The sequence below is a fragment of the Teleopsis dalmanni genome, chromosome 2 (genome assembly GCF_002237135.1).
Source record: "Teleopsis dalmanni isolate 2A chromosome 2, ASM223713v2, whole genome shotgun sequence".
NCBI classification, from domain to species: domain Eukaryota; kingdom Metazoa; phylum Arthropoda; class Insecta; order Diptera; family Diopsidae; genus Teleopsis; species Teleopsis dalmanni.
In genome coordinates this window covers 69,298,788-69,370,876 of record NC_051847.1, presented here as the reverse complement: position 1 = coordinate 69,370,876, position 72,089 = coordinate 69,298,788, and the positions used below count along the sequence as shown (strand labels likewise).

The following is a 72,089-nucleotide window of genomic DNA, read 5'->3' as shown; positions in this document are numbered from 1 at the left end:
TGGTACCTTCAACAATTTAGTAGTCAAATAGTAAATAATTAATTTGAAACAGAATTATTTATACAACGAAATAAAACTTTCATAAAACGAAAATCACTTTTTATTATTGTTTAATATATATTCAACAGTAGAACATTATTGTCAGCACTGAACATATTGTATATTTGATATCTCAATTATTTCCATTAAACTCGGTCAAATTGTCATACTAGCATTGTTTGTAATTAAATATGAAATAACTTGATAAAAAAAATAGTGCTACAGTAAAGCGGTAATCAGCTACTAAAAAGAACTACTTAGTTGTTTATAAAAATTTTATATGTATCAACTTTTTAATACATTTTATATGTCTTCCAATATTTTTATAATTTTAATATAATATAAAATTACTAGTATGTTTATAACATGGTTGTTCCAACATTTGTCATTGCATAAATCGACTTCAACCTCGTCATTAGGTTAGCTTTGCCTAGGGTGGTAGTCTTCTCCCCGAAAGCCTACTTGAGCATATATATTAGAAGTTGTGATCTCACTAAAATCTATTATAAGTATTTGTTATATATATAATCATTTAAGATGTTCTAACAGAACTGGAACAATTGCTATATCATAAATCATGAATATCGTGGAGTTTTGGTTGGATTTGAATTTTAAACAAGTATTAGTATATGAGGACACAACAGATTCTATGAGTGCTAATTTGGTTTGTTATGGACAGTAAATGTCATCATTTAACAATTCTAAACCAATGGTTAAAGAAATTTCTGCAAAACTCAACTGTATTTTTAAATCGATTTATTACTTGTATCGATTATTATCCCGACCGTGAATGCTCCAATGATGTACTCTCCAAATGATCTAAACAATAGATTCTACCAAGAGAACCAGTCCTGATAAAACTGTATTATTGAATGAAAAGATGATAGGCACGAGTTTTTAGATTACTGATTATCTCTTGCTAAAATCGTAAACATAATTGATACTTATTACCGTTTGCTCCGTTTTAAGAACTTTCTGGGAGATAGCATCCAAAATTTACCAAGAATAATGTGTTCTTGTATTAAGAAAATATGTGGGTGCATACATGAGTATCCGACATTGTCAAATGTTGTGGATTTTGTTAGAATTTATTTTCTCATCCAGCATGTCTACCAAATTCTAAAATGTTTTGAGGAATAGGAACGAATCAATCAACAAAATAAGAAAAGATTTTCTAATAACAAACTAATTTTTTCTTATATCATTCAATCGGATGTAGTTATACTTTGTTACAGCATTAAAAGGTTATAATATATACAACAAATTATTTCAGCGTCCATTCTATGGATACAATAATCCATTCAATAAAATTTTGTAAGAACGAAAATATTTCTAAATGTAACTACTCAATACTTATGCCATGATTTTTTTTCTAAAATAAAATTCTGAATAAAAACAATTATAATTGCATTATCGTTTTAATGTAGAATGGTGAGTGAAATGTAGAGAATCTAATGACCAGTAATAAGAAGTAATAATTATTCATTATGCTTCCGTACGTTGGATAGTTGAAATCAACGCGATCTACAGGCTTATCTCTTATTTCTTATTTAACAAAAAAAGAAAAAAAAATTTGTGTTATGTAAAAGAAAACTCTTAATCTTCTGTAGGTTTCTGGATTTGACAAGTCTACATGGCCTCCCATAAAACTTAATATTATAGAGAGCGAACGGCAGCTTTTGATATTTGTGAAATCAAAGAGATTAAAAAATTTCTTACATTAAATTATAATAATTTTCTGCAGGCTGATACCTTAGTGACAGAATAATTATTCTAATCTATTAATATATATCCTATCTTAAAATATTATTTACAGTGGCTCAGAGGAATGAATAAAATATGAATTGTAAACGGTGGGCTGTTACGGGATAGGTGTAACGTGAGAGAGTATCTGCTTAAAGTAACCCCGGTACTTACGGTCTTCTAATTCTTCTTTATCAAATGTCTTTATTGCCGTTTGCTCTTACGTAGGGTAAGTTTAGTGAAATCTCTTCAATTTTTATTTTCTCTATGCCTTCAAATCCAAGCCTTAGTTTGCCAATAGATTCTCTACATTTATGCTTATCTTCCAAGAATCGTTTTGGAATTCAATATTGACATATGACTAAACCATATAAGTTAAATTTTATGGAACTTAATTTTATATTGCATGCAGTGATTTGTTTTTTATATATTCGTTGCATTTTCTGTCCTTTTTAAATTTCTCCAAAATTCTTTATAACTATTTTATTTTCATGACTGTGGCCTTGCCTAGCATTTTGTCGCGTGCTATGTCCAAGTTTGACAGATTATAATTTCAAAAATATGTGGTTTATGGGTTTGTTGTATTAAGCCATTAAAAGTAATTAATTATGTTGAAGCTGTTTTGAGCTAGTTCACTTAAGCATTTATACTGTTTTTTAACTCGAGGTATTTTCAAAAGCCCTCTTTACGCCTTGACTAGATTATTGTTTATCACTTCATCAGACTAAGCAATAATTGACCTCAGATCTGCATACTTCCCCGAGGAGCCTGTAACCATTTTGAGATTCGATAACGCGGTGTTGGTAAGTCTGTCAGATTTCGCAAATAATTTCAGGCTCTATCTTTATGTATTTTTAGATGGGATAATCTTGATGTAATGGCTTAATGAGTTCTGGAATGTTTTAGACACTAGTCCTCTGGTTAGCTGAAATATTTTAGACATTTCTTTATTTGTCGGAACTGCTAGTATATCGACTTGTAATATCGTCACGTCGACGTTATTATATTGTAACGCAACAAATAATTAGCTACACTTTATGGTATCTAACGTTGATATTAGGTTTATGAGAGCTAGCTATACGATTCGTCTTTTAGATATATATATTTGAAATTTGAGATATATATATTGAAATATATTTAGATATATATTTGAAATTCAATTAAAATATTAAAGTTTTTTAGAAAATAAATGTAAAATAAGAAATAAATAAAATAAAATAATATAAAATACATAAAATAAAAATGCAAATTTTAACCTAAATTAATATATAATTTCAACGGTAGTGAGCCTTTAAATTCAATTCTGACTTAATTATTTTTATAGCTCATTTTGAAAATTGTTTATGATTGCAATTTTTATTAATGCCAACTGTAGCGTGACAAGAACTTCTTTTCATTGACAATGTTGCAAAGGCACATGTTGCAACAATTAGAGAAGCACTGAAGCACACTGTCAATACCAACAGCAACAACAACAACAATAGAATAACTACACCAAAAAAAAAAAAAATAACGAATAATTTAAGAAAAAATTTCAAAATAATTGGAACATAAAAAGTTCAGAGAAATCATGGGGAAAAATCCGAATTAGTGGTACTTTGCCAACAATTGAAGTGGTTCAAGTGCAACATTGTACGCGCCGCACGTAACGCTGAGGTCATGAACTTGATCGTCACTGTTACTGCATAGAGTAGCGTATCAATTATTCCCTTGGATGAAAATGAAGGAATGGAAGTGGTGTGGCAGTTTTGGTTGCACTTTGATCAGAGACAGGGAAATGGGGTGCGTTGAGATATATTTAAAAGGGCCATTATGGCATATAGCAGATTGTTGTGATGTTGTACGAATACAAAAAAAAAACAAAACTTAAATACAAAAGAAAAGGGAATGCAGCTAACTAAGTAATGCAGTATGTTATTCTTATATTTCTTGTTAAATTTTAATTAAGTCTACAATGAAAAAAAATGAAAATTAAATTAACGAAATGAGAAAAAATGTCAATGAAAACAAATGTAAGTTGATATGCCAGTAACATATTGCACTTATGAAATTGAAAGAAATATGATGTCGCCACGCGAATTTTAACCTCTTGATGCAGCAGTTCGAGTACCAGTAGTAGCTCTGTCAACACAATATGCTCCATTGCAGCACACATTATCTGCTTCAAGTGGCGCTTATCGTTGCTAATGTGCATACGTTCTCCTACTCAAGCCATGTTTTCCATCTTTTTATTCTATTTACAGTTATTATTATTATGTATAGATAGACTACATTGCATTGAAGCCTAATTTTGGCGCCACAAATCCGGTGCTAATATATAAATACAATTAACTAATGTTATCAATGCACTTCATCCATAGTGCTTACTTTGTTTATTAAAAATATATAAATATTTGCTTGAGATTAATCTGTAATTAAAATTTTTTTTTTTTTTTGAAAACAGAAATTACTTATCAAATAGTCATGCTATATTTTCAATTTCAAATTTGAAATAAAATTGAGATCTGCTAAGTTACTACATAGAATCAAGCGATGCTATGCGATTTCTTCCATAAATTAGACTGGAATTCTCTTTAACTTAACATTTTATGTAACGTCACTTTGCGTAAGTCAGTTGAAAAAATATCATAGAACAAAGGGGGAATATTAAGTTATGTCTTAAATTGATTAAATGTGGCGAAAAAAATCAACAATCTGCTTTTTAAATAAGGACTGATACAAATCTGTCTTTCGCGGACAGTTTTTCATTTATTTTTTGGATTTATTGATAGTTCAGACATCGTTGGCGATGATCGAACATAGCGTCATCAAAAGAAAAGTTCGAAAAAATTTTTCAAAGTGAACATTGGGTATATGTTAAACTCATCGAAGTGGATACAAAAATATCGAAAGTCGATGTTTTGCGGTATTAAACGGACAACGGACAATCGACAATCGCAGCTCCACAACGATTGCAGGATAGAATTTCTTTTTACGATTTGAAGGAAATTGTCCACAGTAAATTATTCTCAGAACATAAGACGACTAACAGAATTTTATCTACCAGCTCTATAACGATTGAAGGACAGAATTTGATGAGTCTTACTGGAATATCGAGGTAATTGACAATTATGTGAATTGTTGATTAAAAAAAAGAAATAATACTTATTCATTATCAACCTTAATTTGTCACAGTCGAAGACTTCTAGTTTCATTTAAAATTGAAAATGATCATGATAGAAAAAATATCGATAACATCGCTCTCATTCAAAAGGCTTCGACCAATATACTAAAGATAATTCTGATCGATAAGTGTAAAGGGCTTTGACTAACATACTAGAAGCAGTTTTAGCCGATGAGAATAATGAAAGTTATAACATTATTTGTCAGCTGTACAAGGATTGTAGTACAGACTTTGATAAAATCGATTGAAATATCGAGAAGGAGGCAGTTAGTTTTATTGCACGGTAATACACTACCATAAAATCCATCATGGTGCGCGAATTCTTGACTAAAAGAGATATCATTCTTATTTATCATCCAACGTTATTATCTTATTTGATAAAGTGCGAATTTTAATTACGTGTATTCAAATTAAAACTAACCATAAAAAAAATGTTATCATAACACTTCCATCATCTAAAAGTCTACGGTCGGCAAACTAAGAACAGCTTTAGACAATGACTGTAATGAATGCGATAATTGTTCTGTAAAAAATTTTGACTGCCATACTAACATAAAGGCAATTTCGGCCGATGAGGGTAATATAGTAAATGTAAAGCCAACAAGTTTGACTTGACATACTAAAGATAATTCCAACCGATGAGTTTAATAAATATTTCAGAGGATTCGTTGAATATTTCCAGCATTTTGAGGATTCAGACGGAAAGCTTTTTGAATATACAACAGTAAAAAATTGAAACACTAAACGCATTGCAGGCTTGTTAGAACAAATCCCATCAAATCTGTACAGATTCTGTATATCAAAAATTTTGATGGGCTTATATACTTTAAATTATTATCGGTACATTTACTGATAATCGTTATCATAGAATGATAAAGTAGTAATGGGAGTTTTCAAGAGAAAAGTTTTACGTTAGATCTTTGGTCCTTTACAAGTTGGTAGTGACTCCCGTACCCGAATGAATCGCAAGCTGTATGCGCTACATTGCTATAATTCAGCAAATTAACATTCCGATAGTTGGACTATAGGGATTTTGTTCTTTGTTATAGGCGAGTACTAACGCCTTGCAAAATATTTTTTACTGCAATAGATTCTAAGTAAATAAAATATATAGAACATAAAAGAAAGCCATAATGGGTTTTTGTTGAGAAGTTCTTTACTACTACCAGTGTCTGACATTTTTGCTCCGATATCCAACTACTGCGCAAACATATTATACTGCAACAGATCCCCACTGACAAAATATATGGAAATATACGGAAGTTGACGAAACGTCGCTCACTTTGATGGTAACCTGCCAGTAATATTAGATTTGTTCTATTGAAGAATCTTTAGCAAAACCCTTATTCCAATCAAAGTTGGTCTGGGAATGCTTTCAACTTCTCAACACCCTAGCATCGAGGAACTATGTTACTCTTATGTGGGTACCGGGCCACGAAGGGCATGAGGGCAATGAAACAGCAGACTCCCTACCAAAGAAGGGTGTATGTACTCCTTTCATTAGTCCAGAGCCCTTCTACGGGGTAACAAATAGCTTCACAAATAGCTTATTATGTGAACGGGAGAAACAACATCTACTTGAACACTGGAGAGCCCAAACAGGCATGCGACAGTCAAAAAGATTCATTGATCCTGATCACATCAAAGTTGATGCTATCCTTGGTCTTAGCAGAAACGATATTAACATCTACACTGAACTTCTTACAGGACACTGTAGACTTAATTACCACATGAAGATTATAGGTGTGGTAGAAAGTGACTCCTGTCGACCCTATCATGAGGAGAAGGAAACATCAGAACATGTTCTATGCAACTGCCCAGCGGTGGCAAGACGTAGACTCGATTATTTTGAAAGCGGGATATTAGTCCCAAGTCAAATAGGTAAAATTAAGCCCACAGCAATTACAAGATTTATAAATAGTCTAAAATTGTCCTAGTTGGGCCTTTAGGCGCACAATAGATCTTTTAGGTCGGGGTGTTTTAATAGCCTATTACTTAAATAATAATAAAATAAATAAATTGAGGAAGGGTGCTTCTAAGTACTCTCTCTAAAAAACGAGCCAACTATTTAGCCTGATAAATGCGTTAAATGTTTTTATATGTTTGTAAAAAATATATATCATTTAATATGAATGTAAAATGGCATTAATCTGCCATTTAAATAATCTTTAAATAATTACTTAATTTATTTTAAAATTACTGATAATTTTTATAAGTTCATAATAATTAAATCTAAATTAATTTATTTGATAATAAAAATTAAAGATGAATTGTTTCATTTATATATTTTTTTTATTTTATTAGTATTTTATTTTTAATTTATTTGTATTTTATTTTTATTTTATTTGTATTTTATTTTTTTGTTGTTTGAATATTTCTAATTGTGTTGTAAAATGTTGGCTTGTGGCCTGTCTGCCGCGGTGGCTCCATCCGTGACAGTAATTTGACATTCTTTGACATTCCGTTGTATCATTTTCGACGCAATGGATAACTCTGCAAGTGATTTCAATTTTATCAGTGAACTTTTTATGACGTTTTAATTGAGCTAATGTCATTCCAGCCGACCCCTCTGTTTTTACAGTCCAGTGTATCTGCATTTTAAATGCTCTCGTGTTAGATATAAATTTCGTATTGTATATCAAATTATGGCAGACGGCAGTTTACAATATTATGTTAATATACGAGTATGCATTATGCTAGTAATGCTTTTATGATTCAAATTCTTTACTCATTATCAGAAATATGAATTATTATCAGCTAATGACGTATGCAGTTTTCAGATTAGTTTCTAGTGGAATTTTAACGATTATTTGCAAAGCAATTAAAAGCATTATTTATAATATTTAAATAATTAAATAAAATTTTTTATAACGTTTCTCGTTAAATGAATACAATAAGCAATATATGTGGTTACGCCAACAATATTACTATATTACTCAGAAACCCCAACGCTTTAAAATCCTCGTTCAGAGAACTTGAGAACGCCACTGCAAAAATCGGGATAAAAGTCAATGATCAAAAAACATAATATATGCTTAGATCAAAATCTAGTTTCTGTAATAACCAGTCCAATATTGACAATACTAGCTTTGATGCGATCACAAAATTCAAATACCTTGGAATGGTATTGAATTCTAAAGAACACACATCAGCTGCGATACAAGATAGAATTTTGGCAGCAAATAAGACATACTATGGATTTAAAAAACTTTTAAAATGTAAGATCTTATCAAGACAACAAAAACTTCGTATGTCTAAATGCCTAATTAGAACAGTCCTGACGTACGGCTGTGAAGTGTGGATACTCAAAGCAAACCGCAAGATGCCAATTACTATCCCACGAACGGAAAGTATTGAGAAAGATTTTTGAGTCAATACGTCTAGATGAAGTCACATATTATATTCGTCTCAACCATGAATTAGTGAACTCAATCGACGAGCAGAATTTAAAATGATATATAAAATCACAACGCCTAAGATGGCTAGGAAACGTTCAACGAATGAACCGTGAATGAGCAGCAAAACAAGCACTTGTAGGAAACCTAACTGAATCCTGAAGACGAGGCAGACCTTGAAAGAGGTGGCTAGATTATGTTAAAGAAGATTTAATGAAAACTTGGCATCGGATCGAGTCATCAGTCCCTAACAACATGTCTAAATCTATTTTAAGGAACTTGTGAAATATTTTAATATATATGAAGGGTTTTAGAATATATTTTTTGCTGTTCAAGTTGAAAATCACTTAACTTGGTTTAAAAAATTGGATTACATGACACCCTATATCACACAAGTGGAATATATATCGCCGCACTTAGCTGGAATGGACTAATAAGTCTGTTTTTTGGCATCTTCTTTCGCTATAATGGCTATGAGCCAATTATCATATTATCACAAATTTCGCACCATACTATCACTTTTTGGTAGTAATTTACGTAAACTAGTGGGTAACTAAGTGGGTAAAAATTTGAATTAAATTAAGCTCTTGAATGAGCAAAGTGAAGGAGTTTACTTCGTAATTTATATGAAGTTGGTTGAAAAAAGCATATTCACATGTATTGTGATATAATATAAACCGTTCTTAAAGGCGACCCTCATCTCACTGAAAGTGTGTATAAAGTAATATTTCATAACAATTTCATATTATTTACTTAGTTTTCCTGATGTAGCCAAATTAGACACTTAGACAAGCCTTATCTTCTTTATATTATGTATGAAGTAATATTTCATAATCAAAAGCGTTCCCATTTAATAAAAGCTCTCTATGTATATGATTGATAACAAAGAAGTGAGCCTGGATATGTCATATATACTATATATAGCCTGGATAAGGTGTGCACCTTTATGATTATAGCAGTGATTTATCTCAGAAATAATTTGCATAATAATTAATAATTATTTTCTGGACTACCTTGGCCTATTTTCGAATTACCTTCATAATTTCTTTAGTAATACCTTTCAAGAATTTTCTCTGATTTTCCATATAATAGTTCTTAGAGTTTTACAAATTCTTCTTTTACAAATAAAGTGATTGTATAACTTTATCCTTGAAATTTTATAAATAAAGTCGATGTTAATTTAGTTCAGAACTGCAATCTTATTTATGTATATTAATGCAGTTTAATCTTGTAACCACATCAACAAAATATTTCTTTGTTGTTTTTCGCTATTAATTTTATCAACTTCAATATGTGAACTGTGTCGTAAGATAATATATTTTGTATATTTTTACACAAACTTTATCAAGGTTTTTGTTTATATTTAGTTTTTGATACAGAACACATATATATTATTGCCTAAGTAAATAAATAAAGTTGCCTAACGTTATTGTGGTGGATTTGGGTTAGATGAAAAGTATTTGTGGTTTTTGTCACTAGATGGTGCTGTTATAAATCCGACACGAATCCGATTATATCAAAATAACATTTATTTGACGGGTTCAGGCTACATTGTTCTTAAAGGCAGTTGTATAATAAGTCGCTTGTGTAAAAATTTGTATTAATTTGAAAATGAAAGAAATATCTGAAGAAATACGCTATGTGATGCTTTATTCCTATAAAAGAGATGAAACTGCTACAAAAATATAGCGAACAATTTATGTGGTTTCCGGTAAGGATGCCATGAGTGAATACCAGAAACAGCAGTGGTTAGCTTGATTCCGCTCTAGAAATTTTGATTTCAACAAAATTGAACATTAAAAAAAGTCAATGACATTTTGCAACAGTTAGAGCAAGACCTATCAGAAGACAGAGAAGATACTATATATCAATCATATGTTAGTTTCTATCTTACTTCATCCTCTACTGCTCACAAATTGACTGTTTGAATGAAACAATTCAGGAAAAGTGTTCAGAACTCGCCAACGAAGAAGGAGGTGTGCTCCAACATGACAACTACAAGCATGTGATGACTTGGAACAAATTGATGGAACTTGGTTGGGAAGTTTTTATGCATCCGTAGACTTGAACAAGTTTTTCGCCGACAAACTACAGAAGTTTTGCATCGATGAATTATGAAAATGGCAAAAGGTCATTAATAGCAATGGCTTGTATAAATTTTACTAAAATTAATTTTCAATAAAGAAACTATATTTTAAATGATGTCAAGCACAAAGAATTATTTAAAAATATATATTATTAAAAATATATATACATAAATAAGATCATAAATAATGGTATTAAAAATCTTTTGCTCTTGTTCCTGAAACATTCAGAGAGAAATTCATATATTGCAATTTTTACAGATTTCATACATAGTTTTTAACAGTTTATTAAAGCATTATTGCAGCACTATTTTATATAAAATAAAACATAACTTTGAATCTGCAATTCTTTAAATAGTGTAATTTGTTTAATATAATATAACTTCTATTTGGTTACAGTGTTCATAGGCTATCTTTACGTTCAAAATCAATGTGAAAATTGACTTTTTTCTATTTCCCTAGGCTATGTTTATATGTATACCAGTAGTAGCATGTTCTAGGAGATAGAAAAAATAGTGGGACAGAGACTTTTTTTAAATCTAAACCAAAGATATTATTTGATTTTACAATGTCATCACATCTTAGTCACTGACTGAACCAGTTAGTCTGTTTCTGTGAAACAGGCTTGAACTCTGAGTATTTTATTATAAAAACAGTGCTCAGAAAGCAATTGCGTTATTTTGATCTTACAGTAAAAATTGACTTTTGTTCTATTGTTCTACTTTCTATGACTATACTTATGTTATATCAGTGGTAGTTTGTCCCAAGAAAAGGGAAAAGTAGTGGATCAAAGTCATTTTTCAAATGTACGCCAAATATATTTTTTTACTTCTCCACTGTATAGTACCCATATATTGGCCAATGAGTGAGTAAATGCTAGTATTTTACTGTAAAAGCTATGCACGAGGAGCCATTGTATATGTATTAACTTGTGGTCACAGTGGAGATTGACTTCTGTTTTATTATTCAACTTTTCTTGGCTATACTTATGTGTGCACCTTATATGTGTGGTAGGTTCTTTCAAGAGAAATAATATGGTAGAGCCCTTTTTAAATGTTTGACAAAGATTTTGTTCTATTCTCATAATATTCTCAGATCTAGACCACTAAGTGAGCTGATCTTTCCGCAAGACATGTTACCAGTTTCTTTCCCATTATTTTATTATAAAACCAGAGAGTCAAACTACTTCTCTTAATTCTTCTATTACCCTTGGCTATGTTTATGCGTATACCAATGACTACTAAGTGAGCCGATCTTTCAGCTAGACGTATTGCCGTTTACGTTTGCTGTTTTTTTATTATGAACCCGGGGTGATAAAGTATTTCTATTAATTCTTCTACTTCCCTTTGCTATGTTTATGGTTATACCAGTGGCTACTAAGTGGGCCGATCTTTCAGCTAGATATGTTGCCGGTTGCGTTCCTGTTTTTTTTATTATAAACCCGGGTAACTAAACTACTTCTGATAATTCTTCTTCTACCCTTAGCTATGTTTATGCGTATACCAGTGGCTACTTAGTGAGCCGATCTTTTAGCTAGACGTGTTGCCGGTTACGTTCAAGTTTTTTTATTATAAACCCGGGGTGCTGAAGTACATCTATTAATTCTTCTACATCCCTTTGCTATGTTTATGCTTATACCAGTGGCTACTACGTGAGTCGATCTTTCAGCTAGATATGTTGCCGGTTGCATTCCTGTTTTTTTATTATAAACCCGGGGAACTAAACTACTTCTGTTAATTCTTCTATTTCCCTTAGCTATGTTTATGGTTATATCAGTGGCTACTTAGTGAGCCGATCTTTCAGCTAGACGTGTTGCCGGTTACGTTCAAGTTTTGTTATTATAAATCCGGGGAGCTAAAGTACTTCTATTAATTCTTCTATATCCCTTTGCTATGTTTATGCTTATACCAGTAGCTACTAAGTGAGCTGATCATTCAGCTAGACGTGTTGCCGGTTGGTTCAAGTTTTTTTACTATAAACCCGGGGAACTGAACTTCTTCTGTTAATTCTTCTCCTACCCCTTGTTATGTTTATGTATACACCAATATATACAAAAAGTCTCAACAGTCTTAGTCAGATCTTATGTATACTGATTCATTGTGATATTTTAAAAACCTGTGAATATAATTTAAGCTATCAAATTTAAAATCATAATTTTAATATGTTATCTTGACATGACCTATGTTTTTAAGAGTTTCTGGTGTCGCCGTATAATATTACAATGAACTGTAAATGAATATTTCTGTTGCTATTCGATATTTATCTGAGTTAAGTACGTGATTTATTTATCAGAAATTTGCATACGCAAGCAACTTATCCACCGGTTTCTATTACTATAACAACACTGAAGAAAAAACAATCAATTATTTCATTTATAGATATTATAAAAAGTGCATGAAATTAGCTGAAAGCAACTACTTCAGTACTTCAATACTTCAATATGTTTGGAAATGTATATAGATACATTTTGTCCACACATTCTGTAGCTACTGACATACTCACGTCCACGCAGTGAAAAAATGCACTACTCAGGAACGCGACTTCGAGCTGGTGTGCAATGAATCAGTCTTCGACGAGTAAAGTACGAGGCTTGTGTGAGTTATGAATGACTGGCCGAAGTCGACACCGCACAGCTGAGCGTGCGGTAAGGCGGTAAGTTCAGCTCAGTACTGCACGTACGTCTCAGTAGTGCGTTGGAGTTTATTTCGAATTTAGTTGCCGGCGAGTTCGAATCGTACGGATTGTGTCGCGGTATACGATATACGTTTTGTGGTTGTCGTTATTGTTGTTGCTGTTTTTTATTATTAAATAAAAATAATATCTACAACAGAGATATAGTGAATACAAAAAATAAATAAATTGAAAGTATTTAAAATGTGTTGATAATATTAAATAAATAAAGGTTTTTCTTAAGAAAACTACAGCAAAATCAGTACGAATAAAATTAATTATAATTTATTTTTCTCTAAGAAAAATATTCTTCCCTTCCATTGTTATAAGTTTGATTGCATTTAAAATTATTGTGTGTATATAATCTAAATAAAACCGATTAGTAGACTGAAATGCTTATATGCATTCAATATAGAAAAACGCATTTAAAACGAATTTCATCGACGGCGTCCGTGCGGCGCATACGCAATTTTTGCGTCGAATAGTGCGTGTTGCACTTCGAAAAGTGACCGGAAAAATAGCTTAGCACATTTATGGCTTATATGGCTTAATTCATAGGAAAACTAAAACGTTGCCTTAGATTAAATTGCATCTAATAAATATCTAACTTCAGTTTTCTACACAGCAATTTTATATTAAAAACAAATTAAAATAAAAAAAAATAATATTAAAAAAAAAAAAATATTAAAAAAAAAATAATATTAAAAAACAAATAATATTAAAAAAAAAAATAAAAAAAAACATATTACGAATATATATGTATACTAAAAAAAAATATAATTAATTTAATTTGATTTAATTTAATTCCGTCTTTAATTTCATAATAAACGAAAATTGCTTGTGGTTTTCATTCTCAAGAAAGCGAAATTATAATTTACGAGTATCTTTAAGTGTTAAATAAAAAACAAAAAGAAGGAAAAGAAGAAAGAAAAATATTATTGTGTGAAAAATTATTATTTTTTCTTCTTTCGTATAAGAGTGCCAAAGTGCGTAAAAGTGTAAAATGTACCGGCAAATTGCATTATTCCTATTTGTGCTCTGCAGTCTACAACGGATGTCACACACATTCAATTATGCACCCCTGCCCAATTTGGTTATTAATTCCCCACAGAATTTGAGATTCTTTCAACCGCAGTGGCGTAGTTCATATTTTGGCTATACCATCGTACTCCGTGGATCGAAGTAAGTATAGCAAATATTACTAATTATAATTATAGAGAAATTTTTATAAATCTTTTATCAATATAAAGAAAAATCATCTCTTGAAACTGTAGAAAGATACTTCTTTAGGATATTGAAGTACGAAATTAATCAATATTTAGTAAAAAGTAATAGATTTCACACAAGATATTTAAATATTACTAAAGAAACTAGAGCAGTAGTTCCCAACTAATGGTCCTCGAGATGGTTAAATATGATCCGTGAATCAAATTTAACAGATATGATTACATAGCTTGTAGTTTATTCACTCAGACTTGTTAGAAAATAAACACAAAAATTTTGCAAATAAGTATGATACATCCGTTCTTCATTCTTCATCCATTCTAGAATTCCACTGTTGGTAAAGAAAATCCAAGCTCAAAGAGCACATTGAGCATTTTTCATATACCATATAATTTTATATATATTTTTTGTTGTTTTTATTTTTAGTGCATATTACTTAAACGAACATGTAGAAGTTTCTAATAAAGCATTATAAAATATCCATACAGTTTATTATTCTTAAACTTTATAACAAAAATATCATAGTGCTAATTGGTCAAAAAAATGTTGGCAACCACTGATCTAGAATATATAATAAATATACATTGGTACTACTATCAATAGTGCTTACTAAAAATCCATATTCTCAAAATAAATAACATTTTGATCACAATATTTTTTAGTATTATTAGAGAATTTAGAATATATAATAAATATATCTTGATACTACTATCGATAATGCTTACTATTGCTAATCCATACACGTATACTTGAAATAAGTTGGCGATACGAATATGAAATGTTTAAGTTTTAGTTGAAAATTATTATAATTTATTTTTGAAAATAACCTCCTTTAATTTTAATATGTTTAGTCCATTAGTGTTCCAATTTCTTTAAACTACATTTGCAATGGTTTTTCAATTTATTCTTGTAATTTAAGGTAGCTGCCTTTATAGTGTATTTCTTAATTTCAATACCTTTATACTAACAGTCTACCAATTTTTTGAAACTATGTTTATAATTGTTTTCCGATTTATTCTTCAAATTTATGAAAGCCACCTTTATAGTGTATTCCTCAAATTCAATATAATTATACTCCAGTCTTCCAATTTTTTGAATTACGTTTACAATGGCTTTCCTAAATGGCTCTTCCACTGTTTAAAATTTTTTTTCCACCAAGAAAACTTTTTGACGTTTTAGAAGAACCAGAAATTAGAGTGTATACTCGATCTGGTAAATAGGGTAGTATTTTCAACAAATTTAGTGTAGTCTTCATTAATTTCAAAAAACTTAATCCTACAGTCTTAAATTTAATACACTTATTCCAAAAGTCTTCCAATTTATAGTAGCCATCTCTGCAGCGTCTTTCTTAATTTTACTACACTTATTTATTTCCATAGTCCTCCATTTTATGGAACGTATTTTTGTAACGGTTTTCCGAAAAGTCTAAAAACACTCTTCTACAACAACTATCATATTTTAATTTGTAAAAATCCTTGTCCACGAAAGAAACAGTTTAATGTGTAATAACAGCAGGAAGTGAGATGGAATACAATTTGGTAATAGTTTGGTACTAAACAATTTCTTCAACAATTATAGTATAATGTTTTTGAATTTCAATAGACTTATTCCAACATACAGTCTTCCAATTTATAGGAGCTGCCTGCGTAACGTTTCCCTTAACTTTAATACATTTATTCCAATAATTCTCCAATCTATAAAAGCTATCTTTGTGACGTCTTTCTTTATTTCAATACAATTATTCCCACAGTCTTCTACTTTATAAAAGCTATCCTTGTAGCCGTTTTCCGAAAGCTCTGTAAAATACTCTTCCCAACAGCTATCACTACTTCGTTTGATAATATTTGTTTCTATTAGATTTTGAATTTGTTTCTCGACATGATTTTTATTATGTTTTCTATATATTTTATATCCGGCTACAGCCCACTTTTTTTGTAAAATTCTATATATCTATATATTCTATATATGTATATATATTCTATATATATTCTATATATTCTATATTTCGACTCTCCTTGAGTATCGTCATCAGGATCACGATTTAAAATTAATAAACATAAAATAATATTAATAAAATCTAAATCCAAACGTTATGTTCTGAATTTAAGTCTCTAGCAAGCACATAGCCAGTGAAAAGGGATGGATTAAGGGACTAATTCTCGTTAGTTTATTATATCTTAATGCATACGAATATATGTCGTAAAGTAAATGAAAAAGCAATCATAAATTTAGTTCCTGACTTATGAAATAGCCCTCGTAGCACACAGCTTTTACAAAGTGTAGTTAGTTGTTTATACAAGTATATAGTAAATTATTTTCTGAAATCTAATATTCATATTATTTAAATTCATTATCTAATTTACAATATTATTTTAGTATCGCTATATTGACAGATAGTTAGGCTGCAGTCTAGACTTTGATTTCAGTCAACACAATCTACTAGTATTATTACTACAACAGCTTACCTATTTTTATTATTTATTTAGTAGAAAGCACTATACAGTGCGACCTCTAGGTGTTCTATTGCGATAAGCACAGCTGCTTTAATAAATTAAAGTACACTGAATAGATATCCTAGCCAATGATAGATAAAGACGTTTCTAAACCGCATGGACTAAATACAATCACAAACAACCAGATAATCCGTTGGTAAAGAGAATGTCCCACCAAACTAGCTCAAATGCACTGATTGAGGTTCTGGAGAGTCATCACTTAAACTAACAAACCAAGCATTACTGTAATATAGATATACTTTACAAAAATTAGAAATTATATTCGTTGATTGAATTTTTTAAGCTTAAGTAGTTTCAATATGAAGACTTGTCATTATTATTTTTACAAAAAAAAAAAATTAATAGATAATAAAGCAGTTAAATAATTTTATACAAGTTATCAAAAAAAAAGAAGGAAGCTTAAGAAAATTTTTATAAATATTTTAAGATAAATATTCTCATATAAATATTTACGAATACATACTGAAAACAACCTATAAAAAAGTATCTCAAACTTTTATGCAAACAAACAATACGCACAGCTGTCCCTCTTCCACTGACTTTAGTTAAACTTTCCGATGTTGAATTCAAATTTATCTTATAAAGAAATTTATTGTTCGTTTGTGTCGTGCATAAATTTTTTACTCAATTAAATACAATTTTGGCATTTTTATTAGAAATTAGCATAACCCAAATAAGCAATTATGTGGCGGTTGATTGTGTTCCTAACAAGAAAAAAAATTGAGAAAAAAAAATAAGATCTCTGGAAGACATAGTATTCACACAGAAGTACTCTTATTTGGGAAAATTAAATCAAGCAAAACTTAATTAGATTTAATTTAGTGTATTTCAGTTGAGTACAGAGTAATTTATCTTATATTTATTAGAAAAAGCCGAATGAAATATTTGTTACGCCTAATCTACACTTAGAGTTCTTCGCAATTATTTTGGCGACTTTCAAGCCCCAAGAATTATGTTCTCTAACCTATTCTAATTGCAAGCGATCTTCATAAGCGAAGACGCGCTGAGCTCATATCAAGAGTTTCATTGCAGTACTCATACGAGTATAGAGTATTTGTTTGAAAATAAATATCAGTTGACTTATTTGTTTATATACAATATTAAGTACTTATATAGTGTATCTGTATATTTATATGTTGTATATACTTATTTGTGGAATAATATTCCCTATCAACATACCGCTTTGACACAAATGATTGGTACGAGCGAGTATTTGAGCGGTGGCTGACCCCACTTTGATGTTGACATTGTCACAAATACTTCAAACGTTGAAATTTCTGTTATCGCATTTGCCTCATAGTTTATTAGGAAAGATCGTTTTACGGATACTTGTGTTTACTTCAGAGTTTTAGGTAAATATTTGTGTACTTTAATGTGCAGGAAAGTTAAAATATTTTAAACTACTGTTAAAAATGGTTATGGAAAAAAATGGTGTATGTTATTCCTAAAGGTGACATTCGATTGCATATATAATTTTTTTAAAATGAGTTCACCGCAATGTAAGACAAACACGGTAACCTAAATTTTAAGGTGTGATTGGAAACAGTAGAACTTAAAGTCAAATTTCAATTGAATTTTTAAAAAATTCAGTAATTCAGTCAAAATAACAGTAATTATTAATTATTAAGAAAATATATGAAGAATACACCAACAAAACATGATTTAAATAATTGGTTCTTCATACATTTATTTTGAGTATTACCAAATATCCATCATCAATGGACTTTATTATAAGGTATGCCTTTTAAAATAGAACTTAAAAAATCTTTGGTTAAATTACCACATCATATTATCACAGCACATCTACCACAATTACCACATAAAAAGAGATCCTGTGACTGTTTGCATTATAGATCTTAGGAATTTGAGATTAGGATACAGATCCTAAAGGATCGTGAGTTGATTAAGAGTGTCATTATCACAAATATAAAATATAATTTTTTTTTGTTGCTATTTCTAAATTAGCACTAAATTCTGCAGACAAAATTTTTGTATTTGTATTATTAATAATGTATATTATGCATTATAAGTATCAAAAATAAATATATTGAATATAATGAATATCTTAATCAATTTGATTTTCAAAATTTCCGATCAAATGATCACTCAATTCTTCATATAAAAATTTTATTCTATATTATTATTTATAGATTCTGGTTAAATTTTTTCAAATTCATTCCCGTATATTCCATTATTGTAAGGTCATAATATTTTAGAATTTCATTGATTCACCTATAGAGCTTTGTCTCTTGGCTTTTTTGCATCACTTTATTATTATAATTGTGTTAGCGGAATTTGCACTACGACCTAGAGAGATGTTGTTCATTCTTCATGAACTTTGAGTATATCTACAAGTTTAATTTCCTTTACAAATTGTAGTATATAACTTATATCACAGAGTTTTATTTATTAATCTAATACAATATGGAAATTTTTCTTTTATTTACGTATCAGTGCCGCTAAACTCTTAGCACACATGCTTCGAAGTGTCATTATCTTCCATACAATAGCTACAAGTATTATTAGTGAAAAGTCCCAGTTTTATAATGTAATAGTTTAAACTACAGAGTTCTGAAATTCCTGAATCGATTACTAAACTATTTTTTATTTAGTTACATACAATCCTTACACCGCTTCAGGTAGAAAGTCCTTATCAGTCACTTCAATTGTGATAGCCAAGGTAGAGTAGCCCAGCATAGCTACCTTTGTTTCTTCTCTTCTTTCTAAATGGTTGAAAAGAAATAATTTTATCCGTTGCCACAAAAAGGTTCCGGGCCAAAGAGCTGCGAGTCAACTCTTTTCACAGCAAGTTTGTCTATAACATCATTGCTAGAAATTACAAAGTAAATCGGAATCCATACTATCCATATCTGACTGTGTTCATCAAAAAACATTCAACCCTATATCACCAATCTTGATGTTATCTGAAGAGAATTAAGTGTTTTTATCGTTGCTTTACAAGAATACCAAATTTTTTACTTTCAAGATGCTTGAGATTGAATATGACAGAATATGAATATGAAAAGATGTGAGTTCTAAGAGGACTTCGATTGATACTGTCGGACACGTTCGCATGGATCTCGCATTATTCACAAAAACCAGTCTTTGTATACTGTTAACTGTGTTAATCCCTGTTTATCGATTTGTGCAATTCTTCCAGATTACTGACCAGATCGAGAAGAAATTTAATTGACAAACAAAGTTATAGTAAATTATTTTCAGGCTTGTGAATGATTTTTATGAGAATGCAGTAAAATTATTAAAAATAATTTATTTGATTTGATCTAATTTGTTAGAAAAATATATTCTTTTATAGTTAGACACATTCTTTCTCCAGTATCTTGATGAAAGACAAGTTTGTATAATGTCATTGCCAAGGCATAAGGATGTTCTTCAGGTTTCTATACTTAAATTTAATTTTCACCCGTTGCTGCTCGATTAGAGGTATTACTAGATCCACATGAAACAGCCAAGACTATAATCTTTATGTCTTGATTAGATCTGTTTCCAAGCAGTTTTATTTCAATCTACTTATTTTGTTGAGTATATTTGTTTTGAAATGTTTTTGTTGGAAAGAAACCAGAAGAGACAAAAAGTAACTCGTTGTTGATTTTCTTTCGTCTAAAAACATTTCGATATTTTCCATCTTCCTTTAAATCGTAACCATATGCCTTTAGTTCTCATTCATTTGTTAGTTAAGATTCGTGATATATTTTGCCATACACTGAATGAAAGGAAACTTTATTTTTGGAGCAAGTGATAAATCGCGGGTATTTTATTACACAACTTAAAAAATTTTTTTATTCAATTTTTACAGTTAAATTCTGAAGAATAAATGTGGGGCCATATGTATTCACAGTACGAAGAAACACAGTAAGAAGAAAAGAAAATATGAAAGATTAAGTAAAATTTCGGAATTTGTTTAAAGTCATATAAAATTCTAAGAAGTGATCAAGCGCTACAAGCCCGTCGTCATTGTTTTCTTTTGATCAGAAGCAGTATATTATAGACTATATATATATATCTATTAACTATAAATTACTAAAATATATATATATTGATACAATGAATATCTTAATTAATTTTAATGATTTTTTACTTTCAACTTAAACTAAAATATATATAATTTAATGTACTAAATATAAAGGGTTTTCCATTTTGTGGTGGTGATTTGGCCGCACTTATTCAAGACACTATTTGTTTAGTGTAGAGTTAGTCGATCTACAATATATACCACTTAATAAATGCTGACTATGTAAGGGTCTTTACATTGCATTTTCTTCAGAAGTAAAAATTGTCGCATCTGGGGTAGTGCTAATCTACATAACAGGTCGGCAGATAAACTTCCATTGTCCATATTAAGCTATTTTACACAGTTTAACTACCACATGCTTGCAAAGAAAAACCTTAAGCGAAAAGAATAAATTAAATCCATATCTTCGAATTCAATCACTAGAATTTTTGTTATGATTTGGGTTAATATATAAATATTCTGCAGTTTGTATTTCAAAAACTTATATTAACCTAGGCTTTGTGCATAAATCACTTATTATGTTAAGGAACATTATTGGAGCTTTGAAAGTCCCATAATAATTTTAATATTAGGAGAGGGTAATACAAACTGTTGATCCTTTCTTTAGAAGGTGACGCCCCAAATGATCGTGTTTCTGCAGACACTGCTTGAATTTTGACCCTTGAAAAACAAACATTCATCAGGTTACTGCTGAGCTATTATCACATGTGACCTGTGCCAAAAGCTGCAAAAATTACATCAAAATAATCCACTACTCTAAGATGTCTCATAAAGAATAATTGGATAAAGTTTTATATGTCATCTAAAATGTCATGAAGGCTCAAAAAAAAATGATTAAAATAAATTTTTATTGAAATATCATATATAAATCTCTTAAAACTAGAAAATAATTTACCATATATTAGTCGGTAAGTCTTTAATGCGTTGCGGAGATTTTTGGAAGATAAACAAACGGATGATCTAGCCAGGACTGCAGCAAAAACTGCTTTAACAAGCCCTCAATCTTTTTGTAGGTTAAACTGGGGTATTACAAAACAAATAATCAAGGAGATGGAGAATCGTTTGCGGCTGGTGTACTGGGAAGATTTCTCAGGACTTAGACAAAGCAAAGCACTGATTAAACCGTACTCCTATAAAAAATTTTTCTCCAAAAGGTAATTTAAAGTTGCTAACGCTTCATTAGGGTCTGAAATATCATCTACATAAACTTTGATTATCTGCTAATTCGGAATGCAGCTTATACCTAAAGGCTGAGGAAACAACTATGCATATTCTTTCTGACTGTTCAGCTTTAATAACACACAGATGAAATTTATTTCATGTAGAATTTTTGTCATCAGAACAGATTAAGAGCTCTTCTCCAGACTTACTTCTGGATTTTGTTCACAAAGCTTTAAAGGGCTTTGTGTAATTGGAAGTGAATTTGGTACAATAGGACTCTTTTGGCCGCAGTACCGGCTGTTGGGTGATTTCACGACACAATAGTTTTATTAATAATAATAAAAAAATAATACCCTGTATAAAAGAGTGTTTTTTTTTTGATTTTCTCAGTATTGCATATAGATGAATTTTATCTTATATTCTTAGATAAATCAATTTTAATTTAGCATCGTAATAAATATGAAGTTTTAACATTTATTATATTTTCGAAGGTCTTCAGTGAGCTTGACTTGGTTTGACTCTAGTTTCGAGTAGAATAGGAGTGTCGTTTCATATTTTCAGAAAAGTACAAGTTTTTATTTCAGTTTAAGTTAAGTTACTTAAACTTGAAAATCTACTTTTAAAAATAAATAAATCAACTAGCAATTATTTTAAGTTAAATACACAATAATAATTTATGAAAAAAAATTACATTTTTGTTTAATACTTTGTAGTTTATAAAATTTAATAATGAGAAAATATTTATATGTAGCTAATATATGTAGCTAATGAATCACAAATCAAGGTGATTTTGTTCAGTTTTTTTTAAGAACTAAAAATAAAAGCTTATATGTATTTATTTTTCGAGTCATTTTGTATTAAAATTTTATTTATTATTACTTAAAAAAATCATTAAATTTTTAGGAAATGCAATAAAGTAATTAAAATTTTACGTTTTCTTATTTGTTGTAAAATTTATCACAAAAATAAAAATCAATCTGAAGAATTTTAAAAATGACTAATTATTAAATCTCATATGGTTTTGCATAATTATTGACTCAAGTAATTTAAGCAAAACCAAAATAAAAAAATTCTTAAAAATATTCTTTAGCAATATTTAAGAGATATGACAAGAGATAAAATAAAGCATTTTTTTAGCAATACAATTTTTGTAAGTTCATTTAACTTTTTCCCATCAAGCATGACTAAAATCTTAAAAGTATCTGAAAATCGTAAAAACGAAACTGCTCAAAAAAATAAAAAGTATATATATAAGAACTGCAATTCTTTTTATAACTTAGCATTGTGCCCGAATTCCTTTGTTGTCTTCATTATTTGTGCCGTTGTTTTTATAAATACACACATTTATCATGTTAAAACCGAAATATGACCGCCCACCTTTAAAACCTTTCAGATTTTATATACAAAGAAATCGATTTCTGACTTCTTCTGTTCATTTAATGTCATGCATTTCTGTCTGTTGCATTTTACAAGTATTCTTCCTCTTCCACGTATCTGTGCGTTAAGCAAACTTTTAAGCTCACTTAGTCATCCAAATGTAAAATACTGTAACAATAGAGTCATCATAATGATTATCATCAACAAGAGTTTCATCATCACCAAAAGATTCGTCATTCATCATTATTACATTCATATCACCTACAACGTCTTCTTTCAGTTTATTCAATTTTTTCCGCGGTTTTCCCCAACACAACGTCTACACCAGCTAGACTTCGGCAAGATTTATGCATTTATGAGTATATAAGAAGAGCATATATATACTCTTACTTTTTCACTATACACACATATACAAACTTTCTTATGTAGATAAAAGTCGAATATAATACTTATTTATACTCAAACATATTCGAAATCTTGTCAAAGTCTAGCCAGTGTAGACGTCTAGCAAGTTTACAAATACTATATTTTATAACTTCATGATGTTTTATTGTTACTTAGATACTTTGCTTTAGTGTATATACTATTTTAAATACTTTTTTTTCATCATTATTTTTTTTTGGCACTTAATCAACATTAAAAAAATACCACAAAAATGTGAAAAACTCCTGTAGTGTATCTACAACTTCAAACCGCAGAAATGTAATAGAAGTATCTGAAACTGATTCATGTTGTGCCATGCCATGATTTCCAACTATACAGTAAGAGCTACTGATGTAGATTTTTTTTTATATTTCTGTTCATATGTGAACATATATATGCACAAGTATAAATATATATAATATATTTTTTGTATCTTCATAGTTGAAGTACACAAGTATTTTTAAATGTTGGCGTACGTATCTGACAAATTAATGATAAATTATTTTTATTTTATTTAAATATGATTTAAATTTTTCTGTGCGACCTTTAAAATAAAAAAAAAATTTCACCCAAATTCATTTTTTATGGATAAAATATTGTTGCTATTATTTTTTCAAATGAAAGTGAAATAATAATAAACAGTGGCACCTATTAAAAAATTTTAAATTTCCACTAAACTAATGATGTATATTTAATACTGTATGAAAAATGTTTATTAATATTCAAATTTTGACGATTGCACTCCAAAAAATTGTTAATAGACAGTTACAACGATACACTTACTTATATACTTATTTCGTCTAAACAACCCGTTACCGGGTTTCGGCCTGATGCAGCATACTTCTTCAGCCTTGTACATCAAGTCCGGTTAGTGCTCTCTTAACTTGATCACTCTACCGGAGACATGGTCTACCTTTAAGCCTTCTTCCTGCAACTACTACATCAAATACCTTTTTCGCTGGAGCGTTTCCTCACGACATGACCAAATCAATGAATTCGCTGAATGCTCGTGATAAAGCTTGTACAGCTCATGGTTCATTTAGATGTGATAGTTGTCGCTAACTACTAGAACACCAAAGATCTTACGAAGAACTTTTCTAACGAACACTTTCCGTGCTGCTTCATCATTTTGTGATAAAGTCCACACTTCTGTAGTATAGGAAGAATGAGCAACCTACAGAGCGGTTGTTGAGAAAGAGCTCTATACCCCAACTAACTGCTGAGCCTATAATAACACATATTAGCAATGATGATGTCATTGTCATTGTTTGTTAAACAAAGCGATATAATACATATTTCTAAAAAACACTTATAGTGAATATTTAGTGTTATTTAATATATTTTTAAGATCAAATCAATAAATTCAGTTGTTTAAAAATAAAATTTCTGGATGCAAAAACTTTCACTATTATAACACTTTTATTCGAAATTAGTTCCTATGCCAAAGAACATAAAAATTTTAAATAATTAATTTCTAGTATTTTTTTTATTTATTGATAAAAACTAAAAGCACAACAATTTAAAAGAATTTATACCATTTTCACTAGGTGCATATTCAACCAAGCTAAGCTTGTCTTGGAAATCATAAAGTTCGATGACCGACCTATATTATATGAACCTTGTGACAATATCTTGCCTAAATACATTCGATAGTTAATTATTGTTACTTTTAAAAAAGATAGAAAGCTATTATATACATATATTATTTTATAATTGTAAGTTTTTAATGGTATATTTTTTTAACACCCTGTATATAAAATTTATTTTGTTTTTCAATTAAAACCGAACATAATTAAATTATATTATTAAATAGTCTACAGCATAAATAGAATTGCAGATTCCTCTTTATATATTGATTTTTTTTATAATAGTGCTACAATAAAGCTTCGAAAACTGTTAAAAAGTATTTCTTTGTGTTTATTGTAATAAATTGAGTATCATAAGTAACTAGAATTATGTACTAGAGTATCATGTTATTGAGTAGCATGTTCTAGAATAGCAATTATATTGTGCTTATCGCAATTAATATTATAATAGATGTGATATATTGCATTAAAATATGTGTAATATATATTACGATAAGTATAACCTTTAGTTTTAACACAATATTAAGTATTTAACAAAATGTCATCAAATATACATACATATATTATATTGTTTTATAATTTTATTCAATAAATTAGTAGCTTATAATAATATAGATTTAAAATTGTCGTAATAGCTATACGTAAACGTGCTTCATATAAATAGTATTATAATACAATATGTATTTGAATAAAATTAATAAATTATTTTCCATGGCACACGTACTGAGATAATGAGTCAGAAGTTGAAGAAAAAAATAAAAAATAATTACTTAATATAATATGATTAAACATATAATATATGTAAGTATGTATTTACATTTAATGAGTCAATACTGAACAATTTAATAATAAAAATACATAGTAATATATATATTTTTTATATAGACATATGCGTTTGTAATCTGATTTGCTTGGTTTATAAATATTTTACTATTTGCATATGAAGTTGTACTTAGAAAGCTTAATCACACAGAAATTAATAGAATTTAACAGACGTGTTCTAATTCCGAGTTAAAGAAAGATAATATTGAATAATATTGAATATACATATAAGTAATAAATAGAATAGGATAAAAATCAATAGGGTACTGAGTGAAACAGAGAAGAGCACTTTTGTCATAGCATATTCCGAGTTAAAGAAAGAAATAAATAATATTACATATATACAAATATATATTTAAGTCGAATGGAATAGGATTTAAATAAATGGGGTGATGGCACTCAAATAGAAAGAAGCTCTAAGTCTATGACAGATTCCAAGTTAAAAACTATTAAATATACAAATAAAAGAAGAATGTAATAGTATAGAAATCAATGAGGTTTTTATTAACAACGGAGATGAACACTATGACCATGGCAGATCTTTTGTGCTAGAAATCGACCCTTAACGAATAGAAAATTATTTACTCTTTAAACAAAGGTCAGAATGTCACTTCTGAAGAATTTCCTAATATCTTAATAATAATGTTCAATAAAAATAATAATAATCCCTAATGTCCTAATATCCTAATATTAATTTAAAAGAAATGAATTTTCCAGATCCAAATCGAAAAGTAATTAAAAATATAACTATATTCAAAGTATAAAGATAATTATTGCTGTATAATATTAAAAAATGTCTGATTTATCTAGAGAAAATATCACAACTTTGAGGAATGGATTACAAATATTCATTTATAAACGTATATAAATATATCCCGAAAAATATGAACGTACATCGGTTAGACCTTTTAAGAAAACATACTCTACAGTGGATATGATAGAATGATGAGTACCGGGGGATGATAAACTAAATGGGTAATACTTTCCTCATTTTTATCTAACTCTAACAGTTATGATAGAGTAAACACAACCATAATAACTGAAAATTATAATAAGATATCCTCCTTTAGCAGAACAGAGTTGAGGTTGCTAGTGGGATATCTAACGGGTCACCACGGGCTACGTTACCATCTCAACAAAATGGGCCCATCCGAAGAGATAGATTGTAGACTCTGCTTGGAGGCAGAGGAGACAACCAGCCAATTCTATGTGAATGTCCAGCTTTCATCTGGCCCAGGAGGAGATCACTATGTCGGGAATTGCTATCACCTTCCGACATTAGGAGGTCCTCAACAACCGACATTTTGGCCTTCATTCGAAAGGCGGAATGTCTTTTGTTCAGTTAGGATCTGTTGTAGCGCAAAATATCAATCATGATCGCGGTGCTCTGCTCAAATAGGAGCTAGTACCCTGTTCTTTCTTATTTTTATTATTAACTGAAAGATTGATTTCTTTTTGTGGTAAGCCGATCCCTGACTTATAGCTAGTTTCTTTTAGATTAAAGAGCTTTCCACATCTGATGTTGCTTAGATGGTGTTGGACTATTATCACTTTAGAAGATGGCAAATCTTCTAACCTTGTCTTAAAAATTTTTATTTAATCGTTTTTATTTATTTACAATGGATTAAAAATTCATTAATAATTTTAGACAAGACAGGGGAATATAAGCGGTGTCACTATATCACTATATTTTATTTAATTTTATTTTATATTATTTTATTTTATTTTATTTTATTTTATTAATATATTATGTCTGCATCTATCTTTTATTATTTCTAAGAAAAATAATCCTAGAGTATAACCTAAACTGCAAAAATTTATATATATAATATATTTTTATTAAATTACTTTTTACCTTTTATATAATAAAAATAAGAAAAAAATTTAATTAAATTAAAACCATATTTTACTGACTAATACACAATGTCTACTTTCGACCTACATACAAAATTAGGTAAAAGTGTTAACTGTCGTATGAAGATTGCCATCTTCGCAAAATCTTAACCTAGAAATTTGAAGTTACGGCTATAAAAATAAAGATATATCTTAAGTTTTTTTTTCTTTTTTATTATCTTGAGAATTCGAAAGCCGTTTAAATTTGAAGTCATCTTATGACATCACTCAAAACAATTAACATATTTATGTGCACTTATAAGTATAACTGACTGAGGTATATTTACTATTTGTGTATAAGTGGTTTTTATGTAAATATATATATCTATATTATAACTTAAAAAAAATAAAAAAAACATATAATAAAAATTGTTTTTTGTTTATATTATCACTTTTTTATTTATTCTCTTATTTTTGTCATTTTATTTATTTTGCAATTATGCCAGAAGTTATTTGTAATGTATAGGATAGTAATCATGAGCACTTTAATGAATTTAATGATGTTGATCATTATCATGTATTTCACACAGTGATATCTATCTATTCTACCGTATCATATAATAACCATGAATTGAAGTTTGTACTCATATATTTACTTCACGATTGTTGCAATACGAAGATACCGCAAATTGTTACAAAATTTCATCGAAAAATGTTATATGAGATGTGATATTGTAATATGTAGAATAATACAATTATTATTATACATTTTTTTTCTGATTTAATTTTATATGACCCACATTTTATTTAAATTGTTGACCACATTTAAATGAACAAAAATCTCAATTTTATCTTATTAAAGTAAAATATTTTATATCTTTCGTGAAAGAAGAGGCAATCATAATTCGTGACCATTAATATCAGCATATGAAGATATGGATATGGATTTTTTTTAATAATTATAAAAATTATAATTATAATTAAAATTAAAAAGGAAATAAAAAATTAGTAATTAAATTAATTAAAATTTTTATAGTATATAAATTTTATTTGACAAATAATTTATTTCGATTAGAAAATGTGGGCTAGGGCCATGAAATATTAAATTTAAATTAAGTAAATTTATGGACTTAGGTACAATACTGTATCAGATTTCGCCGAATATCCATTATCAGTGTTTTCAACAAACGTGATTGGCTTAATTTTCAATATAACTATATGTATATAATTTTCGTATTGTAATTGCTAGGTATCGATAATTCATCGGAATTCTGGTGAAAATTATATTTGTTTTAATAAAAATGAGGACATCAATCGAAGAGTTCATTATTTTTGAGGTTTACATCGCTCGTTATTACTAAATATATACACTAAAATATTTTCTTTCAAAATTTTTCATTTGTAATATATTTAATATCTAAATAAATATTGTTAACATATTATTAAAAAAAATTAAGTCTCACTAGCCAAACGTTGTGAGAAGAAATTTTCATGTTGCCAAAAGATCCATACGGTAGATTTGGACTCACTTTGCCTAAATTGGACACGCATTCAATACTTAATAAGAAAATATAATTTATACGAATATAGATAAAATTTTTGGTATTAATATTTTTTTGATTATTTTTTTTGGTTATATTTTTTTTGTTATATTTTTTTAATTATTTCTTTTGGTTATATATTTTTGATTTTTTTTTGTCATACTTTTTTGATTATATTTAACAATATTTTTTAAATATTTTATTTGAACATATTAATAAATATCTCATAAGTGTGATTCTGCCTACCAAGCATTTTCAAGAATTAGATTGAAATTATTGGGTTAGCATAACCCGAGTATAAAAAATCTCTCCTTACTCAATCGTTTTAAATTTATTAAAGAAATCTAAAAATTCGATATAGTGCTTCTGTGTTTCTTTTATTTTTTATATTTTGCTTTCTGATATGAACATAATAGTCAACTGACTGAATGTGGATTTATTGATTGACTGATAAAGCCAATTGACTTTATCGGTTCTGAAAATGATATAATCAACTGGCTTACTCTTCCTTACATTTATGCAAAACAAGTAAAAGAGAAAATAATTATACGATGACAATATGGATCTGTGGCTATCAAAAAACGGATTGCAGATTTGATTTTAGCAGTTTCAAATTAAATTCAACTCAAAAATCAAAAAAAATTATTTGGTGTCACGCCGTTTATAAAACACCTAAAAGAATTTTACCTGAAGAAGAACAGAAGAACAGAATGAAAAAGAATCGCCTTATAAAAAGGATTATCTTAATATGTTTTAGTTTGTAATTTGTAAAAACAAACTATTTATGAAAACCACAGAGGAACTATCAGAGAGTTTGCTGATGATGTCGATACCAAAATTCATGCTTAGCAAGTTATGGGTGTTCTGAGCATAGAACAAATGACAATAGAGTTTATTCTGAAATAATGAGTTGTTGATCAAAAACAATAAACTTCTATTAAAGATTACTAAATTAAATCAATAATGTAGATTTACGTTTTATAGTGGTCCTAAAATGTAATGAACTATGGGTATATAAGTGAGACATCGAAATCAAAACCCCGTCACCCCAATGGAAGCTATATAATAACAAAAAAAATTTAACAAACTTATTGAAATGTATTATTTTGTTTAATAATTATCATGTACTTCATCAAGAGTTTCAGATATATGAGATATAAGAAATATTATCTAATGTTAAAAATATTAGAAGACAAAAATATTATAGTTAAGCTTAATGTTGGAACTAAAGTTTAGATAGAGTGAGCATGGAAAATAATATTCAATAATAGGTTAATAAATCCATTTTGGCTTCCATTTTTTTTTGACTTCTCATACAGCCCTCGAATGCCAATGTAGCATCTGCTCCTATGTAGGTACATGATGCTGTATTGAAATTAACTTGTCTTCATGATTTTTTTTTCGTAATAATAAAATAATTATCACTTTATTTTACAAAAATATGAAGTAAAGAATAGGAAAATTTCAAAATTACACCTAATTGGGGTCAAATTTAAAAATAATTAAATTACAATTTTTTGTAAAATTTTTTTCTATAAAATTTAACTGCTAACTTCTGTCTGACAGTCACTAGGTTTTTATATCTATGACTAGTACTTTTACAGTGGCTTCTTCAATTGACGAGTTCTTCCTCAACAATTGACAAGTGCAGTATGCACAGTATAATATGTTTTAATTTAGGCATATATAGGTATATATTTGTATCTAACTACATAATATATATGTATATACATATATTACCATTAGATATGGTTTGAAATTTTTTAATAGTTAAAAAAACAAATAATCATAATTACAGAAGGTAATAAGCCATATACGAGTACGTTGGATACAGAGTAAATAGTTGTATGTATTTTAAAATCCAGAGGAAATTACGCGGAAAATCATGACAAGGTACAATTAATTTTAATTTAATATGAAGCACTGTAAAAAATTTAAGAGGAAAAAAACTGGAGTCATCATTATTAAAAATTTAGAACATCACTGTTTTTAAAGTGTTTGCTACTAGTAATAAAACCATAAATAATTATTAATGTAAATAAAGCCAAGAAAGAAGTTAGCGTTTGTTTCGCTTAGTTTAAATTTCAATCTAATTTGTTTATTTATAATTTATTTATCAAAGTTCTACGTATAAAAATCGGAAGTTTGACACGATATGCTTTATTTCTGATATAAACCACAACTCCCAAAAAATAAATTTAAAGAGAATATTCAATACAAATATAAATTCAAGAAAAATTTGTATTTAGTTAATATAGTTATAAGGTAAAGTATTTATGCGTAAACTCCTTAAATATAATATCTCGGAAAATATATAAAAAAAATAAAAATAAGGAATATTATAAACCAAAAACTGGCAGGAGTTTCGTGGACTACATCAACAAATGGCCTATGTACATCTATGTTTTCTCTAGTTTCAGCAAATGTCTTTGTACTTGAATAGTGGTCATGTAAAGGAAATCGAAATCATCGAAACTAATCGATAACAGCAATTTTAGAGATTTTGAAGGCTACCTTGTTGAAAATGTTTCTTCCAGAATCAAAGTGTACAGCATTTGTAGTTGGTTAATTAAGTTATAGGGTAAAGTATTTGGATAAAACTAATAAGAAAAGTAATACAAGACAAATATATCTAACAATAATGCCAAGGAATTTTGTAGTATCCGAATATAATCATCCCGCTGCTATAGTCAATCCACCTTGTCTAAAATAAAAACCTACGTTCGTAAGACAAAAATCTATTCCCGTCTGGTTTTCAAAGAAATTTCCAAAGTTATTTATTTTCTTATTTATTATTATTATGTTGAAGCTGTTTTGAGCTAGTGCACTTAAGCACTTATACTCTTTCTTAACTCGAATTTTCTTCAAAACCCCTCTCTACACCTTGACTAAATTATTGTTTATCACTTCATCAGACTTAGCAATAATTGACCTTAGATCTGCATATCTCCCCGAGGTGGCTGTAACCATTCTGAGATTTGATAACGCGGTGTTGGTAAGTCTGTTAGATTTCGCAAATAATTTCAGGGCTCTATTCTTTATGTACTTTTTGATGGGATCAATCTTGATATCCCTGAGGATATCATTCGTCCTAATGTACCATGGAACTTGGAAAAGTCTTCTCAGAGCCTGGCTTTGTTCAATTTCTAGCTGGTGAATAGAAGTGTTTGAAGCTTTGCTAAACGCTACACAACTATATAGAAGTGACGGACGAATTATTTGGTTATATATCAGTTTCCTGTTTTATATTTATCTATTTTTACTTATCTATAGATATAATTTTATAGTTTTGTTAAGTTTATAGTTTTGTTGTTGTACTTCACTACTTTTCGAAACCTGTCCATTAAATACAAAAGTTCCTAATAAGTAAAATAGTCACTGCCGCCTTTTGCTAGGTTTACTTACAGGTCACTGAAACTAGGGAACCATGCTAAATGATTAAATCTTCATTTCAAATCTTCCTGTCGCAGTTGTGGGAAAGAAATTGACAGTGCCTCTTATCTACTATGTTTTTGCCCAGCTCATGTACGGCGGCGATTTAACACTTTAGGAGACCGCTTTCTTGAGGATCTTGATCAATTATAAGACCTGACATTGAACAGCATTTTACACTTCCCCAAAGGTTCCATGTGGTTTTAAACCAGGAGTTATTCCTATATATACGATTACACAATGGCCTAATAGGCCTATGTGGATCACCTAGGGATCGTCGGTATAGCCTAACCTAACAACCGTCATATTGACGTTAAAATCAAATTTATCAAATTTAATAATAAACTTTTGTATAAAGATATAGTGTCTATTTTTTTTGTCTATAATATTATCTATTCTATTCAATCTATTTTTTCTGTCTTTCCCTTAATGTTAAATTTAAAATTGGTTTTCTATGGCATTAATGTTATCCATTGAAATCAAATCTTGGCTCTATTTAAATTATAATAATAGAAATGAGGTCTGTGTTATTGTTAACTCATAGGCTGCAATCAAAACAATGAAATTAATACTCATAAATTGAAAAATAAATCTCACTATATTAGTTAAAGATACAATCTACATAACTATAATTCTATAATTAAATTATTTATTTATTTTTTCAACAAAATCTACTTGGTATTGTTTTGCATATAATTTTCTGCGATTATTTCTGGTTTATCTTAAACCGTTCAGTGCAATTCAATGAGTTGAGTCACTTGAATATAAGAAAATAATATAATAGATTAATAAATTATTAATATTATGGCACACTTACAACTGGTTTATAGATACTTTTAGTAATCTCAGCTTGTCATGTTATAAATTTTTATCTTAATTCACAGCTCTCTGCTGAGTCTTTGTTCATCAATTGCCATGACTCATGGACGGAGCCATAAGCCATAGACTTGCCTCATTTGTATTTTTATGCGATTGTGTTTTTAATTTATTAACGTTTTACCTTATTTGGACTAACTGAATTTACCGCTTTCGTGAGAACGGATAGATACACATATAAACTTTAGTTAAAGTTCAGATCTTTCCCATTTTTTCTTCACTTTTCATAGATACTCGTACTCGTAGATGTTTCTGTTAACACCAGGCGGCTGTGATTTATCATTTTTTGTCATCTAGTAAAGTTTGTTTTGTATTTTGATTTAATTACATATTAAAGTTTGAGATTTTCTTTTATAATAAATTATCTATAAAAAATGATTAAATGAAGTAGTGAATGCTTTCACCTTTTTTATACGAGATAATCCCATATTTTATATAAATTTGCCAATATTATTTGTTGTGTATAGTTTTGTGGTAAAGAGGGCTTTGCAAAAATGTTAATAGGTTTTCGTTTATAAAATATTTTTAATCGGTTAAATTAATCTATCTTTAATTTATTCGAATTTCTTTTATTTTAATGATTGTTTGAACCTAATCTAATGCTTTCTTCAAAATTAATTTTAATATATTTACATGCATATATAAATATGTATGTATGTATAGGAAAGTCGTAATACAAATAAATTAATTACAGTTAGTTACAGCTGAGTTTCTAGTCATTTCATACATCAAATAAGAATTATATTATTTCATCCTCAGCAAAATGTTGTATTACATCTATATCTAATCAATATTTGTAATTATTGCCAGACTAAGAAACATGATTTGTGTACATGAAACGAAAAAAGATGAGCGATTCAATTTTGATCAGAGTTCTGATCAGAATCAGTTATGGTTTAATCATCAGAACCAAACAAATGATGCCATAATTTATCAGAAACCTATATAATGTCGGAAAAAGATTACAGAACAGTACTCTCTGCGCTGAAAGTCATGTCATTTTTTATTCGATTAATAAATCGATTCCATGATATTCCTTAAAACCAAACTGATGTGAGCGGATTGAATTATTCTCACAAAGAAAGGACTGCAACTTTGACAGAAATAGTTCTTCAAATACATTATGGAGACAAGGAATTATTTTACTAAATTACTTGATTCATAATTCTACAATTTCTTCTAGAATTAAAGTGTTGCGATGTAATTAAATGATTTCCTCACTACGGAAGGACTGCAATTTCGTTATATGTATAATAGCTTTTATAATAGCTTAGGAATATAAAGTAGAGGACTGGTGGGTTAAAGTAGAAAGATAGAAATTAGAGTGTTTATGGACCATTATTATTTTTTTTAAATTTTAATTTTATTATTTTTCTATTTAGTAACTTTAGGAGTTAAAGTATAGAATTGGTAGGTCTACAGAAAGAAGTTAATGTAGAGTCTTTATGTAATATTATGTTTTTTTTTTAATAGCTTAGGTTAAAGCAGAAAGAAAGAAATTACAGTCTTTATGGGCCATTATTGTTTTTTTTTAATTTTTAATTTTATTGTTTTCCTTTTTAGCAGCTATAGAAGTTAAAGTAGAGGATGAAGGGTTAATGTCGAGTCTCTATGGACCATTATGGTTTTTTCTAATTTTTACTTTTATTGTTTTTATTTCAATAGCTTAGGGAGACAAAATAAAGGACTGGTGGGTTAAAGTAGAAATAAAGAATATACAGTAGATTTGGGAGTTAAAGTACAGGACTGGTGGGTCTGTCAAAAGTAGTTAATGTAAGGTCTTTATGGACTATTATGATCTTTTTCAGTTTTATATTTTTTTAAATTATTTTCATTTATTATTATTTATTTGATTCAGTAATAACGAAAGCTAATAAATAATCTACAAATAAACGCTTCATAATTATTTTTCTATACATTGTATTTAGTAAATATGCTCAAGGTTATTGAGATCTATTAAAAATTCCGCTTTTTTCTGCTTATATTCAACATTTATGTTAAAACCAATCATGTTAAAGCATCAAACCCATTAACAATGAATGCAACATAAACAAACACTGTTTGGTTTGTGTAGTTGTTTGTGCTGTTAAATCGCAAATGGCAACAACAAATCAACGCAATCAAAACAAATGAAATCAAGTTTAAAGCAATGAAACGTCACGAATAAAAAATGAAACCAGTATGCAATGCGCGGTGACTCATAACAGATTCTGTTTAAATTTTTATTAAACATTACAGCGTGAGCATACGGAATACCAAGAGAATGTGTGAGTAATGCAGAGTTGAGCAAGAGTTCATATGAGCAATACTTTAAATTGCTTTGGTGCTTGCAATGAATTGATTTGCATTGCCTAGTTTTAAGCGCAAATAAACAAATTTCTAAGTGTTCACTTAGTGGAATTAAGAGTATATTAAAAAGGAACAGAAGAGTAATTAGTGAAGAGCAAATTTTGCTGTAAATGATTGTTTATTTTATATTGAATTACCGGTTTTATGCAATATTCTCAATGAAGAACAAAGGCTAGCAACTGTTCGTTTACGCGTATGTACAAGTCATTATGCCAATATTTTATTGTCAACAGACCTCAAAAAAAAAGAGTTAAGAGAACAGTTAACTCAGTTAAATTGTTTTCGTATTAAAAGTGCGGCAAATGATAACAGAATGAAGTGCTGGTTAATACCCAAAAGCAAAAGACGTGCTCAGTTAAGCTAAGTCGTTAGATCGAAGAAGTCGTACGTTGGGTGTTTAAAGCGAAATAAAATCTTTAGCGCGTATGTACGTTTAGTATTAAAAATTCGAAAAAATGTTATTAAAACTTCGGAAATATGGGAATATGCCAAAAATATCACAGCAGTTGATATACTTTTTGAGTATTGTTTTTATGTTTGCTTATACAGTGAATAGTGTTAATTGTTATAATTTATCACCAAAACCCAATGTGGTCATCAAAGATCCGCAATTGGCCACATCTATGCCAAAAGTACAATCCTCATATTTTGGCTTTAGTATGAACCTTAGGCAATCTGGGTGAGTTTATTAATAAATTTCATAAGTCAACTTCTCAGATAAGTTCTCAGTATTCAGCTATTATATGATAAAAAAATCTCAATGATTCATGCTTAAAATTTAATATTAATAAGAAAATAAAATTATTGTCTTTACAGTCATATTTATATTAATATATATATATATACATTTGTTAACATAATTTATATTAATTCGAAAGTTATATGCTTCTGCGATATTCAATACTTTATTTTGTTTTTTTTTCATTCTGTTTTTTATATTTATAAGAAGATGAAGTCATACTAATATTATTCACCTTATCTACAATTATTTACGATAACTTAACGCAAAGAAACAAGACAGCACCAACAACAAACGTCAAAGGCACGTATTTGTTTTTGCTTCTATGTTTGAACTTTAAGGTGTATTTGATATGTCTTCAACAAATTAATTATATAATAAGAAATATCTATCTATTTTCAATAGTATTTAGATTCTTACACATATATGTATGTGTATGTGTATGATATACATTTATGTTAGTAATTATTATATTTAATAAGAACTGAAAAACTTTACATTGGTGACATATTCTCTTAAATTGGTTTTTATGATTTTTAAAAAAAAAACCTCTTTATAAAAAAAAATTTATAAAAATATTTATCTCATTGTTAAACATAAAATGTATATTTGTAATCTTATATTAATTGAAATGTTAAAAGATTGAACAACAAGAATTTTTCATCTAAAGCTACTACAGATATTTGATTGATTGATTATTATATTGTTTATTACTATCCATACTAAAAATCATCTGTAAATACTTTTTTATGTATGCTTACATTTTATCATTATTGAGATGTCCCGCAAGGACATTGGTCTTCTGGTAGGGTTGACTACAGGGCACTGTAAGCTAGGGAACCATGCTAGAAGACTAGGTCTTCCTTTCAACCAAATCTGTCGTAGCTGTGGGGAGGACGATGAGAGCGCATCTCATCTGTTGTGTTTTTGTCCAGCTCATGCACGTCGGCGATTTAGTACTCTAGGGGCCCCCTTCCTTGAGGACCTGGACCAGTTACAGGATCGGGCTTTAAATAGCATTTTATGCTTCGCAAAAGGTTCTAGGTGGTTTTAAACCCTGAGGTTTCTATTATTTATATACGGCATCACAATGGGCCAATAGGCCTAAGTGGATCCACTAGGGATCACCGGTATAACCTAACCTAACCTACATTTTATCACAATGGACCTAAGTGAATCACCCTCGGATCGCCGGTACAACCTAACCTAACATAACATCTATATTATATGCTTACACTTGCTTTGTTACTGCAATTCAAACATTCACACATTCACTTATTCATTCATAATTCACTTAAATTACAAAGAGTTCAGTTTATTTATTTACATTTTTTTTTTGAAGATTCACTTTTATTATATTCGCTTACGCTTGCTGAGATTTGTTACTGCAATTCATACATTCAAGCATTCACTTATTCATTCATAATTCACTCAATTCTCTTACAAACACTCCACAGTTTATATATTTAGAGTTCCTGTGGCGATTCACTAATAATATATTTGCTTACCCTAGCAAAAATTTGTTGCTACAATTTAAGCATTCAGTCATTCGTAATGTTGTTAGCACACACATACACATGCTTCTGTCAATCAATTCAGTCAATCAAAAAATATACGATTAGAAAATATAACTCCAAATGATTCTTTTTTAAGAAGTGTTCATTTCGTGAGTGTACTAAAAAAGTTTCATAAACTCACATCCATATGTTAAAAGATAGTTATGGATATACCTATCTTTGAAATAGATTAGATCCAGTCAAACAAAAAATGTTGTTTATTATATTTTATATGTGCATAAATAATATTAATATGGATTTTTCATTAGTAGCACTGCCAGTGTGTCATTATACGGACTCATCAGTCGATATATGCCTTAATAAGTATAGGATCATTGTGGGTGTATTGTGACACTCACAATCTATTAAGTAGCCTTTTTTCACTACTTACAGACACATCGTCTAGACTACATATTAATCTAAGCACTACTGTGAGAATTTACTATAGCTGTCTCTAAACTGTCATTTCTGGAATAAGTTGTTGTACATTTAACCGTAATGAGACATTTGCAATTGAGTAGTTCTCATTTTACTAAAATTAGATATTCTCAAAATTAGCCTCTCAAATACTTAAAAAGTAAAAAGTACTTAAAAAGTATTTGAATATCAAGAAAATTTTGGTTTTTTGCAAGTAACTAGAAAGGTATTGGGTTCAAAAGGATCGAATCTTATTGCGACTCATATCATTGTTTAAAAATATATCTCTCTTCTTTCATAATTGACAAGTATCTATTATAGACATCTTAACATGGTATAGATGGATTTTTAATATACAAGTGCATTTTTTTGACAAAATAATTTGTTGGTGATTATTGGGTTAACGTAAGATTGAAGAGAGTTAACATCTATGACTGAAATATATTATTTTATCACAAAACTCAGAATTAACAAATTAAAAATAGAATAAAACAGAATAGAATAGGCATACCATGAAAAAATAGCTTTACTTTATTACCCTTAATAGAGTCTCCTTAGCGTACTTATGCATATTATGGCTAAAGATAAACAAGTTTAACAATATTTCTTGGTTTAAGATCTCAAACCATATTCGATTCAATGAAGGTCACATAGGACATTTGCTAGAACTACGAAACTGGGTAACTTGAGTATCTTCTGCATTTTGTTTAATTAATTGAATAATTAACCGTTATTATTTTTGAAATAATAATATTATTACCTATAGTACATATATCATAATGTACAACTAATCAATTTTTTTTTTTATTACTGGTACTGGCATAATAAAAAAAATATTTTTTGGCTACTATATGAGTAACTATACATGATTATTAGGTATATAAAAAGTGGTTTAAATATAGTAGTACTAGTAAGAATATTCCTTGAATTTATATTTTTGATAGATACTTATAATGTCTGTAAGTATTTTAAAGCAATTAGTTAATGACTATATTCATGAGACATGCTCGCACTAATTTTATCTGAACACTTAAACGGTAAATCGTTGGTCACTAAATTACTCTTAAATTCACTTTTAAAATATTACGAATAAAACAATAAATTGTATTCATTATAAATATAATATCCACACCTAATATTTGGCCACATTGTTACCAATATGGCTAAATATAAATAGCTTATCTATATCGCCTTCGTATTGCTAGATATTAGTTGATAAGATTACAACCGGCAGAACTACACTTCAAATTATTATGAATAAATATTTTTATTCATTGCAGTCCAAAACAACATATAATGCAATAGTTTTTTTTTAATATATATTGCAAATATTGGCAAATATTATTCATAAATGTTTACAGTATAAATATTCCATAATATTGGTACTTTTCAATTTATTCACATAAGTCCATATTGAGATACGTAGGTAAATAGTGTTGTAACATTATTAATTACTTAATCACTTAAATATTTATTAAAAAATAAAGGTGGAAAAACAGAAAACCATGAAAACCATTTTCTGTGGCTTAACCCAGTATCAGGTATTGATATAATATATAGTAAGTCTTTGAAACACTTCTAAATTTTAGGCTTGATGTTTCAGTAGTGTTAATAAAGTCTATAGTCCAACCATGACAACATTAATTTACTTAGGCTTTTTTATATATAATATATATTTTAATTTATTTGGAAAAAATTGAATTTAAGATCACTGAAATAGGAATAAGTTATAAGTCTCTGCCGATTTGCTTCAGATCAAATATAGAATTAATCTAGAATCTTTGCTTAAATGTGTAGAGGGTCATCGAAAAATTTATAAATTTCATATTTTATATAAAAATTATTTTCTCGATAATTAATTTTGTTTTATATATTTTATTCCCCCTTGTCTTTTCAAATAGATTTCAATTTTTACACAAGAGATATAGCAAATAAAAATATTATTTCATAATAAACTTAAAATTAATATATATATATATATTTTTATATACACAATTACATACATATTTTTCAATAAAAATAACATAAATATCATATTTTATATTGACAGTATAATTGTTGGAGCACCACGTGCCCAATCAACGCTTGAGTCTCAGCGAAATATAAACGAAACTGGTGCCATCTATCGGTGTTCACTAACAACTACAACTTGTAGCCCCTATGTATTTGAGAGCGATGGTAATCGTAAGGTACCATTTAATGGTTATACAGATGATTCTGAAAAACGTGATTTTCAATGGTTGGGCGCGTCAATGGATGGCGGTGCCAAAGATACCGATAAGTTGTTAGTATGTGCTCCAAGATTTGTAGCACCAACCTCAGACGATTATCTTATGCATGGTGTATGCTATTGGATAAATGATACAATTAGTCAAAATCCAACAAATGTTCAAAAGATTTCACCTTTACGTTTACGCACTGATCAGATTAGAACAACGGACGAGGGAAAACGCTATTATTTTTATTATTTAGCCGAACAGGGCTTAAGTGCACATATTACCGAAAATAATGAAGAAATACTAATTGGTGCACCAGGAATACATAATTGGAAAGGTTCTGTTATACGTTATCGTAAACATGATGCAACTGAGGATCCATCATTAAGTCGACGTGATACAACAGGTAAACGTGTACCACGTCAAGCGGATATTACATATTTAAGCGATATACCCAATCCAGAAAAGTGGGAACAAGACAATGATTCCTACTTTGGTTACTCAGTGAGTTCAGGTCATTTTGATAGTTCTAATCCAACGAAAGTGACTTATGTAGCAAGTGCACCACAAGCAAAAAGTCAAACTGGCGAGGTAAGTACAATGTTAAACTATAGAATCTTGTTTTTTTTCTAATGTTTTTTAAATAATTTTTAAACCAGGCTTATATATTTGACTTCACCGGTAATACAATAACAAAAAATTTCGTCTTTTTTGGTGAACAATTTGGTGAATATTATGGTTATGCCGTTTTGGCGGAGGATTTAAATGGTGATGGACTCACTGATGTTATTGTTTCTGCACCACAGCACCGCAAATCTGGTTCTTTCGATGATGGCGCTATTTATGTCTATATAAATAAAGCAAATGTAAGTAGTTACCATAAATAAGTAAAATCTTATTTAAAAGTAAAATCTTTATAATAACTTGGAACACACTCTCTTTATAATATATAGTTCAGTTTTGAGAAAAAAATATTGACTTCACCAGTCAGTGGCCAAGCACGCTTTGGCACTACTCTTACGAAATTGGGAGACATTAATGGCGATGGTTTCAATGATATAGCTGTAGGTGCACCATTTGCTGGTAATGGACAAGTTTTCATTTATTTGGGCAGCGAGAAAGGTTTGCGTGAACATCCCAGTCAACACTTGAAGTCACCGACAAGTGTTAGTAGTAAATATGGCGCCCACATGTTCGGTCATGGACTTTCAAAAGGTTCCGATATAGACAATAATGGCTTCAATGATTTTGCAATTGGTGCTCCAAATGCTGAATCCATTTTTGTTTATCGTGCATATCCTGTGGTAAAAGTCATTACCACTATTAACTCAGATACCCGTGAAATTAAACCAGATCAGAAAAGCTTTAAACTTAAATGCTGCTATAAAATATCGACTAAATCAACGAAAGTTAAAAATCAAGATTTAACTTTAAAGGTAGTGGTAGATCCACAAGTAAAACGTGTAAAAATCGCACAAACACAAGCAAATGAAATGAGTTTTAATGTGAGTGCTGGCCTACAAACGAAGTGCAGCTTACTGGACGCCGATATTGTTAGTTACAATGTAGCAGATATCTTCAAGCCAATCGAATTGGAGATTCATTATGATATTATAAAAGGAGTGCCAATGTCAGAAGGTTTGTGTTTATAAAATAATGTGATACTTTAATTAATAATAGATAATTATATATGACTTAAAACATAAATTTTAAGTATAGATTTACACTAAACAAACTAAAACATAAAAAAAAAATTAAATATTGGATTATAAATAAAAATATGTGCTTTTGAACCTCTAACTGTATACCCTAAACACTACAGCTATTTTTAATATATATACATATAAACATTTCAGTTTTTTGTGAAGATTGCGTTGCTGTAGATCCACTTGACCCCAAAGTATTCGTAGAAAAATTGATCTTCAGCACGGGTTGCAAATCGGATATTTGCATAGCAGATCTTAAAGTGAGAAGTCGCATTGGTGCAGAGTAAGTTACTTTAAAATAATATATATTTATTGTTGATATCTAATTCTTTTTCTCTCATTTATATAGTCACTCATATATATTAGGCAGCAGTCGCACTTTATCTATTACTTATGATATAAACAACATGGGTGAGACTGCATATCTACCACAAATCAATTTGACTTCCTCGAATCGTATGCCATTCGCCAGAATACCCTCAAATTGTAGGGTCAATAATGAAGCTGTTGTTATGGTTTGTGATCTAAATCGCGGACAACCCATGGCAAATGGTAATTCGGACTCGATAACAGTTATCTACGATGTTAGTGGTATATCGGGCAAAACAATGATTTTAACTGCTGAAGTGTTTAGTACTGGTGTAGAGCAAACACCAACAGACAATATTGTCAGAGATGTCATAACATTGAAGGAGTACACCGAAATTGAAGCAGTGGGGTAAGCATTTAATTTTTCTAATGTTGATTTTTATTATTATATTTTTCGTTTTCGATATTTATTAGTCCCTCTTTATAAGACTCATTACAATAGCTTTAAGTTGGTAAGGCGTATTACCCTCACGGGCTCTCATGAGACCATAAGACCAATTTTTTTTGTAGGTAGGTTTAGTTTTTTTCTGAAGTAAATGTGTGACTGATGCATTTACATTTCATTTAAGAATGACTTAGAAGTTTGGTCTAAATTCATAAGGGGAGCACAGTAGGCTTTAAAGACACAGTGCTATATATTATCTTTAAATGATTATAAAAATTGTGTGATCGTTTTTAAAAAAAAGATTACCATGCTTTGTTTGTGTTGAATATTATTCTAAAACTATATAATATATATATATTATAAATTCATGAGACTAAGAAAAGTAGATACAATATTAGAATTCATTTAGGCAATTTGATTCAAAGAAAAACTTCAGGTCTCATGAGGTTTAAGAAATATAGCAGTGCAAAATATCTTGACAAAATTATAATTATAATAATATATAAAAAATCTATAATAATAACAAGCTACTGTATTGAGATTATTTATAATATCAGTATATATTATAAATTACAAAGATGTAAAGTATCTTTAAGTAAAAACAAATATTACATATTCTTTTTATTTTTATACTTATTTTTATTTAAACTTTAAAAATAATTTTTACATTAATAAAAAATTTATTCTAGAATACCTAAAACACCATATATTAATTTGGAGAAGGTCTTCAATACTACTGAAATTGTAAACAGTTATGAAGTAAGTTAAGAACAATTTTATAATTTTCAAAAATAATGAGCATAATACATTTTATATTAGATCAAAAGTAATGGTCCAAGTAGAGTTGGTGCTTTGGAAATAGTTTTCAATATACCCATAGCATATAAAGTACAAGGCTCAAGTGCTACTATACCTATAATTAATTCCAATAATATTACTATGCAAGCAGTCTATGATTCTCAACTGGTTGGCATTGATTATTATGATAATAATACGCAGTTACTTATGAACACTTATGAAATCACCAGTAAAACTACAAAAGAGATTACGAAAGTATTTGTAGATAGTATGAATGGCATACATTATGATTCTAGCAAAGTTGGTCATATAGACATGGACTTCGGGCATAGCTCACAAGGCAATGATTTAGAAAGTAAGTATTTAAAAACAATTTTTATAGTTTATTTTTAATATTTTTAATTTAATTATAATAGTAATAACATTTGCTTTTAATTATCATTATCCATTATCACTGATCTTTGGGAATATATCTTGGATTTTTTTATTCATTAATAATTTTTTGAACAGTAGGTAGTATAGATTTAAACTTATATTAGTTCACATCAGCACGCAAAAATGGAGATATACACAGAGAAAACAAAATATCTCTGCAATATGAATACAAGTAGTACTGAAACCTAACAACAAGAATTATACTTTTACTAACTTAGTTCTGATTCGTTGCTGACCAAGTCTAGCAGCTTCCTCCACTCTGCGCGATCGATAGTTTGCTATCGCCAGTTGGCACTCTGGAGTATCTTTCGATTATTGATCACCTGGTGTTTCCACCAAATATTTGAACCTCCTCTTCCATATTTTTCACCACCCGGTACCAAATCAAACACCTTTCTTGTCGGAATATTTTCTTTCATTTGCATCTCAGGATAAAGCCAGCGAGGTCGAAAATTTTTATGCAGTTAACTATGTCAATATTTTAGTATAGCTCATACAGGTTTTCGTTGCATAAAATTTTTTCTATAAAATATTAAATCCTTCTCAATTATCAATTAATCTAATCCTCAATTAATCTATAGAAAAAGCCCGTATTTAAATTTTATTTTATTTTTCAGTCACTTAGTTCTGTCCAAAAAATTAAAAATGAGTATATCTAACCAATTGAAAAAAAAAGAAGAGGGCAGATAGTGTTGTAAAAAGTAATTTATTTAAAATTTTTTGTGGAAACCAACAAAAAAAAGGAAAAATTTGGATGAATAGGGGGTATTACTCTTAGATCCCTCTTTTCATTATGAAATGTCTCTTCATACACATTTTGTTATCTGTTGGCTTTGATCATGAGACTATATCTCAATTTGCTTTGTAGGTAGGTTTAGTTTTATTATGACGTGATTGAATGACTGATGCATAAACGAATAAATTTTCTGGATTTGATGATCAAGATGGCGTCAATCATATAATAAATCAATTATCAAATACAGAATTTCACGATGACTTAAAATATCAGTCCTAGATTATGAGAATAGGTCTTAAAGTTGTAGTATTATATTTTCTTCAGCAGGATAATAATAATCTAGTGATAGTTTTCATTCTAGTATTTTATTCATATTTAATATCATTCCGATAGAAATGTGTAATTGATATTTTTATCCATATTTCTATCGTCATTGATACGTCATTTTCATTCGAGTATTTTATTTATATTTAATATCATTCAGAGAAAAATATCTATAACATATTTCTATCGACATTGAAACTTGTTCATCTTGCTATGAGTTTATTCTATTTCAATCGTCAGTTAACTCTGTCTAATTATAGAATATGGGCAAATAAAACAGAGTGGAGAATGTCAGTGGTCAAAAAAATCTCTAAGTAAAGAATAAAAATTTTTACTACAGATTTAAAAGATTTAAAAACCTCTCAGTATATTTGTATCTTTTCTTACCACTAGAACTTCAGTACTGTAAATATATGTAATACATTGAACAAAATATAATTACACTAAGTTGATATGTGATAAATATTCGCATATTATTGAAAGAAAATTTTATGTCTTATAAGTCCATCTAAATATAGTAATAGGAATGCTATTATTTTGAAGTACTAAGTATTATTACAAATAAAATTTAATATAATTTCAATATTTTTATCACTTATAGATACTGTAATGGTTGCATCAATGACACGTAAACGACGTGAGCTCGCTACAAAAACTGCAACGAAGGATCAATATGCACGTTTACAACATGTGAGGGCATATGATTTACTAGGTGATGATTTGAAGGATAGATGTCCCGTCAATCGTACAATTGTTTTCAATTGTCAGGATCCAACCACCACAAGTTGTATACGTGCTGTGATGCATGTGTACAATTATAAACCCGATAAGCCTATTACAATCACAATGAAGTATAATGTCGATCTCAAAGAAGTTAATCAAATTTTAATTGAACCTTGGGATTATTTTGTTATACACATTGGACTGGATATCGCAAGAGTGGGAGACAGCGATGGAAAATCAATATCAGTTGTTAAAAAAATTGAATACAACGTTATATCGAAATATCAACTTTATAGCACACCTATTTGGGTGATAATCTTGGCAGTAATCGGTGGATTACTGTTATTAGCTCTCATGACATATCTTATGTATAGAGTGAGTAGAATAGACTAATCGATATTTAAAGCAGAGAATATGTGAAATTACTTTTGTTTTATTTTGTCAATTTTTAGTATGGTTTCTTCAAACGATCCACGAGAGATGAAATGGATAAATTGGTTAATCAAAACCAAGCTGGTGCTGATGTTGAACCAGAAGCAGAAAATCTTAACACTGAAAGAAACTAATGTGGCCGGACCCATTGGCAAGACGTTTCTGTTTTGCTGCTGTGTGTGTCTTTATTCTGTAAATAATTTCTGACGCGCTGTTAACTGCATCCAAGGGACTTGCAGTATTAAAGTTTAATTTTAAAACAAAACCATCACAAACTTTTAAAGTTGATGTATTTTAAGCGAGTATTTATAATTTTTTATTTTATTTTATTTTAATTTTTAGAAGTATTTTGAAGTGTTTTTAGTCTTATTTAAGCAATTTAAGCAATGATACCAAATGTAACTACTTTGCAGTTAAGTTGTTCTCTATTTCTATTATTTATTTTTGAATAGTCTTCGATTTCCATTAAATGTGTTAATTAAAAAATTAGTTTTAAGCAAAGCTGCCATGAATATATTATATATAGAAATCAGTATATATATGAGTATATAAATATAATACATATATATAAATATTCAATGATTTTTGTAAGAAAAGACTTGTTTGTTCACTATTTGGCTTAGCGTAAGTTTACAATTAAATTTTAAGAACTTAAAAACTTTGTAAAATTTTATACATAAAAATAGAAAACGAGTATTAAAATATATTTAATAAATTTAAATATTTTTTATAATTAAGTAAATTTTGTTTATTTATTGATAACATTTTCGTTAGGTAAGGTCAAAGCGATCTACTTACATTTATTAGCATATTGTGTTCCATATGAAACTTGAAGAGTTTGTAAATATCTACAACCTTTCATAAAGCTCTTTTCGGAGAGGTCTTGAGCTGACACTTTTAAAGATAACTTTTTAGAATGTTTTGTTTTCATATAATATGAATTTAAAAAGTTAAGCAATTAGTTCAGATTCAAAAATATTTTGCAGCTCATTAGTAAGAAGAATATATTTGTATTACTAAGTGAAAGATGTAAACTAGATTTATAAACATATAAAAGATTTTAACACTTTAAACGATAACACTGAACATTATGTACATAACTAAACACATAGTTTTAGAATCTATATTTTTTTTATAGATTCTATTTAATTATTTATTCAAATCTGCCGAAACACGACTTTATAATACGAGTCTACTTTTATAATTGCAAGCTTCGAGCACTCACTCTACAAAGAATAGGTGTTCTTTCATCTGTGTAGAAATAGTTTGCTTCGCGTTGCCACATTATGCTACTCCTGTTATTCATGATACTTATATATAGCATATTATGTAACAATATATTAAAATTTTGCTAAAGAATTTTAAAAAGTAAGATATTCTCAAAATATAATACAAATAATATAATTTACTAATGATAATGAATATAATTTAAAATTTAGGGTTACACTGGGTTGGCTATATTAGTTCGATCCATTTAATTAACAAAAAATGGAAGTGAAAAAAAAACTTTATTTGTTTTTCCATTTAAATATCATTTGACTAAACTTTTAAGAGACATGACTTTTTGAAGACCCTTTTTGAAGACACCCTCTTAGATCGATTGTCGTAAAGTGCATGATTTTGAGCATTGTCAATCATATTTTCTAATGTTTTGGTTGCTAAAATATAATGGCTATTTTTTGGTGGATGTTGGTCTTGCATTATTGGTATAAACCTCTCACTTCAATAAGCCCCTCAGAAAAAAATCTGGCTGTATCCACTCGGGTGATTGCAGTGGCCCGATAACGCACTTGATTGACAGTTTTATTGCAATTTTTCTAGTTTAAATTTAATTTTATTAAAAAAATAAAAAAAATTACTAGAATTTGATTGTTTTGGCAACCACAGAGAGTAATTGGACACGATTAACACAAATCATTCATTTATCGAGTGATCGGAATGTAGTGATGTATCTCAGTCTTTCACGATTAGTGCAAGGATTGTGATATAGTGCAGAATTTTATAACCATCTTTACTTTTAATTTTTCTTAATAAAATGTTTGGTTTTCTACAACTTTCGAGCACCTTCTAAAACTTATTCGTCGTAGACATTTATATTAGCGGCCGTGGTGATAATCGACGATCATTCCAATCTCAGTTTCTTTTTTTTTTATTCGTATATACTTTGTGAATTTGAATTTAATTATTTGTGAATAAATATATATAACGTTTTTAGAATCAGAGAATACGGTGTTCATCAATTTATTTTAATCTGTCTTATATATATTCAATCTATTTTATATGGTGACATAGGTTTAGATAACTTATCAGGTTACTTGCCAGTAGCTTTAGCTGTATTTTATCAAGAAGGAGTGTCATTTTATAGTCAAAGGACGGAACAGCTTTTTAGCGTGCAGAATTATGGAGGCTCACAGGTCAAATTAATATAAATGATGATACAAAAAAGCGAATATATGGGTCGATAGAACATATATTACGTATATATATGATGGTACACATACACCGCGCTAACCAGAAACCCTTAAGGAACACGATGCAGAAGTAGACCTAGAATGACCTAGAGGAAAACAGTACACCACGAAACTGGTAAATCGTGAATTAAAAAACTTTTGTTGAATCCTTAATCTCCTAATGTAGTATGAAATAATAATATATGTACATGGTTATGTGTATTTCAAGAACAATTTATTTTTAAATATAAAAATAACTGGTATCTTAGCCGATATACATTGATAAGAAGGAATAAGTATACTTGATTTAAAACAGGGCAGTCCAAAGCACGGCTCGCTGGACACATGCGGCTCGCGGCAATGTTTGTGTGGCCCCCGACATATTTTTCATCTACTGCAATTACGAGAACTTTTGGTGTAGTCGTAAAACCACATTATTTTATTTTTATGGTATACCAAGTAAATAAATTTAAATTGATGAATTAATAAAATTTATGTATGTCTTTGTTTCTGTGGCCCCCTAATCTGTACAGTGATTGGTATTGGCTCGTCGTCACATCTGGTCTGGACAGCCCTGATCTAAAATCAATGCACTATAGATGGCGCCGCTTTAAAAAACTTATCTTATCATTTCAATGCACCAACCAAAATAAAATGTTTGTAAAAATTTAGCAACTAATTTGCCAGTTTGCAAAATTTATTTAAAATATAATAAGTTCTTCAATAATGATTTAAAAAATTTCATAGAAATCTTCTCCAAATGACAATAAATGCCATAGTCTGCAAGTTAGGTTTTCACTCGCAAAAAAAAGGTTTATAAAGTTGATTTGAACGACCATAAATTGAAGTTGTAAGAAAAAAAAAAATTTATAGCCTATAGATTTTTATTGGGTAGAATTTCTTTAGACACACTGTATCTCGAAATATATTGAAAATAGACTCTTCACTAACACGATTTTTTTTAATTTTGGACCGAAAATTCTCTTTTCTTTAATAAGAAACATCTTGTATATTATATAGGCTTATTTGATATAATAAATTAATATGAATAAAAACCGATTCATATAATTTTTTTTTATTTTTTGTGAAAAGAAAACTTCATCAATTTTATTATTAAAATTAGTCACGCATTAAACCTTTTCTTTACGCAATTCTTTACTACTAGTATGTAGCGAGTATATTATTTGGTGATAAGAAGTGAATATATATACATTATTATGCAGAAAATGATTTAATATTTAAAAATAAGATTTTTTTAAGCATCGCCCTAAGAGTAAAATAACAAAAAGAAATTTTATTTTTGACTACGACTTCAAGATATCTTACACTGGATATAAAAATTTTATTAGTTTTTCAATATTGTTTGACTATAAAAAATATACAGATATCTGATAAAACTAATTAATTTTAATGTCTAAATATATCAAATAAAATATTTATATCTTTTTTTTTTCTCCATATCTACGTATATTTTTATTTTATTAATTATCTACTCCAATGAAGTGAACATTTTACCATATTATGCAGTTCAAATTTTATATAAAGTTCAAACATTGAAAATAATTAGTAAGAAAATTTAAATATAAAATTTTTACTAATAAATTAAGTATTTATTTTCTTCTATTTTTTCTTTATATAAAGAATATTCTTTACATGTTTTAAAATAAGAACAAAATTTAAAGCAATCTAAAGCCGATAGTCTCAAATGAATATCAGTTCAAATATTTTCTATATTGACAATAAAGATATATAATATTTTGCGATTTATTTAGATATATTATTTTGAATATAATTCGCATTACGATACTCTTAATGTAAATATATGCATTCAATTAGTATGTAGGGTGCTAACAATTTAAAGAGCAATTAACTATTTCAAGTTCAGTGTGTTTTAAAAGATCGACTTAAACAATTGCGTTATGTTTCACAAAACTAATTTATTTTCTTCATTTTACATCATTCATTTGGTCAGTATTTGGACATGTGCCTTTAACTTATCTCCAATTCCAAGCTTAAAAATTGAGGATCCGCGACTTACAACAATAATCGAGCAAACGAGAAGTTCATATTTTGGATATACAATAGTTTTGAGGGAACAAAGGTAAATATTCTTATTCTGTTCAACGACTTTTTCAACATCAGTAGTCATTTTCATTCTAACACATTTTTTTTGCTTAAAATCTTTGAAGAAACTCGGTTATTAAATATATAAATCTTTATTAGTCTTTTTTCTTTATTTACTATATAAATTTCTATATAAAATACTTCAAAACCATTCTCTCATATAACACTTGAATTCAAATACCTCATGGAACGAAATCCCTCCCCATCGAATATATTTTTAAAGTGTACTTTCATCAAATTTTTAAAATGATCTTGTGTATTTTAGTATATTAATTGGAGCGCCACGTGCTCAGTCTACTATAATTACACAATCCTTAATCGATGAAACTGGTGCTATATATAAATGTGCTAATAGCGGCAAAGATCCTAATTGTAGACCATTTATATTTGATAGTAAAGGAAATGAAATTACACCCAATGGTTTAAGTAAATATAATAAAACTCATCAATGGTTGGGTGCTTCAATGGCTGGTGGACCAAAGGAAACCGATCAATTAATTGTTTGTGCTCCAGGATACGCGGGCAAAGTCGATATAATGGGACTTGAGCCGTACATGCATGGCATTTGTTATTGGACTCCAGACACATTGTCGAATAAACCAAAGAACGTTAAAGAATTTGCATTTCTAAGGGACAACAGTAATAATATTAAATATTTAAAATATTTAATCATACCAAAAATAGCTTATTTTTTTTATTTATAAATATATAGAAAATTTGCAAGTAAAACAGGTTAATGCAACTGGTGTATATTTCTATCAATTGGGACAACAAGGGTTCAGTATTAATATAACACCAAACAATAAAGAGTTTTTATTTGGCGCACCAGGCACTAATGAGTGGAGAGGTAAGTAAAATCTCAATTCAATGTAATTCTCTCAATAATGTTTAATGTGTAATAATATTAAAGGATCTGTAATACGTTACAATAAAATTAATGGGATAGTTACAATTTCTGAAATAAATAGCGACGCAAATGCTAATGGCGGTTATGCTGTGGCTTCCGGCTACTTCGATAAAGACGACCACTTAAATAAAAAACTTTTATATGTTATTACCTTACCACATGGAGATGTATATTCCAGAGATGCACATTCACAACTGGGTGCGGTAAGTGCATTATTGTTATTGGAAGTCATGTCTTATAATAACTGCTTGGCAGGCTTTTTTATTCGATTACATTGAGCCAAATAGTATTAACAAAACTGCAGAATTTTCGGGCATGCAATATGGAGAATTTTTCGGTTATACTGTTCTTGCTGTGGATATAACAGGTGATGGATTAGATGACATTTTGATATCAGCTCCTTTGCATTCACTTAACGATTTAACAGATGTTGGTGGAGTTTATGTTTTCTTAAATAAAGGCAGGGTAAGTAGCTACTATTTACTATCTTATTACTGCTACTTTTAAATAATTACATTCTCAAAAATTTTCTGAATACAATTTATAAATTTTAAATATTAAACACTCTATGCATTAGTTTCGAAAACCTATGAAACCAATAAATTATTTAACAGTGGGGATACCTAAATTTGGTTAAAGATGTTAAACATGAGGCCAGAAATGATAAACGTGCTTTCAAAAAGAATTTCGCTTCTAAAGCTGATGTAGTGATTTGAAAACTGCTTTTGATTAGTTAGGCGAGCTCCTAACAACAGAAGAAGGAAAAAAAATTTCGTGCTAGCACGAACATTTTCAAGAATCCTTGAACCAACTATTAGATAATATCTCAGACGATGTCGCATTGGTTATCTTTCCACCAAGTCGGCACCCTAACATCGGAGAAATTATACAAGCTATAACGCAACTGAAAAATGAAAAGTCTAACGGATCGGATAATATACCAGCGGAGTTCTTTAAAGCAGGTGTGAATGCTGTGACTAATAATTTGTTGAATTTGTTTAAAGAGATCTGGCGCATTGAAAATATACATTAAGAGTGCAAGCAAAGCTTCATAATTAGGTTTCCAATAAATGGCGACAAGGACTACAATAATTGGATAGGAATATCTCTAATGCCTGTTAAATCGTGTCCTCCTGCCACTAGATCAAAAATTGTGGAAAGAACAAGCTATATTCGCCTTGATCACATCAATGAGATTAATAATAGAACAATGCAACTAACTTAATAGCTCGCTCCTTTTTGTATTTATAGATTTTGAAAAAGTTTTCGATTCACTCGACAGGAAATCTATGTGCGCAGCGTTGCGATACATAGGAACGCCTAAGAAAATAGTAAATTTAATTCGCGCTTCATATCATGAGACCAGTGCTCGGATCCTACACAACGGCAACGTAAGTAACAGTTTCTTCACGCGCACTGGTATAAAGCAAGGGTGCCAACTTTTGCTATTAATATTTGTAATTATTCTTAATGCTGTTCTCAAAAAAGTAACGTATAAAAAACGGGAGGATGGTTTGGAAAGTTAACCAACACCTTGAAGTTCTGGACTACGCTGACGACATAGTGCTCTTCTCTTCGAAAAGAGAACATCTACAAGCAAAAATTAATGATCTAGTAAATATCGTACATAAAGTTGGACTACGTGTTAATGTTGCTAAAACCAAATAATGCATCGTCAAGAGTACATCAACATCTCCTTCTACAATTAAGGACAGATCCATTGGATACGTCGATGAGTTCTGTTATTTAAGTAACTAAGTTAATACATGTGGAGATGCAGTAAGAGATGTGAATAGCAGTATACTAAAAGTCAGAATAGCGTGCAGTAATCTTCGTAGTATATGGAATTCAAATGAAATATCTCCTCAAATAAAAACTCGTGTCTATAAAGCCGGTGTAAAATTCGGTTTTATAGACCTGGATCTGAAACTTTGTTGATCAACAATGAAATACAAAGAAAATGTCTAAGCTTTATTAACAGGTGCTTGCGTAATAATTTGATAATTTGAAGGCCACGTAGGATATCAAATATGGAACTACTTAAACGAATAAATCAAGAAGATATCAACAAACAAGTTAAGCGTTGGAAATATAGTTAGCTTGGCCATTTTTTTCGAAAGCCGTATGATGAAATATGCTACGCAACACTTTAATGGAACCCCAAAGGCAACAGACGCAGAGAAAACCACGTAACACATGAAGAAGAACGGTAACAAATGAAACCGGCATAAGTTTTAATGAATTACGTTTTATTGTTAGAGATAGAAATATTTGGAGATTATATGTAACAAATCTAAGCTCCTGTTGGAGTACGGCTAATAATAATATGGAAACAAAAGTTATTACTCGAACATCAGTAGTTAAAAAACATTTTAATTTATCTGAGTAGTGGTAATGTTAATGGTAAACATGGGAATTATTTACTACGAACACATATATTGAACTTTGATATTTTTCAACCCAAATGACATGATAACACATATATAAATATGGTTTTTTTTCTTAGATTCTTAATTCTATAGAATAAATATACTTTGTGAATTTATACTTGCGAATTTTGTGAACTTTTACTAATTATAACTTTCTGTAGTTTGAGAGCAAAATCTCGCAGAGGTTCCGATTTTTAAAGCAACTTCAGATAATTGCATATTATAACCACAATATTTGCATTGAATCGTGCGTTGAATATACTTAATATAATTTGCTATATATTAATTATAACAACATCTTGACTGAATTCATAAATATTTTTAGATGCTTATTCAAGTTCATATAAAATATAAAAATATTATAAGTACAGTGCTCGCTTCAAAACACCGACTTACGGGAATACTTTGTGATGTGAACACTTTTTTCTTTACATTTATTACTTTACAATGTGTACAAATTATGAGTAAATTATGAGTAATATTAAAATTAATATATTGGAGAGAGTTGTCATAATGGTTTCCTTAATATAAAAAAATAATTTCGAGAGTATAGAAGACAAAAACAAAATTTATAAAAAATTTGACTTACCCAATTTTTCCTATACTTGCTGCTGCTGCTTCGATCGTCGTGTTAATTTTCTGTTATTTTTTACGGTGTAAGCTACTAAAATATTATTTATTTCGAAAATTCTGTTGTATAAAAAACATTTAAATATAATTGAATTAATACCCATTTATATGTAATTCATTAAAGATATATAAATAAATACTTTGGTTAATAAGTATAGCACTTTTAATATAGATTTTGTATATACACACACGTATATTATTTTTATTGTAATTAAAAAATCATTTATTATAATAATTTTATAGTTGTGGATAATGTATTTTATGTACGGTATTATTTATGTATATATAACTTACATTTTTTTATTTAAATCAATACTATTTTATTATTTTACTAGTGATCCTTGTAGATTTTGTAATTAACTGAAACTTTCGCATTATATTATATTATTTTTATTATCTTTATATTATCTTTATATTATAGTTTATTCAAAACACTTTTTTAAAAAAAATTGTAATTTGTAATTTGAACTCGAGAAAAATTGATTGATTAACGCTTCAATGCAACCAAACACCAGCCATCAACGCGAATAACTAAATTATTAATAAAATTATAACAGTTATTTTCTTTAACTGCAAACCAGCAAATAATCTTTAACATAAAAATAGTTATTGTAATTGTTTTCTTTTTATTTTTTGTTATTATTCCATGTTAAACATAGTACAGTTCATTCATTATTTTTTTGATATAATATATAAATAACAAAACCCAAATGTATACCTAAAAACAAAAGCACACAATCAATGCATACTTATATGCAATGTTATTGAATATTATGTTTAACAGTATGCTGAGAAAACAATTAACAGAATATATTTAAATATTGCAGTGGACAAGCTTATTCTTTAACAGAGCCAAATTATAGGTATTAACATTTTTATGTTGTTGGTATATGTTTAATGTTATTTCCCTGTTGATTGAATGAAAAGTGTACATTCTTTAACAAAAATGTAAAGCAACATTTACAAAATATCATATTAGCATGGTGGGCTTTTCTGAAAGTCTTTTTACAAATAATATGTGACAAAAAAAAACTCCCATTATACAAGATTGAAATTAATCTTGTATTAACAACTAATTAACTAATCCAAACTGATATGATTACATTAAATTAATATTAATAAAATATTTATTTTTATTATAATTTATAATACCATGAACAAAAAATAATATAAAATGGTTTATAGGTTTTAAAATCTTTATTTATACTTCTAAGTCCACAACGTTAAAGTACTTTTCTTTTTTGTTACTATGCTTATACTTATACCAACGTAAGTGGGTATAATCCAGGAAATTCCAGTTTTCTAATCCTGGAAGTTATTATTATTGAAGTCGATTTTCAATGTTTTATTTATAATATATATAAAATATCAATAACTGAATATTCATTTTGTATTCGATTGAAATTTATTATTTCCAAGACAATGATAAGGTTCTAATTTCCGTCGACTTTTCACACACGATTAGCTAGTGGGTGATGAGTACATAAACGTTTGTAGTCGACAACGTTATTTCAACAATTTAGGAGATGTACACTACCTTTTTGGAAGCTTAAAACAGGTCTTGATTAAATTCTTATTTGGCAAAAATAACGACAGATGAGATTAAAAATATTATTATTGGACACAAGACTTCGATATATACATACGGTCTAGAAATAATCAACATTTCAGAAATTTAAGAGTTGCGCAACACCTTTCTTGAAACAGGGCTTGAATAAATTTTTAGTTGGCAAAAAAAACGACACATGAGATTAAAAATATAATAATTGGTAACACGACTTCGATATACATATACGGTTTAGAAATAATGGACTAATCAACCAAATACCCTGGAAAAGATGATCAACCCCGAAAAGATTGCACCAAAATTATATGAAAATCAAGGTAATGGAACTTTTCTTCGATTATCATACTATGGTCCATCATGAATTTCGTTTACCGAAGACTTAATAAATATTTAGAAAATTATAAATGGGTTTAACTTAAATTTTAATCATCTTAACAAAGTTAATATATTTAAATAAATTCTTGTAACGAGAGTTTCAAAAAACAAATATATATAAATATAGACAATATAGCAACTTCTCCAGAATGACTATATAATCGTATAATTGAAATTTAAATAATAATAAGTGTAAATTGCAGTAATAATTTTTTTTTTAATATATAATATTTAACATTAAAAAAAATAAACAAAAATATTTCTTTTTGTTTCTAGTTTAAGTTCTCTCGTACATTTTTCACATCCCCATTTTCAACGGAGGGAAGGTTTGGCACAACAATGTCCAGTATTGGAGATATAAATTTAGATGGCTATAATGGTAATAATATTATTTACATATATAACTTTAAGTATTATATAAAAATTTATAATTACATGTAAATTTAAGATGTTGCAATAAGTGCACCATTTGCAAATAAATATGGAGCGGTTGCAATATATTTAGGTGGACCAACAGGATTAAGAAATAAACCTAGTCAGATAATAAAATTAAATCAAGAAATGTATATAAATGGAATGTTTGGACATGGCTTATCGAATGGAGCTGATATAGATGATAATGGTTACAATGATCTTGCAATAGGTGCTCCAAATGCCGAAGCAGTTTTTGTATATAAATCATTTCCGGTTGTTAAAATTATGGCTGAAATACGTAATGAAAGAGTAAGGATAAATGTTGAAGATAAAAATCTTATAATTCAAATATGTTACGCCTTCAAAACGAAATCAAAAACTCTTAACAAAGTGTTATTGGAAATTGATTTGGTAGTTGATCAAAAATTTAAACGTGTTAATATTTTGGATGGAGAGAACTACAAGTGGTCAGCGAATAAAACTGTTTATTTAACTAAACGTTGTACCAGCATTAACGCCTCTCTTTGGTTTTCATCTAAAGATGTTTTTGAGGCTATACCAATTGTCTTGACATATCGTTTAGTTAACGATGGTATAAAACATGATGGTTTAGGTCAGTGTAAATTAATACTATTTTTTTAGCTACTTCAATAATATTTTATTTAAATACACACGTAAAAGTTTTAAGTTTTCATATAATCTTCTCGTTTCTTGTTTATAGAATTCTGTGATGATTGCGTAGTTCTTGATCCCTTAGAAGTAACTATGAGAAGGCAATTTGTTCGATATATACACGGATGTATTAATACTATTTGTAATGTTGATCTAAACGTCATTTCAGAAAATATACCGTAAGTTTGAAGAATTTTCAAATATGAAATATATACATATTTATAAAATATATAACTCAGACGTTATGTTATGGAAAGTACTAGTTCATCTAACTTTATGGAAAGTTAGATGAACTAGTAGCTATTAATTGTTGTTTCAAAAACAGAATATTAATATAAAGAGAATATTATGCGATTTTATTTAGGTGACTTTTTGTGCTAACTCGGATTTTTTTGACCAATCAATAATTAATTAAGCATCAATAAGATGCTTTTGTTTAATTAATGCATGCTTATAATAATAATGATGGTTTAATTTTGTTCCATTTCTTGTATGGAGAAAAGAGTCCGTCCTCAAAATGAAAAACTCTGCTCATCATTAGACATGCATAAAAAATATATTGAGACATTTTTACATCCATTTCCATCAACCAATAAATGACTATTCAAAATCCTTATAAAAATTATGATATTCTCTTTTTAATACACTGAGTCTATTTGAACCTGACTGGATAAGTTAGTAAATCTTTACTTTGGCTTATGTTAATATAGTATATCAAGTAGTTCTATAATTCCATCGAGTGGCTGAGTTTTTCAGAAATGTTTCCACTGGTCAAACCACAGAATTTTCAAATATTATTAACAAGACTACCAAAATGACATTAATATATGTATTAGAAAACAGTACTATAAAATAAGTCTTCTTTTAAGTCTTCTCTTGTTTTTTTCATAAACATAGTTTAAAATTATTTTTTTAAATTATTTTAGAAAAAATGTTATACTTCAAAATGGAAAAAATACTCTTTTCACAAAGTATATAATCCGCAATGAGGGTGAGAAGGCGTTTGATGCTACTGTTATCGTTTCTACTATACCATATTTACCTTTTGCAAAAGTTCCATCATTTTGTGTTGAAAATGTGGAAAACCAAGAAAATCTAATATGCTATTTATCCACACAACAAGCATTTACAGGTCAAATAACATTAGAATTAACATTTGATCTGGAAACTTTGGATTACACCGTGAATAAATTAAATATAAGAGTGGAGGCACGTAGCACAGGACGTGAAATAAGTCCCAATAATAATTTAATTGAGAATAATATCAAACTGCAGCGATATGTAGAAATTGATATAAAAGGGTAAGATATAATTTGTTCACAAAAGGGTAAGATATAATTTGTTCTTATTTAATTTTGAATTAATTTCGATTTTATACTAAATTCATTTTAATTTTAGAAATTCAAACGAAACAACAATTGATTGTGATAAATTTAAGAAAGTGGCTAAAATATTTTACGAAATAACGGTAATATCAAGTAATAAAAAAAATTAAATAGAACTACATTTTTAACTAGATAATCAATTTATATTATACAAATCTAGCTACAAAACAATGGTCCTAATACTATAAACGATTTCCAGTTGTGGCTTAAGATGCCCTTTATATATCGAAATGAAGAACTACAGAATTTATCATTTGCTCAAAATTTTAGCGTTGCTATGATTTCAAAGGACAACATTCGCACTATATTGTTAACTGAGTTTGAGGTGTCTTTGTCCAATTTCACAGAAGGCACTGAACTTGAGCAAACGCTACAAGAAGACGATAATAAAACTATTACTTTAAGTTGCAGAGACACAGTTTCAAATATATGTACTGAATCGCAAATAGTTTTACCGCTCCTCTTACCCGACGATGTGTTTAAAATCGAACTCTCCTATGATTTGAACATCACAGCTGCTAAGGAAATAATGAACGACAATTTCAAATACATAAAATTATTAACCGAAACCGAACTTAAACCAAAAATCCCACAAAACTGGTAAGTTGAAGCGTATCCTTGATTTGCATTTCATTTCATTTAATTAAGTTTTTAAGTTTAAGTTTAAGAAAAATTTTAGAAACTGATATTTTCTTAAAATTTCAGTCAACTGGTTTCTATATTTTATAAACAAACATTGAATATGAGAAATTTGAATTAAATTTAAATAAAAATTAATTTATGAATATTATAAACAAATTCATAACACCAAAGTGTGTGAAAATAGCTGTTATATAGTGACAATATGAGCAGAATATAATAAAAAAAAAATAGCTAAATTTTAAGAGTCTTTCCTTAAGACCACTGTCACTGACAAAATCGTCAAAATAATATTAACACATCACTCAATAAGTCGTGTGACTGATACACAGATGGTGTTGCCATTGTCAAATCCATATGACGTTTATGAGGTACCATCCTTCAAAAGACTACATGTAAAATTTCATGACATTTCATGTTATAAACTCACTTTCTACTACAACATATGCCATAATAAGATTGAAACCGGCAGTCTAAATCATACAAAATAATCAAAGTTTCAGAAAAAGCAATCACATGATTTAAAGAAAGATATATAAAAAAAATATAATTAACCAGCTGCCATAAACTAGCTGTAGAACAATTGAATTAATTAATTATATTTTTATTTTTTAATTGTGAAATTTCAATACTATTCTGTTTGTAGAGGCATTATTTATTGCATAATTTGTTCTTTATAATGTATAGAACCTAATTTAGGCAGGTAATGCTGAGAAAGTCATGCTAATGTTACTCCATTCGTCAAACGGGCGAGTAAAATAAAAATAAATAAAACAGAAACAAAAAAAATATATATAAATAAAATAAAAATAAAGAAATAATAATAAATAATATAAAAGTCAAATAAAACATGTAAAGCAACAATGAGATAAAAATAGAATGAAAACAAAATAAGATAAAAATAATGTAATAAAGATAAAAAATTAAAAATAAAAGTAAATAATATTAAAATGAAATAAAAACCCAAAATAAAATAATAAACTATAATTATTTTATATATAAAATTAAATAAAAATAAAGTAAAGTAAAAATTAATAGCTGCAAAAATCAACTTCATTACAAAATAATATTAAGTGAAACCATAATAAAATAAAAAAAAAATATTATAAATAATTATAAATAATATTATAAATAAATAAAATAAAAACAAAACTAAATAAAATATAAATAACAGCAAAAAATTAAAATAAAACGAACGCAATACAAATTAAAAATAAAGCGATAAAGATTAAAAATTAAATTAAAATGAAATAAAAACACAAAATAAAATAATTATTAAAATAAACAAAATTTTATGAAATTTAATAATTAATTTTAATAATAATTAAAATTAAATTAAAATTAATTTGTACTTAAATTCTGGTAACAGCCGCAGCTGCCAAAGTTGGTTCTGCTCTGGAAAGAGAGACAGACCGTGCTAAAAAATTAATAAATTAATTAATAGATTTTTTTAAAAAATTATATGAATATATATATTATTATATATAATATAATAATAATATAATATATAATTAATATAATATTATATATAATTACATTCTGAACAAATTTCTAGTACGAATATAATAATATACATAATATAATATATATTAATTATATATGTAGGGCTGTAATAGTTCGTCTACTAGTGCATACTTTTTATATTGTTGACATCATTTAAAAAGGGTTTATATTATTAACATTTTAGGATACTTAACATTAATTCAGCAATGGAATCAACAGTAATTGTTTATAGGCCAATAAAGAAGACACCGCTTTGGATTTACATTATCTCTGCAGTTGGCGGTTTATTACTTTTAGTTATTTTAAGCAGAATATTGTCTAAGGTAAAAAAATTATAATTTATTCATTAATAATAAATTTATAATAATAAATTATTATATAGATGGGTTTCTTTAAACGTCAAACGAAAGAAGAAATGGAAGAACGTCTGTTAAAAAAAACTGAAGTGGCTAGAATGAAAGCTGAAATCGATGAATGTGATTCTAATATTGAGAATAGTCAAGCTACTTTAGATTAACAACAAAAAAAACCATTTATACATTTAAAAACAATTATTTGAAGTTAATTTTATTATCCAAAATGCTATTTTCAAAAATGTATACATCATATTTTTTTTTTATATATTTGCTCTTTTAGTTAGAATTTCCTTAACAAAACTTAGCTTATAACTTTTTTAAGTACTTAAACAAATCTTAACTAAACATTATCTTTGACGATATTTACAGAACATCACATTTAAGAAAATTATTTGAAATACTTAAATCGTAAATTTTAAGAAGTTTATATTAATAAAATAATTTTTTTTTATAGATATTTAACATTAAATATATTCTTTTCTTTCTATTTGTTAAATGATACATACATACATAATACATACAATTTGATATATTGAAGTTCTAGAGAATTTTATAGTCCTAACAAACCTAGTGAACTTTACTTGAATTATACATAAATGTTTATATATACAAGATATGTATATATGTACAGCTAGCAGAGTGCAGAGCATTTGTACATACAATGCTTTACTAAAACTAGTATATAGTGTTTAGATTTTTATTTGATTTTAGTTTAGTTTAGTTTAATTTAGTTTAATTCAGTTAAAGATATGTACTGGTAAGTAATGCTTTCAAGTGTTTATTTAGTATTTTTTACTCGTATGATAGAATTTTGAGACAATTTTGAGACAAACAATTAAAGTCAATTCTCTGATGTATGAAATTTTTTAATAACTCTTTTTATATACATACATATATATATGTATGTATAGCATTGAAATAAAATAAGTAATTTTATATATAAAACGATTCTAATTTATTTTACAACATTTCGGAGCAGAGGTGCTTATTTTTAATTAATTAACGTATTTAAAATTTATTAATGATTTAACATGCGATATACAAATTCTAACACATATTTTATTGTTATTTGTAATATAATAATTAATTATTTTGCGTTTTCTTTTTTTGGGTACATGTTTTTTATAAATATTTTTATAAAAAATAATTTTTTGTATTGTCAAAAATTATCATCATTTTAATGCTCAACTTTACTAAATTTTAATCGCATGCAAAAAAGTTCGCAATTTGCTTTTAAATATATATATATATATATATTCTTTTAATCTGTTAAAATGATTTGATATTGATATGATGATTTGAGTTCATGATTAACATTGAATATACATTTATATTTAATAAAGTAACTAGCTTTCTTTAAATATTTTTATAATTTAAGTTTCAAATTTATAAATTTAAAATTTAAATATTTATTTATTTGATTTTTAGTCAGTATTTTTGAATTTAAAAATCTCTTATAAAATAAAAAACTCATTTTTTTTAAACTACAAAAACAAATTTTTGTTTTAAACCGAAAATATTATTCGTTACTGTTATATATTTATTTTTAAAGTCATTAAATGAGAAAGTTATTAGGAATTCAATTCTTGTAAAAATTTTTAAAAACTGTTTCTTATAATTCACTATTTTTATGACCAAATTTTATTTATATATTTTTGAATGGGCCACCCTGACTATAGACTATAATCAAATTATTGTTGTTAATAAAATATATTTTTTGAAATATATTTAAACAGTTGATTATTATTTAAACAATTGTTTAATTAACCTGTTCCAAAATATATAAAACTATTTTTTAAAAAAACAATTAAAACTCTAAAATAAGTAAAACAAAAACTATAGAAAAATAGATGTAGATATACCAAGCAACCACTCTTGCAAACAAGCCGGCTCAGCTGGGTCCGGAAAGTGTACCTATTATGATTTGATTTAAAGTTTGGCTAAAATAGGGAATTTTAAATAAAGCAGAAAGCAAATATCAGCATTTCAGGCTCACATTAACATCTAATTAAACAAGAATAGAATATAACACATCACTATATCATAAGCCTCCAACTTAGCTAAGAAAATAAATTTTATGTTATAAATTGGACTCTTCTTCAAGAGTGATATATGTATTTTAACGCTACTTTTGATGCCATTAAACAGAACGATAGACCACAGTGTCGGCAAACACCCTTTTGAAAGTGGTTTTCTATGAGCATCCTTCTGATGTCTAGTATCAAGTAGACGTATCACGTCTGGTAACAAGGAGCTAGTACTCGATGACAATCAATTTAGAGATTGCAGCGGATGAAGCAGCAATTAGAAGCGAAATTCGTTCAAATTAGCTATCGTTTTATCGATTTGTAACTTGTTGTTTATAGTGCGATGTAAGCTATGTAACATTTTTAGTATAAAATTGTTAGACTATCTTCTTATGACATCAGAAGCTATCCTTTAGAGTTTTCCAAAACTACTCTGTGGATTTTTTTTATAATTTTTTAAAGCATTTGCCCATTTTGAGTGAGCAGAGCTATCAACATCATCAATTTTTGTATGATCGCATACCAATCAATAATACTGGATTTCTCTAGAACAGACTCATTTTAACGCTCATCAAGCCGCTGTTTGGATGCTCACACGACACTAATTCAAGTATGCACTCTCTTAAAACAAATGTAATATATATTTTAACAGAAAGATATGTTTAAACAGCTGTCACAGTAGATCAACCAAATGACACCATTGAGTAACTGTGCTTTACACTCTAACACTTGCTTCAACAATTAAAGCGGAAGTGGAATGTCATTAAATTATATGTGTCACTTAACGGATGCTATTCTCCATATATCATATGGGTTTCTCTAAAGTGTTGCAATTGCAATATATATGACAGATCGGAGACTTATTGAGTGATATGATATATAAAGATCTAAATGGGGAACAATAACTAATATATAGCACTAAACTTTAAACTTTTTTTTGTACAAATGAAGTTGTAACACCTTGTTAAAGTACAGCGGGTCATTATTTAGTCTAAAGTAGAGTGTATGTATAAGACTATTACTCAAAACTAACATGTGGATACAGCCCAATTTAGGTATATACGAATATTTAATCATAGATGGTACTAAAATAATTAGATGCGTAATGTTCTCGTACGCAATCCAGTTGCTTTCTGTAGTATAACCAATTATGGTTATCTTTCTTATGACAAGTTATTATTGTCTTATTCTCATCCGTCATCCTGGCTTTGTCATCAAATTCCAAAGGAAAATTATATAATTATATTTAGAATAGTAGTAACTCTGCTATTTTTTAGGTATATATGAATATAGATTGCTTTTTCAAATATAATTTAAATATTGCATTATTTAAAGTTTCACATATATAACAGTATCAAATAAACAAAAAAATCACATTAATCACATATTTTTTGTTAAGTAAATAAATTTATGAATAAATACTAAAATTTATAATTAAAATTTTTATAACATATGACAAAAAATCTGTATCAAATAAAAGAGTTGAATAAATTTTAAAAATTCTGTATCGAAATTAATTAATTAATTAATTAAGTTCTGTTAACAAATTCAAATTAAGTCGTTATGTTAAATTTACATTAGAAATAAAATATTTTTACATTTTTTATCTAAACAAATAGTAAAAAGAACTAGGTTAGTTCTGTATTAAAAGATTATAGTTAAAACTCTCCTATGTGGTGAACATTTTTTTAAGACCAATTTTTTTTTCAATTTTTCAAACAACTTAACTCTATTTGTCCGGGTACTCTGTTTGAATGGACTCTTGCTTAATAAGAGAGTTTTTACTCTATTATAATTTTTTTTTTTTTATGACATATTCAATTCAAATTTCATTAATTTGTTTCGTGATAACAGAGAAAGTATTGCGGTGGCTTGAATATTTTAAATTAATTAATAAAATATTAATTTTTTCTTCTATTTAAAAAAATATATATATTTTAAGCATATTTAAATTATACTATATTTTTCAATATATATTTATAATAAAATGTTTTATATTCTTTGCTAAACAATCAAGAGTTCTAAACTACGATGAAAGATTATTAAAAAAAAGCCGATGGATTTTAATGAATGAAATTTTTTTTTAATTTTCTAATCGCAATACTAAAAAAATTCATTTATAAAAGTATCTAAACATTATATAAAAAAACTATGCTTAAACTACACACTAATTTTAAAAAAAATGGCATTAAAATCGAAAAAAATTTTATATAGCAACAAACACACACACACGCATTAACATTTATTTACATTTCAAAACATTTATAAAAACAAAAATTCTATTGAGCTCTAGTATTTCATCTAAGTTTGCCACGGCAATGCTATTTAGCACATTGTCTCATTGTACGGTGGATCCTTCTCGGATTCAGTGCTACTCTTTATATTTAATGATAATTTGGCTATTTCATCTTGTACATTATGCGTACTTATCTGTGGTATAGTCAACAAACCACCAGCTGCACCAGTCAGGTCACCATCTTTTGATTCTTCTGTGCTGGAACTGCTTTCGTTAAGCACATTAAGACCCAATTTACCAGCCGGTGGTGGTGGTTTGAGTGAGGAACTTAGTTTGGCTGGTGTAGGCTTTGTTATAGCAGCACTTGAACTACTCGTATCTGCATGTGTAGCAGTTGGTGTTTGTTGCTGCTTACCTTGATCCAAGCTAAACTGTTTCTTCAATTGCAGTGCACGTGGTGGTGGTGGCTGCACTTGTGACATTATCGCCGAAGTCCCGATATCTAAGGAACTTGTACATTCACCGCGTCGGCGTCTGAGATCAGCAGCACCAACGGATGATGTACGTATCGGTTGATAACGTCCTGAAGTGCTAACGACACCACTAGCATAACCACTACTGCTAGTGCCACCAGCTGCACGCGTTGTACTGACAGCGATAGTTTCCACAACAGTTGGTACTGTTGTTTGACTTTGCATTTGTGATGGTGAATCGCCAGCATCTAAAGAAAGTTCAGGTGCCAGCGATATATTATCGATATTATAGGAACCAGTCATCGATGTTGTTGTATCATTTGAGCTTTGTTTGATGAAACGATATGGATGTGCAGAATAATCAGTTTCTGTGCTTGAATTCTTTTGTAAGCTTTCACTTGATTTTTTAAATAGCCGATGTGAACTTTCGTATGGTGCATTAAGGAATTCACTTGTGGCACGTGTTGGTACCACTGGTGATTGATATGATTGTTGCTGTTCCATTGATGAGTTTCGATGCCAGGGTCTTTCGTTTCGTATTTCGAAACCACTTTGACCCGTAGTTATTGTGGCTGCCGTACAGGTATATCCAGCGCTACCTGCCCCGCTTGTGTCGCTACTACCTGAACAACCTATAACATCACCCTCTGCCGATGGCTTAGAGGGTGATAGCTCAATAGCGGTCTCGCGGCGCAACGGATAACGGTGGCTGTAGTCAATGGATATACCGGTCTGAAAATCAAGAAAATAGAAGTCATAATTAGACAAATGTACATGTAATTAAGTTACAATACTAAGAGAAGGAACAAATGAAGAAAGATTTTAACTAAATATCTTAATGATGGCGAAATTAGCAATATGATTTTGAAATAAAAAATAGGTTTGGAGATTATGCCAAAAATATGTATATAAGTAAAATATTTACAATTATGCAAAATAAAAATGAAGGAAGAGAAATGTAATATCATGGAGTGTTAATAGCAAAAACGTTTGTATAATGTATATAAATTAGTATTCTCATAGAAAATAAAAATATTTTTTTCCTATTTAAAAACTTAACAAGACAATATTGAAAAAACTTTCAAATCCAATAAAATTTCTATAGTATGAATTATTGGTATGCGGATATAGCTTTATCGCCAAATATTCATCGACAATCGTCTTTGGAACTTTCTATTGGTTTAGTCATCCAAATGATTCAAGTAACTAACAGTTAATTATTAGTAAGTATTTGAATTTTTAATTGGATAAATAAGAGAAAAATTTAGCGGGTTAGCATATTCTTTTGCGTTACCTTCATGCAGACGGCTTTATAAGTAATGCTTTGCCTAGTAATAAGAGTATAATGTACCTTCGTTTCGTTTTGTGTTCTTTTTAGGATTTAAACAACTAATCCTGAATAGAATACTTAGAATACTTTTTAATAGAAGGTTACAGTTTACCAAGTTCCTTCAAAAAGGAGGATCCTAGATTTGAAAGACGACATCGCACATGTGCCGAGCAAGAACAAAACAGATGAAATACACACTTATCGTCCTCTCTACAACTGCGGCAGATATAATTGCAAGGGAGATTTAATCTTTTAGTCTGGATTTCTAATCTACAATGAACTGTGAGTAAACCTATCACAAGACTGATATCTCTACGGCGCATCTCAATGAGAGTATTGAATTTATTTTTAACAGAATGTAGTCAAATTGTATACCGATACCTACTTATCGTTAAGTTTTTCCATCTTTAATTAAAAAGTTCAGCACAGTAAGAAATCAGTAATAAAGTGAATAATGTCAGAAATATGTCCAGATTATTAAGATGATCCGAGTGATTTCTTAAAACACCTGGTCTAGGTAGTTCGTACACTTAGCATTTGCCCAAAATAACCCTGTAATCGGGAATGTAGATTAGAGAAATTTTAACTGCGTCGACATTTCGTTCAGAGATGTGTAGCAGTCAAAACTTGTTCTGGATTAAATTGGACTGAACTCCAGGATTTTAAAGTATATGATAGTATGAATATATATCTATAAAACACATTATCCACTATTAGATAAGTTATAGCTTTCCTAATAGCGATTATCTCCGCCTGAAAAACACAATAATGACTATAGTAAAAAGATTTGTTCAATTTGAAAAAAAAAAACTAATTGAAAAACTTGATTTACCATTAGACAAATTATATTATTTGAATGGTTTGAAGAAATAGAGGAACTGTTAATATATAAAAATCAATCAATCGGGAGTATTGTGTTTTAACTATGGTTTTCGAACTGCTTATTGACAATTTTTTTCATATATTACTGTCTACTATAACAAGATTAAATAAACTATATTATAGGAATAATATTTGTCTAATGAAAAAAATATAAGTGTATAGGGTATTGAATTTGAAAGATATATCTGAGACGCAAAAAAAAAAAAGAATTTGAATAATAAAAAATTCAGTAAAATTCAGTAAAATTTGGACACTTATTTCAATAAACTTTTTCAAGAAAATTTAATGTTTAAATCGATTCATAGCAACTTTTCACCAAATGCAACTAACTGCAGACTATAAACTGTTTTTCAGGTATCTTTTTTATATTAAACATAAATCTTATGAAAATGTTTAGTCTAGTGTAAGTTTTTTAAATCAATTTAAAAAATTGCATCTCAACTTTTAGTGAAACCAGTTTGTTTTTATTGAAAATTATTTCAAGACTTCCTTCCGTTGAATATCATGAAATTAGAATTGATTGCACTTTTATCAGAGAATCGTAAAGGTAGAAACTTTTCAAATGTTTTCTTTTTGCAACTACTCGTACTCGTATAAAATATCAGACCGTGAATGCAGTTATTGACTTTGAATAGACGTCGGTGAATGTATGTAAATTTGATCAAAATCACAATAACGAATTTTGATAGTTGATATTCGTTCCGAATATTAAAAAATAACACAAAATGAAAATAAGCTTTACGAATATTATTTTGTTATTCAATACTTTTGTGAAAACATCTACTATTATTTTTCCAAAAACTGTTTTTCCTGCAAGTGCTTGAAGATGGAAATGAATTTAAGTGGCATTTTTTAAACCAATATTTACAGGCGTTCATGATAGCATTCAGTTTGCAAAAACAAACAAAATATTTTTTCATCCATCGGAAAATGTGGTGGCTTGACATAAAATGATTACACCGCAGTGACCACAAACGGCGGTGATAGCTCGGCGACCAAAATTTTATTGTTCAATTACCTGAGGTTAATGAAAGCAATTAGTGAAGTTTTGCGGTTACTATTTACCCACAGAAGTAGTACTGGTGCTAATGAGTAATTTCTATTTGAAGTCATTATTGTTGATTTATATTTTTCAATAAAACTCGATTTGAGATAATGTACTTATTAAATCGAAAAATTAATGATAATTATTAACCTAATAAGTGAAAGTGCGCTGGAATGTGATATACTTAAACCAACTGGCCTATTTTAATATAACTTCTGCTCAAAAAGTACCCGGATTTTGTTGTTTGTTAACTACTCTTTAAGTAATAGACTTTTTTCAAATTTTTTTTTTTTGTTATGTTGGTACACCTTTTCTTGACATATAGTACAAATTAGAACGCCATCTGTCAATTAGTTTGTTTACAGCAGCTGTTAATGTGAAACTATCTAAAGTGGATTTAGTGATTTTTGTTATGGAAAATTCTTGGTGTACGCGATTTTTTGACCAAACACGGCATCACTGTCATCGCTCAGGCACCATATTCGCCACATCTGGCGCCGTGTGACTTTTTCCTGTTCCCGAAAATGAAATTGTCCCTTCGTGGTAAGCGTTTTGAGTCGATTGAATTGGTAAAAGAGAATTCGCTGAAGGAACTAAAAGCCATATCTTCACGGGCCTACGAAAAGTGTATGGAAGATTGGATTAAGCGTCGCTTCAGAAGGAGCACATTTTGAAGGAGATAAAATAAATTTGGAATAAAATTTAAATTTGTGTTTTATTTACAAAATCCGAGTACTTTTTTAGCAGAAGGTATATGTTTCATCGATGCATGTGACACTTTGTAATTACTGAGCACAAATTGAAATTAAGTATTTTTTATATATTTATTTTCCAAAGACTTATTTATATAACAATTATTATATATGGTTCCTTTCTAGTTTTAATTTTCTTTTAGTTTTACAAAAATTAATATTATAGCTGGCTTGGAGAAAAAGTCTGGCAGATAGCTGGCAGTTGGAGAAAAAAGTCGTCTTAGTAATCCGATAACAGAAGAAGGCAACAGTTGTCGCAAAAAAGCATTAAGTCAACTCGAAAATCAAAAATGAGTTGTAAGTCAAATGGGTGGGTCAAATAAGTAAAAAAGTAAGATGTCAGATATTCTATTAATTTTTTGTTAGTTGTTGGAAACTTTTTGTAAATAAATTAAGAATTCTATACTTTATTTGAAGAAGTAAAGACTTTTAGTGCCCATTTTACAGCAGTAAGTTAAGTCTTAAAACTGACTTAATTCTAATTTAAATCGGTAAAGTTTATGATTTAAGTATGGCTTGAGGTAGACTTGAAACGACTGTAAAATCAACCTTAGTTATTGTATTTTTTATAGTTTAAAAGGTACTTTTTTTTATTAATTATGAAATTAAAATGTTAAAATTTTGTTTTAAGGTCAATTATGGCAAAGAAACTAATTGCTAAATGAAAAATGACTGGTATATTAGTATTTATAATATTCACAAAAAATATATTTTTTGTTATGTATAATGAAAACTTATTGGTTATTTTAAAATATTTTAACAATAACGATTAAAATCCTTTATCTTATTTGCA

At 28.5% G+C, this 72,089-nt stretch overlaps 3 protein-coding genes across 4 annotated transcripts in view; 2 read left to right on the top strand and 1 right to left on the bottom strand.

Annotated features, from left to right (window-relative positions):
- Positions 1-13,917: 13,917 nt before the first annotated feature.
- LOC119679209 (integrin alpha-PS3) lies at positions 13,918-47,595 on the top strand. Of its 2 annotated transcripts, none has more exons than XM_038091423.1 (10): positions 13,918-14,276; positions 41,027-41,783; positions 41,852-42,058; positions 42,146-42,830; positions 43,049-43,181; positions 43,248-43,616; positions 44,342-44,411; positions 44,472-44,805; positions 46,547-47,043; positions 47,121-47,595. In XM_038091423.1, exons 1-10 carry the CDS (start codon positions 14,098-14,100, stop codon positions 47,232-47,234), a joined length of 3,345 nt encoding a protein of 1,114 aa, XP_037947351.1. In that variant the 5' UTR covers positions 13,918-14,097; the 3' UTR covers positions 47,235-47,595. The 2 variants fall into 2 exon arrangements, with proteins under 2 accessions (XP_037947351.1, XP_037947350.1); XM_038091422.1 differs by lacking the exon at positions 13,918-14,276 and adding an exon at positions 36,638-36,943.
- A 3,874-nt stretch (positions 47,596-51,469) lies between these two features.
- Positions 51,470-58,956, top strand: LOC119674786 (integrin alpha-PS3-like). The gene is made up of 9 exons (XM_038085941.1): positions 51,470-51,651; positions 51,940-52,313; positions 52,387-52,521; positions 52,585-52,784; positions 52,837-53,046; positions 57,859-57,961; positions 58,031-58,609; positions 58,718-58,847; positions 58,908-58,956. Exons 1-9 carry the CDS (start codon positions 51,470-51,472, stop codon positions 58,954-58,956), a joined length of 1,962 nt encoding a protein of 653 aa, XP_037941869.1.
- A 7,849-nt stretch (positions 58,957-66,805) lies between these two features.
- LOC119674785 (transient receptor potential cation channel trpm-like) overlaps positions 66,806-72,089 on the bottom strand; it is a 42,257-nt gene continuing 36,973 nt past the window's right edge. Inside the window, exon 12 of the mRNA XM_038085940.1 lies at positions 66,806-68,019. Coding sequence (XP_037941868.1) covers positions 66,904-68,019 — 1,116 coding nt within the window. The 3' untranslated portion in view covers positions 66,806-66,903. The remainder of the gene's footprint in view (positions 68,020-72,089) is intronic.

Bases quoted from the DNA above. Each gene is read 5' to 3' on its own strand.
- LOC119674786 (XM_038085941.1), top strand. From the start codon at position 51,470: ATGTTTCACAAAACTAATTTATTTTCTTCATTTTACATCATTCATTTG. The intron at 52,314-52,386 runs GTAATAATATTA...ATAAATATATAG, and splicing joins TGCATTTCTAAGGGACAACA to AAAATTTGCAAGTAAAACAG. The intron at 58,610-58,717 runs GTCAGTGTAAAT...TCTTGTTTATAG, and splicing joins TATAAAACATGATGGTTTAG to AATTCTGTGATGATTGCGTA.
- LOC119679209 (XM_038091422.1), top strand. From the start codon at position 36,720: ATGTTATTAAAACTTCGGAAATATGGGAATATGCCAAAAATATCACAG. The intron at 44,806-46,546 runs GTAAGTATTTAA...TATCACTTATAG, and splicing joins ACAAGGCAATGATTTAGAAA to ATACTGTAATGGTTGCATCA. The intron at 47,044-47,120 runs GTGAGTAGAATA...GTCAATTTTTAG, and splicing joins TGACATATCTTATGTATAGA to TATGGTTTCTTCAAACGATC.